The sequence below is a fragment of the Rattus norvegicus genome, chromosome 10 (assembly GCF_036323735.1).
Source record: "Rattus norvegicus strain BN/NHsdMcwi chromosome 10, GRCr8, whole genome shotgun sequence".
In the NCBI taxonomy this organism is placed as follows: Eukaryota; Metazoa; Chordata; class Mammalia; order Rodentia; family Muridae; genus Rattus; species Rattus norvegicus.
In genome coordinates, this window is record NC_086028.1 from 96479946 (window position 1) to 96552034 (window position 72089).

Sequence of the window (72089 nt, forward strand, 5' to 3'; positions counted from 1 at the left end):
CTCATAGAAGCAGGGCGAAGGAGGATGGGAGAGGGGGAAACCAGGAAAGGGGATAACGTATAAAATGTAGATACACAAAATATCTAATAAAAATGCAAAAAAGGAAAAGAAAATGGAGAATAAAAGGAACGCAGGATCAATCACAGAGGGAACAAGAAGCTTCCTCCTACTTAGTTCTCTTATAAGCAAAGAGAAAATTGTGATTTGGGTGCTGTTTTCTTTCCGTAACTTTCCACACAGCCAGCATTATGAAGCTTCCTCTATATTTTCCATCTGCCGCCTAAGGAGAAATAGCAATAGTGATATTTGCATTTGCTTAAGGCTTTGGAAAACGTCAAACTGTGTTTCTAGGAATGCTGCATGCAATACCTCATTCAAGCAAGTTTTGTTGGTCAAGACTGTATTGGGGAACCTAATTTTCACAGATGCCAAAGTAGACAGCAAGGGGACTAGAGAGGTTAGAGTATCACCAATATTTATGCGAGAGATAGGGTTCACGGGGATTAGTGTGTAAGTCGTAAGAAATTACAGAAGTCAGAAGAACTTGAGCTGGTCAGAGTCAGTAAAGGTGACACCACCTTGATGGGAAGAAAATGAGCTTCAAAGAATTGGACTGATGACAATTATTCAGTGCACAGATTTATTAGCAAAAAATCACCCAAACCAACAGCTATCTTAAATTGGAAATGGTAAGATAGATTTTCATAAGCTTTGTGATTGAAATTGTTCAGTTGATAGATTTTTATGAGCCATAAGGTTTTCATGCTATGACCCTCCACAGGTTTTAAAACTTGGGTCTGTTTTACAGAAGTATTCTTGAAAGCAGCTGCAGACCAGACAATTTAATGATGAAATGTGGACATGGGAGAGCTCAAAAGCAGGAGCTACTGACTTTTAAATTTTGCATGGAGGGGTGGTAGGATTTGTCCTCAGCATCCCAAAGTCATGGAGCCTTTTGTTATAACAGATTTCTTAGGATCAGAAGATTAGACTGGAGAGATGGCCCAGTGGATAGAGTTTGCTGTGAAAGAACCACAAACCTTTGGGCAGATTCCTCCCCCCTCCCCTCCCTCACCACGATATAAAGCTTTCCCAAGCCTCCGAATTCATTTGCAACTTTTGCCAAAGAACAATAATACCTGCTTCTTCGGGACAGCAAGCTGGACGTAAATAACCACTGCTCGCCTTGATTTGCACGGTTTTTGTCTATTTTCACAGTCTTTTATGCTTCTTGCACAGCAATATGTAAATGGAAGATTAGCTCTGACCAAGTAAGGAAATAAGTGGGAGTCGACTGGATGTCGGGTGTGGCATTGACGATTTTAAAAGGTTAGATAAATGGTTGGAATTGGGCCACCTTTGGAACAAGATTCCTGTGGACTAGCTGAGATCTGTGAGTATGTGGTGTCTATAGACTCGCTTGACTTTCTAGACATCTCAGCAAAGACTGAACTTCTGTGAGTTTTCTGCATGTGATATTATTTGACAGGCTATTTGTGGAACTACTCAAGAATAATAGGAACCCCCCCCTGCAAATAATAACTTGGCTCCATTTCTAGTTTTAATAATATAATATTTGTACTCTTTGAGAACTTCACCCAACCTATCCGGGTCACATCCACGTTCTACTCCTTACCCCAACCTCTCTCAGGTCCATTTCTTCCCCTCTTAACTTCCATCCTCTACTTTAGATCTTTTTTTAAAAAATTGATCAATAGGAGAGTATCTCAAAGCAGATGGCCTTGCCCTCTGTCTTTTACACTCTTTGGGACCTCTCTCCACCATGCTTCCAGATTCGTAGGGATTGTGTTGTAAATGTAGTTAAGAGAGGAAGGTATTGCATGGTCAGTTCATGACCTGTTGTCATTTTCTATAATGATCTCCATCTGCAGAAAAAGAGAAGAGGACTACATTTATCTGTACACACCGAATAAATAATTTAGCATGCAATTAGAGATTACACTGTTTTGGGACTATGACAGTATTACCTAGGTCTCATGGCCTTGACATTCATGGGTATTTGATGAAGTTTAAAGGACCAGGCATGACTTCCTTCCTACTGGGTGAGTCCTAAGTCTAATTAGACAGCACTCGGCTCCTCCCAGGATATAAATGCTACTGTTATACTTTTTAGAATCTTTCCATATTGGTCACTGTTGTGGCTCATAGGTGGCACAGCTAGGTAGGATTATTGATTTATTTCTCCATTTCTGCATATAAGTTCGTACAGCACTGTGAACTCTAGCCCACAGGGAGGAGGATTCTAGGTCAGATTTAGAAAATTCCTCCAAGTCCTATGTTTGAAGTATGCGGTGTCTAGCAGTAGGGCTTACTTTCTTTTATGGGAAGGCACAAATACAACACCAATAATCTATTTAATTTGGGGGGGGGGTTTCTTATCAAAACTCTAAAGGAGATTGGCTCTATTATTTTTTTAAAGAAGGTCTGTTCTTTCATTATTAACTGAGAATTTTGTGGATGGCACTTATTAGATGACTTTGATTTCAGTCAATAACTCCTCTTTCTTGCAGTGTGCTACCATGCTGAGTCTTGTGCTTCTCATGTTAAAAATCGGATCGTGACCTCAGTGGATGGTATATGAAGTTTCTAAAGAAATAGAACATAATCCATGCAAAACAGTGACCTCTGTTCTGATATGCAACACTTATTCAAATGAATGATAGCTGTTCCTATTCATATCATTATCATCAAATCAGAAGCCGTGTTTACATGTCCAAATGCCATATTTTTGAAATGACTCATCCAGTATTCAGAGTTGAGAACTGCTAAGACCTGAAACTTTCCATTAGCTGGATAATGTGTCAGGTTTTCTAAGGTATCAGACAAGACTGCTACAAGAAAATTTAAGTATTGAATGATCTATGGAGTATAAATTTGCTGTGCACACAATTTAGGCCATGAAGACCCTCAGCTATACTCAGAATTAAGTCTTGGAACCAGCACAGTTTGAGATCATGCTCTTGGGGTTTTGTTTGACTTGTCAGGCTTCTATTATTTGAGAAAATGACAGGTAATATGACAGGTTGGGATATTTAGATATTAGCTTTACATTTGGAATGGAGGCGACACTACTTTTGAAATATACTGTTCTAGGAGAATAGACAAGCACAGGCAATCAGTATCATGCATGTCCTGATGCACAAAACATTATCTATTCTGCAGCAATTTAACAGATCATCATATTCCTCAGAATGCTCATCTTGAAGACATGACTGACGCATGCACGTTTAAGTTCTGAATAAAACAAAGGAAGCATTCTTGAGTATTTCATATGTGTTTTCTTCAACTCCAGACACAAATAGCTATTCGATCTTAAAAGAGACATGACCTCACCTGGGAGGAGGAGGTGGAGTTATTGCCTTTTTACTCAATTACAGTTTCCCCACAAAGGACAGCTTCAACCACAGTGCTTTTCTTTGATTGAACTCATGCCTCTTCTCTAACACCAGAGGCATGCGCTTAGGGGTCTTTAGCAAGCATTTTTGGAACAGATAGTTTGTGGGAGCTTTGTCATTCTTGTCGCAAAGGCTATTTTCCGGCCAATCTGGAAAATGAAAATGGAATGAGTGAGCTATTAAAAGTCTCTAATCTGAAAGTGTTCATTTAGTCTGGGTGGGGTTTCCACAAAGTGGGAGGCACAATGGTGATGGGGAGGGGAACACCCGGAATCTGACTAAATGCAGAGCACCAAAGGAGGATCGTGGACTGGACTTTGCAACTTTCCAAAATTGTCTTCTTCAAGTGCGCTCCCTTCTCTTTAAACCTCTGCCTTTCTTACGTCTATTCGATATCCTTCCTACAATAGCATAATACTGTGTATGAACTTCCTGTTCCTCAGCCTGTGGGTCGGTTGGCCTCCTCTTCCTTTCGGACCACAGACAAACCTATATCTGAAATCTGATATTTCAGAACTACACATAGGTATAGCCAACTGAAGACAGGACAAACCCTAATTTATTCAATGTTGTTTGTTCTGCATTGAACCCGCTACGTTTCAAGACTCTCGTCTTGAAATGGCTCTGTTGTATATATGGTCAACCAGGTTTCATGGAATTATCTAGACTCTCATGACATCCTCTTCTCTCTGCTTGCCCACTGCCTTTCCCTTCTGCCTCCTTTCCCTCTGGATTTCTGATTGCTGTGGAATCCATAGCTGACTTGCAAGCATCTTCAGAATTTACCCCTCTGGAGCTATGTAATATTCTCCTTACTCATATCTCCATCTCTTGTGTAGTCAGCTTAATCACTCCTCTAGACCCACGACTTTCAATGTAACGTTAATCTTTTGTACTTTACCTTTGGGGCCAGAGAGACGCTAGACTCAGTGGACTTCCTGGTGTGAAAGCATGAGAAGGGATCCCTGGGACCCACAGAAAAAGTAAATGATGAGGTCTCTAACACAGTGCTAGTTGGGGAAAATGGAGAGATAGGTGAATTCCTATTGCTCATTGGACAAGCAGCCAGGTTAACTGTCTCAGAAAATAAGGAGGAAAACAATTGAGGACGATCCCTGATGTTGACCTCTGGCGTCAGTGCCCATAAGTTCTCACCACCACAGAAATGTGTACATATATCAACCTCCCTTGCTTCTTGCATATGCACGCATGCACGCGTGTGCGCACACACACACACAGATACACACACACATACACACACAAAGAGAGAGAGAAAGAGAGAGAGAGAGAGAGAGACTTTATCACAATGCTCTTAAGATTGCCCTAGTCTCTTGATCAAAGCCTTTCATTCCTTGTAAGACTAATCTTAGCAGTTCAAGATGATTTACCAGTGACTGCTCACCACCTCAGCTCTCTGTGATATTTCCCCCATGAACTGACCTAGAGATGAAACCAAATAGGCGTGCTTCTTTTGCCCGCTGATTCCTTTTCAGGGCTCACGCCATTTGTCTCTATCATTTCCGTTCAGGATGAAGGGTGTGAATTGCACCCTTGGGAAAGCGTGACTCAACAAGCAGCTACTGGGGAGTGGATACACGGGCAAGCAAAAGCTTCTACATCCACGGCTTTTGAGAATGGAGGAGCCTACTCCAGAGTGGAAAAGACTGGGCATAAAAAAAATAATAATAATAAGGTTAGTCATAAGGAGACATTTAAGTTCAATGTGTATGGATTTTTCATAACTCATGATAAGGGCTTGAGCATTAACTGGATTTTAGGGAGACATTTTAAGACATTACGATCAATCATGAGTCTGTGTTTGTGGTATCACTTTTTGCTAGATGAGCTTTTTGCAAGTATATCCAGTTCTTGTTAAATTTCATTTCTTCTTTTCTCCCCCAACCCTTAGTATAAACAAAACAGCCGTTTAGTTACACCTAGTGCAATAAGCCATTCTGTAGACCTGCAACTTGTCTTTGTCCCTCTTACCTTTCATTAGTATCCCAACAGCTGGGGATTCCAAGAGCGTGCTACTGTGCTCAGATTTCATTCTAGTTTAAGGCGCACCCTCAAGAATTTAAGACAAACTGAGCTCTCAGCTCACCAGACCCAATTCAGATCTCTTACCAGCACTTGCCCTAACCTGAGATCTCACATGTTTACCTTAAAACCAGCCACGATTGCAATATACACAAGACAGATACTGAAAGATTTGTGACTGGCCATGACTCGAATATTCATTCCACAGAAATTGGAAACTTTACCAATCAGCCTAGAGTTGTGTGTGGCTCAGCTGTAGAACCACCCACCATTTGGTTGGGCTGACCAAGACCTTGAGCTCTGTTGTAAATGTGGCCCTAGCCACAGCTCATGAATAAATTGACCATATAACCAACAGTTCTGGGTGGTACCCATTTCCCTAGTGACTTGGGACCATAACATATATCTTATTTAATCTCAGTAACAGATTAAATGATGACTATGGATGTCTGTGTTAGAAGGTAAGCTATGACTATGAAACTCTCGTTTTCATTCAGCCAAGGAGCCAGCTCTTGGAAGTCTCGAGAGACTTGTTTTGCAGGAATTTGGGGACACTGAATACCGGAAAGTCAGTAAAGGCTATAAGAAGTCACACTTTTTATCAGAGTCTGAGGAAGGACGTCCTCTTTAATCATGTAGAGTCATCATAAAGCAAGAATTGAACATACGTGTACCACTGAGATCCTGGTCTATGAAAACTATATAAATCAAACATGCAGAGGAGGCTCAGAGGATAAATTCTTCCATTAACATTCTCATGATTCCTATGATATTTTGAATAATCTCAGGTTACCCCTTGATCTGCCATTCTGTCCGTTCTCAGAATACTTTGCCTAATACTTTGTGTTTGGCAGTGAGGAATACCAGCCAGCTGTTTAGAAAAAAAATTATGTAATTTCTTAAGTAAAAGATCTAACCAGAAGTACGTGGGGGCACTTCTGTATTCTGTTCTAAAATTAAATGTTGTCCTTCATCTGAAAGGAAGTAAACATTTCGCCAATGTCCTATGCATGCTTTCAGAGGCCAAAATCTCTCAGGATAACATAGCACAGCCTGGTCAAAGGAAAGGAAATGTATCAGGAAAGAGAAACAGGCTTGAGGATCTTAAGCAGAGGGAAAGAGGTCTGGGAAGGGCGCACTGTTTACTGATGGGAACTTTAACCACTTCCTCCATATCCTAGGGTAGCCCGGAAGCTAGAATAACAGGAAGTTCTCAGGCAGGCAAAACATGGCACCTGCGCAGTTTGTTTCAGTCAGTCAGGAGGAACCTTTCAGCAAGGACTAAGACTGTGTGAACGTCAAGAACGTAAGCATTTTCGCTGGATGTTGAAATCCGGCTAAAGTTAACATTTCTGTCCATTATCCGCACAAACGTGGCACTGTGCATCAGTAGAGGGATTTTGATCTTACTCAGTTTTCTTCAAGAGGGGAGCCACTGAAAGTTTGATTATGCTCTAGACTCTCTCTTTTTTTAAAAACTTTTTAAAAATTAATTAATTAATTCCAGATTTTATTCCCCAGTCCATCCCCCACCCTCCCGGACAGCTTATACCCCCCACCCCACCTCCGTGTCTCTACAAGGATGTCCCCACCTCGCCCACTCCACTAGACCTCAAAATTTCCGGGGGTCTCCAGTCTCTCGAGGGTTAGGTGCACCTAATCCTCTGTCTCTTTCTTTTCTTCTTTCTTTTTTGAAGGAGCGTTACCAGGGTCGGAGGATGGACAAGGGAGGCCTGGGAAGTGAGTGTGATCAGGTGCATGATGTGAAATTCCCAGAAAATTAATAAGAATATTATGTTGGAGAAAATGTACCAAAATATAGTTTTGGGGTCTAGGTCAATTGGTAGACATCATGCTGGCTTACTATGAATGAAGCCCCGAGTTCTATTGCTAGGTCTACATAAACCCAGAATGGCGATGCACTAGGGCTGTGAAGGCAGGAGGATTAGAAGTGTAAGGCATTTTTTTTTAAAGCAAGTTTAAGATCATCCAAGTCTCCACAGCAAGTTTGAGTCCAGCCTGCTGTGTGAGACCTTATCTCAAAGGAAGCAAAAATTGCTTTGAAAATAGAATTACTTTATACAAATTGTGTAGTTTTTGTAGCATTACCAGAGGCATAATTGGCAGTATTTTCAAGATCGATGTGTTTCATTTGCACAGCTTCAGTTACATATACCTGATACTTGTCTGCCCATTCCTTCTGCCGTGTAGGTTTTTTTGAGTTCATCCCTGTTTCCTGTCAATCTTTGCACTACAGAAAAAAATTAAACCCACTCACCCCACCACCCACACACCCACACCCACACCCACAGACCCTCTTGTAGGAATTTTTCTCCCTAGACTTTCCATTAGAATAATTTCACAATGATTCTGATAGCATTTACTTTGTCTGCTACTATTTTAACTATTTTGCAAATATTACTTCATTTACTTTTACTAAAAGCTGTATGAGATATATATATATATATATATATATATATATATATATATATAAAATTGGTTTGTCATGGTAAGTTAATTAAATGTATATATTTTAATCTCATTTTTAAAAAAGGGACCAGACCACTCTCACAGTAAATAACTGCAGCTATAGATCATTTTAATGCTGTATTTATTCAGATAGTTACTCTGACCTTTGACAAATAGGCATTAAGCACCGACCTTATGTTAATGGATATTTTAAATGAGCATATGGCTTAGAAGATGATGATCAATTTGTACATCAATAATAGAATTATCTTAATGATAGTGAAAATTATGGAATTTATATTTTATCTTATTTTTACATGTATAAAAGAATCATTACTTAAGAAGTAATAATAGTATAGAAAGAATCATTGCTTCGGAAATAAGAACAGTATTTTAAGACGATATAGATCATTAAGAAAACATAGTGTGTGAGATTAATCACTAACTGCACAGTCATTTAAGCAGGTAGCTGAGAACATTAAACTCACTGGGAGATTCTAATGGTGGCTCTAATATCCATGTTGTATTTTTTCTCTAAGAATTTGCAAATGAAACCGTGAGGGTAAAACAATACCTTCTTATTTACCAAAAGATTTTGTTTTAAAACAAATGGTACACAAGAGTCAGGCCATCTACTTAATTAAGAAAGTTAGTCAATTGAAAACCTTTTCAGGCAAATCGTCACTTCTTTCCTAGGGTGGAAGGATCCTCCCCATGCCCCTAAGAAGCCATCAGCAGCGAATGTCTAGCTGGGAGAAATCGTTTTCTTTAGAGACGTCACCACTGAATGCTTATCCCTGCATCAACCCTCAATTCCAGCACATGCTCATGCACAATCCCAGTTAAACCCAGTGGGTCACAAAAACACGAAATAAGGAGGGCAGCTGATGGGAAGAAGAAAGGTTTCAGCAGGTGTGAGAGAGCAAGGCTGGGTATGTGCATTCTAACTGATAGACATGCGTCAAGTTACCAATAAATTAAAGAAAAACAAATCTCTCTTTCTCAGAATAGTGAGTTACTCTCCTTTTTCCTACAGGGCTTTCTATCTTTCCCAGTTATCGACGGCGTCACACCATGTGAACACTTCTTGCCTCTTCTCGCTAATGCCTCCCACTCAGCACCCACTTGCTTGTCATTTAATCAGGGCCCTGCCTTCAGATTTATGACATTTTTCATTAAGGCCACCAATGATAAGCCTTCCTAAGAAATGCACATTGGACAGTAAGTAAGTGACTCATTCCTTCTTTTACCCCCAAAGGAAAGAAAGCAAAGAAAACAACCACAAATGAGAACAGTTTCCAGAGAACATTTAATGTCCTTGGAACTAATACAAAGGTTGTTGATAATTTCTCTAGGGTCACCTACCACCTCGGAACCCATGCGAGATGATGTTGGGCAAGAGGCTGTTTGCCTTTGGTATAGGGTTACATAGTCAGACAGGGTGTGTGTTTTCACAGAAAACTCTACTGTGACAGTGAGAGAGCCCACACATAAAAAGATCAGATTTGGATGAAGTTGTACCAGCCCTCAGATGTCAGCAGGAGAGGATTCAGCCTTCTGGGTCAATGCGATGTTTAGGGGGCAGCATGTGGCCACTTGGTAATTTGAGGGATTCTTGTCATTTAACAGGCTCCTAGAGCTGTGATCAAAGACTGTGTTGTAAATGAGCATAGAGAAAGGGTATTTCTCCTAGTTTCTTGTTTTCTGTCAGCCCCCATTGGCAGGCATCTCTACCATGAGTAGGCATGGGAACCAGTTAAAGAAAGTGTCGATTCAGTCAAGTAACGCTGAGAACTCTGGCTTTTGTCTGTACTGAATGTGGCCGGAAAGGCAAAACAGAAGGAGATTCTGCTGTGGGGTTTCTCATCTCCATGGTGGTAGGTGCTGGCAGCCTCAGAAGGGGAACTGGAAGAGCGCAGAGAAGAGATCATGAGGTGTATCTGCGCAGTCGTGTTGTAGATGAAAAGGCCCCAGGGTTGGGATCTGTAACTAAGGTAAGACCTTGCTGTCATGTACAAACTGATCTAAGCCTGGGCTGTTTGCTCATTTGTCTGTCTGTTCCTTTAAGTTTACTCTTTCAGCATAGAGGCTTTTGTTGGGTGCTTGCATCGTCCATGGCCTATGTAGTCATACTTTATTACTCCACAGTCTAATGGCTGGGATCCGTTGTTCTTTTCATATCATCACTAGGGAGGGCTGAAGCAAACACAACGAGAAAGCAAGTGCCATTTAGAGAATTCTTAAGAGAAGTAACATTCAGAGGAAGACAGAAAGGAGCGGCTTCATCAGTGGACTGCTAGTCTGGCTTATTGACGTGGCTGGTGTGGCAGAAGTGAATCTTTAATTTCCTTTGTCAGCAGGCAGGAGTAAAACAAAGCTGTGCTGTATGTCTTTGTCACCCTTCCACTGCCTCTAAGGGACAACAAAGCAAGAGGAAGGACGTGAAATTGTAAGACGGGTCACGCTTCTGCACTGCTTTGTTGTAACTACATCCCCCACCACTAAAAACGTGGGCACACGTTATTATGAAATGTATGTTAAAATTAACTACTTGTAGGTCTTTAGTGAGGAGCAATGCCCCATTCCCTAAACATTGAAATATGCTTTAGAGATAAAAAAAATCACCAGGCTTTCTACTAATGTTTTTCTTCTATGAATTCTTTTATTTCAATTTTCATATCTGAGAGTTACTATGGAGTAAATGGCACTCAGGCTATCTTATGTCTATAAGTTTTCATTTCACTTGTAGAAAAGACATCCATCAGAAAGGATACAGTTTGACTGGGTGGAAATTCTAAGACCATGTAGGTTCAGGATCATGGATATGGCCATAAGTGTTTATTATTTATAGAGAACATGAGTCTTTGCCTTTCAAAAGTTCCATTTCCTTCTTCAATGCCTATGAGTCTTCAAGTCATGCTGAGAACTCACAAAAGGCTGAGACAGCATCTACAGAGCTTATGAAAGCTTACCATCTTATCATAATTGGCTGCCTATCAGCAGTGACCTTTCCAAGGTTTGCAGTTTCTAACCACCTCCTTCAGAAAAGCCTTTAACAGTATCTGTCCCTAGATAGTATATAACCTCTGTGGTATAGTACCTGGCACCTCAGGACCATAAACTACACAGAGATAACTGTTATTAGCTCCATTTTTTAGAGGAGGGAAATTCTGGTATAAAGAGTCTCTTGATTCAATGGTTAAACTCAGAGTGACATTCCAACAAATCGCTCAGGTCCGAGCAACTCCGTTTGTTATTTGAGAAAAATACCAGCCAATTGCAAATTTGTAATGGGGAAAGTGGGATAAAAGATAAAAAAACAGGAGGTAGTTCCAACAAAATGTCAACTGTGATGTGTTGCTGCCATGGATTTTGCTTTTTGATAGCTGCGTTCCACCCCTGTGCCTTACTCCGCTGATGAGCACAGTCTCTACAGTTAGTGATGCACCTAAGGTCAGAGACGGTATGGCCTGGCATGAGGAAGAAACAGGGTCAGGTGGATTTAGGGCCGGGCAAATTCTCTTCTGTGTATTGATGTAATAAAGATGAACCATTTTATATTCTGATCTCTTAAGTCGGGCCACATTAAGGCATCCATTACTGAATGAATCTAGCCGGGTGTCTTTCTCTATGCCTATCAGGTGGCTGTTTCAAATCAGCCCTTGTTCGACCCAAGTACTTAAGCTTAGTGTCTGATTTATAAACATTAAGAGGATCTCTGTTATTTCACAGATTTCATATTTTACAATTAGTTTTTTAGAGGGGCAAAATAATTAGCCTGGGTTGTAAGAAGTCAATGCTTATGATGAGATTCAGTTGGGAATCGGTCTGTTCCTTGGAACCGACTCTGAGTAAGTGAGGTGAAGACACTGTTTGGTTTGAGAAATGGCGTATTCGCCGTGTCAGATGATAAGAACACTTGGAGTCCCTCCCAGGGTACAGGTAAATAAAACAGGATTTTGCTCATTTACAAAAGGCAGTACTCCCAGCCTTGCAGGGCATCAGGGGCTCCTGGAGTTCACAAGTTACTGACTGACCCAGAGTCATGTGTAGTTCTTGAGCGTTTCATATGCCATTATGTTTGTTTTGTCCTGTTTAAGACAGTCTCCTTATACAACCATAGCTTAACTAGAACACTTGGTGTAGACTATACTGACCTTGAACTGTTAGTGACCTGTCTGCCTCTGTTTCCCAAGTACTGTGATAATTATTAGTATGTGCTACCAAGTATAGCATTCTAAGTTCTCCTTCATGATTGCTCAGAAGACCCCCAGTCACATGCAAACTCTTTCTCATCCTACTGTTGATTTGTTTTTGAGGTTTGAGCTGCAGGCAGATCACAAAATAAAAATGAATACAGCTCATCTAAGCCAAAAATGTCAGCATTGATCAAGCACAAAGATAGCAAGCAGACACGAAAGGGGACAACTTTTCCTGTCCGTATGACAATAAAGCACTTACTTCTCCTTTTAAATCAGAAGGTTCCAGTGCTTGGATCCTAATGAACTCATGGAGTTTTTGTGACACTGTTTCAGTTTTAATCTTCTTAGGCACCCACTCACCATTGTTCATCTCTAATACTGGAGTAAGTACCTCCTGTACTTGTTAACAAAAATGTTTAGCCTCTTACTGTTAAAAGAGAACTCCAGAGTTGTCTAGCCCAGCTCCTCACAAATGCAGGAAATTCCTCCACAAATCCTTTGATTACACAAATCTCAAACAAATAGTCCCAGCATGGTGTCTATTGTTGAAAACATTAGTGGCAAAACATTATTTGTTGATGTGGGTATTAAATCTGTAACCTTGCATACTCGGTAAGCAGTTCTTAGACTAAGCATCACGAAGCTGGGCCACCGTGTCTGTTGCATTAATATGTGGATTTGCCATTTCTATATGCAAGGTGCTGGCTGCTTGGAGCAGAGTCATGTTTTTGGTATCTCTGAAAATCTAGCTCGCCTTATATAGAGCTTAGTTGATATGTGTTAGGTAAAGTTTTCTTAGAAAACATAAGGAAAGGACTAAAGTGTCTCAATATATCATCTACAGATCAAAGAAAGACTTCCCTTCCGGTCTAGAAGGGTGAACCTATGAGGTTTCTGTAGTCACTTATAGGAACATGGGTGACTCAAAAGGCAGTTACACTACTGAGAGGTACCTTGAGCAACGGATGGTCAGCTGCTCTACCAAGAAAGCCCACCTCTTGGGTTGGGGATTTAGCTCAGTGGTAGAGCGCTTGCCTAGCAAGCGCAAGGCCCTGGGTTCGGTCCCCAGCTCCGAAAAAAAGAAAAAAGAAAAAAAAAAAAGAAAGCCCACCTCAGTCAATTGCCACATTGTCAACAGGGATCACTGGGGTCTGAAGGAGAGAGGCTGGTAGATGTCATGACCCTTCCTGCTCCTTCTGTAGGTTATGCCAATAACCTTGATCTTAAGAGGTATTTTGTGGGTGCCGATAGCCGCTCAACTCCAAGACAGCGATGGGCATCTCCAACCTAGAAAAAGCTGTTTTACGATGATGCTTGACAAGGATTTTCAATACGAGAGTGTATATCTTCAGTGGTTTCTCCTTCACTAGTTCTTGTATTACTTCCTACTTTCATCTTTAAAGTCACAGAGGCCTGTCTTCAAAAACACAATACCGCCAGTATACCCTTATGTATAAAATATCTCCACCTAAACAACCTTGTAATTATTTTCACTGGAGATTCTTTGCTGATCAAAATCTATTCTTTTTCTTTCTCTGTTTGTTGAAGAGTTGCCTCGACTCTTCTGGCAAAGATGCTTCTTGTTCTCTCGATTTGCCTTTGTCTGTGTTTCACTGTTTGTTTGTTTGTTCTGTAGCTGGGTTTAATTCAGATGAGCAATTAGGGACTCTCTCCTTTAATTTCCTTGCCTGTGACCTCCAGCCCCTTCATTCGAGGCTGTTAGATCTCATGTAGAGTTCTCTCAGCTCCTAGTTCTGAGCTGAGCTATCCCAAGACTCTTACCAGCAAGGCTCTGTAGCATATCTCGGGATCCAGCCAACATTCCTAGCAGTTAATTCTGTCCTGAACCTAAGCCTATGTTATAGGAATGGGTGTCTAAAGACAACTGAACAATAATTTCACCTCCAACAACTTCTTATCTTATAATAGCTTAAAGCGGTAGTGACATCACAGAAGGATGGATGTGTCTCAGTGGTAAAGTTCTTCATAGCACAAGTCTTAGGCAATGGAATGAGATGAGTTCCTTGTACTCCTTTTCTCTCCATAGTTTCTGTTGATACTGGAAAGATTACCAAGCCAGTTAAGCATCATTTCTGTATTGGAGGAAGAGGATGGTATTGATGCTGGTTCTCAGGATAATTGGGAAAAGTAAGCATATTCCTGGTCTGGTGTGCCTGACACTTAAGGTCTTCTCTGGCTGAGGATTGTGCCATTATTTCTGTATGGTCGTATGTGGAAATCCTAGACTCAACTTCATGCTTAGGACATGCGGTATGTAATGCTTGCTAGTCTTAATCTTCACCCTACGTGTAGTGAGTTCTCTAAATTCCTTAACTATAGGTTCTTCTTTCCTTGTCCATGAAGTTAATGAAAAGACCTGTCAGTTTTTGCTCCATACATTTTCCCCAAGAAGGTGCATGAATTTTCTGTCCTTCAAGATCTAAGTTTTCTGTATGCCCAGTGAATATCCTTCAGTGTACAATGTCAAACTCTAGGGCATTGTCCTTCACTATGCTGGCCATTGTAACATCCATGAATTCAGATGCTTCTGATTTGTAACTCAGAAGATCATTACTCACTTCCCCTAACAAGAGAACTCCTTCCCCACTCCACTCTGCTGAGCTCTCTAGAACCACATGCAAGATTCTGTGAAGACTTTGTACCATAACCTGTGGTTGATCTGCATCAGCAGTGAATTCTTACAGACTCAGGTGGCTGTCTTCTTTCTATTCTCTTGAGAGACATTATCTTTGGAGAAGGTGGAAATGCCTGTCTTTAGGTTATAACCAAACCTCCAGTTTTATTTGTTAATTTTAATTGAGAAATAATGAACACACACACAAACTGTATACTGTAGAAAGGCAAAGTTTCCCATAAATTTTGTGATAAGAGCATTTAAAACCTATTTCTTGGCAAATTGAAACACTAAAACACATTGCTTATCATAGCCCCCACATTGTATGGTAGGTTCATAGACTAAATCCTTCTCTCTTAACTAAACTTTTGCGTGTGTATCATGTGCACATAGAGGTACATGTGTTTCTGATGGTGTTGCATATGTATGTGGAGGTCAACATCTGGTATCTCCCTCTACTGCTTTCCACATTTAACTCAAGGCAGCAGCTCTCAAGAAGCTAAGGCTTACCAAGTTGGCCAGGCTGACCAACCATGAGCTGCAGAAATCCACCTGTCTCTGGCTCCCAGGTCCTAGGGTTAGAGGTGTACACTGTTACTCCTGGCTTTTGTGTGTCAACCTTTTATGTTGGCCCCAAGGAATGTATTGATTGAGACATCCAGCCAACCCCATTAAGTAATCTTTTGTGTCATTTGACCTACATAACCTCAGGAATTCTGTCTAATTTTGCCTGACACTATCTCCTCAGTTATCTGTTGTGGGGTAAATATCTTTTTATTTAAATGATGCTGGGCTGACACTGACAAAGAAGACCCTTTGATTTGGGGTCAGGCCTCAGTAACCCCATCTTTCTTGTATATAATAATTCTAAAACATTATTAAATGCCACTAGAAGGTATGCAATCACAATTTGAGAATGTCCTTGTTACAGAAAGTGGATGATCTTTTTAGTTTAGTGAAAATGGCCTTAGGCTATCCACAGAAAATCTTGAGATTATGTGGAGGAGGATTGAGTTGTTGACTGATGCTGAAACTCACAAGTAGACACCAAGGAACCAAAGGCTTGATAGCCCAGAGACCCTGGATAAAACTAAACATGACCAGCAAAGAAATGGTCAATGAAATTATTTCTAATGATATTCTGCTATGTTGATACACTGGAGCCTACCATAATCTTCATCAGAGAGGCTGAGTATAGCAATTGATCAGAGTAGCTGCAGAGATCCACAGCCATCAAAGATCCAGTGGAGCTCAGGGAACTCCAGGGAAGAAGGGGGTAAAGATTGTACGAGCCAGAGGGGTGGAGGACACACAGGAGCATGTCCCACGGAATCAACTAAGCAGGGCCCACAGAGGCTAACACAAATTGAACCAACCACCAGGGAGCCTATCCGGGTCTGAGCTAAGTACTCTGCGTATATGTTATGGTTGTTTAGCCTAGTGTTCTGGTTGGAATCCTAAGAGTGGGGGAGTGGGGCTGTCTCTGACTCTTATGTCTGCTTTTGGGACCCTTTTCCTCCTACCAGGTTGCCTCATTTAGCCTCAATGTGAGGGTACGTGCCAACTCTTAGTGTAACACGTTATGCAATGTGCCATGTAGGGTTGATTTTCCAGGAGGCCTGCTCTTTTCTGAAGGGAAATGAAGGAGTGGATCTGAAGAGAGGGGGGAAAGGAGAAGGGACTAGGAGGACTGAAGTGAGGGGAAACTGTGATTGGGATAGTGCACTACAGAAAATAAAGTGGCAAGAAAGAACCAGTTTTGCATTCTGCATACCTACACACTCACACACATACACATATCACACATCACACACGCATACACACATCATACACATACAAACACATCACATACTCATCCACATATATACATACATATAACACAAACATGCACATACATACATTCCCCACACATACACGGCTGCCCGCAGAAGGAATCGACACCGAGATAAGGCTGTATACTTGGGATGTGTGCAGGAGGAAGCTTTATCCTTGCCACTTTCCTCAGGTCATTTGATGACATCATCCCCATTGAATTGTATTTCCCATTGTGTTTCAATTGTTTTGCTTAACTCCAAAGGGTATCCAGAGGCAAGGAATCTTGCCTCTCATCTCATCACTGGATGGGTTAATCTCACACGGGAAAACACTGTCCATAACAAGGCATCAGTGGGGTAATTATCAATGATAGTGCTGTCTGGGGTCTGAGCATCCTTTGGCCTCCCCTGCCAATCTTTAGAATCTTAATGATTTGATCCACCCAGGGTTTGTGAGCTGATCGTTACTCAATGCATATGTGTACACTGGTGGTGTAGATGAAGCTTCTCACGTAAGCTGAAATAGCTTGCCACAACCTGGCACCCGGAGACAGAAGAACAGAATCGAATCCGTTTAATTCTAGGAACCAGATTCAGTCCCTATATACAAAAGACTGACAATCCCAGGGTGTCAGCATTGATCTCATTGTATCATGCAGTCTAGTTATAGAGAACTGAATTGCAATCCTAGTTTTCTTGGCATACTCTTTAGTAAACTACCTCATTTGGTTTGTAGATAGTTAATTGCCAACATATAAAAATATAACGGCCCCCATTGAAGGAATCAGAGAAAGGATTGAAAGAGCTTGAAGGGGCTTGAGACCCCATACAAACAACAATGCCAACCAACCAGAGCTTCCAGGACTAAGCCACTACCCAAAGACTATACATGGACTGACCCTGGGCTCAAACCTCATAGGTAGCAATCAATAGCCTAGTAAGAGCACCAGTGGAAGGGGAAGCCCTTGGTCCTGCCAAGACTGAACCCTCAGTGAACGGGATTGTTGGGGGAAGGGTGGTAATGGGGGGAGGATGGGGAGGGGAACACCCATATAGAAGGGGGATGTTGGCCCAGAAACTGGAAACCTTTAATCCCAACACTTGGGAGGCAGAGTCAGAGGCATCTTGCCTGGTCTACATAGTGAGCAGCCAGGGTGACATAGTGAGGTCCCCAAACCCAAACAAGAACAAGAACAAGAACAGAAAATTAAAAGGTGCTAGTGTCATAAGTGAGCCTTATTAGTGCTAGATATATCTGTGTCTTACCACAGAAATGGAATTATAAATTCTGTGCCGATTTCTGAGCAGTCTTTGTAAGGTTAGTGCATGGGCACTGGGACCAGCTTCACATGTGTTCTGTCCAACAACAGAGGAAAGAGAGGAATAAATAAAATGTACTGTAGAATTCTTGTGGCCATAAAAAAAGAAGGAAGTCATATCTTTTTGTAGGAAAATGGATACAATTAGAGATAATCATATTAAGAAAATTAAGCTAGTCTCAGACTGATATGTACTTTTTCATATGTGGTTTTTGAGAATTTATATGGGTACATAAAATCACACACACACACACACAGCACAACAGTCTAGGGGAACAAAGAGGTGATGAAGGAAGAGAGAAGTAGGGAGGAAAGGGAATGATGGACGGTAATTCAGGGGGTTTGCTCAGTCTATGTTGTGTCTGGGTTCGGTCCCCCTTCCCGCCGTGGAACACAGTACAAGTACAGCAAACATAAAATGAAAGCGTTGTAAGTTCAAAACAATGATTTATTGAAACTCGCCTTGTATGATTATCATTAGGAAGCCAGAGTAAGTGGCTAGGCCCTGAAACCACGAGAGAGCAGCTGAAGATGTGCTGGAGGCGAGGGCTGGGGGCAGTGTCCCTAAGAGCAGAAACAGGTAATGAGGAATCTTGATTGATTTCACCAATGGTCTGCAAGGCTGTCCCACACTGCTAGGTCGTACTTTTTGACACCCTGGCCATCGTTGCTTATCCGTTGATATTTGATTAGTGCTATTATATAGAACTGAAAGAAAAAACTGCTCTGGGAAACAGAGAAGCAAGGCCACGGAGAGGCAAGGCCAAAGGTCTCAATGCGTTGCTTTTATGCAAGGGAGTCTTCGGAGAGAAGGGGACCTTCTCAGAGTGGGAGGTGAGACCTGCCTTACTCCATGGAGTCAGCAGACCCATAGTCTTGCCATGTTTTTGCAGCGCTGGGATCCAAGTGGAAATCCCAGAGGCTTAGGGGCGATAGAGTCAGCTTTATAGTTCTTGGCTTGCAAAAGTTTTTAATGCCATTTAACCAAATGTGAATGAATAAAAGCACAAATATTTTCTTACCCTGCTATGTGTCCTTTAAAAAAAATGTTTGTGGATGTGGGAGCTGGCATGGGGACAGTCACAGCCAGCTGGAAATCTGCCGTGGAGGGGCTGGTTTCTAATCGTGTGTGTGCATGCGTGTGAGTGTGAGTGTGTGTGTGTGTGTGTGTGTGTGTGTGTGTGTGTGTGTGTGGTCTCACACATGCTAGGCAAGCACTTTACCCCTGAGCTTTGCCTCAACCCTTCAATTTTTTTTTCCTTTCAATTATGGTCTCCACTTGCTCCTACATGAAACTTACAAGAGATGCAGGAGCCCCAAATGCTAGTCAACTTTTACATCTTAGAAACAGAAACATCAAAACAGTACTTTTCCCTCTGCTTTTAAATTATATGAATGAGAACAACAACAACAAACGAACAAAACAAGACACGAACTTACTGTACTCTTCCATTTTAAGTCTCAAAAGAATTTCTGGACATATTATTAAGTGAATTTCTTGCAAATAATATTCATCCCATGTTGATGTAAAATGGCATTTTGGCTAAGTGATAGCAAAATCAAATTTCATTTCCAAAGAAAATACTTGGTTCATCTCTGCGTCCTTCCCCAGGTAACTTCAAACCAAAAGCAGGCGGCGGTAGTGGGAGGGGAGGCACATGGACTACAGTTGAGATGGTTGTAGCTAATCTTTAATACCATTAGTAGCTAAATGTTTCTGAAGCTTCAAAACACATTAGGATTTGTTCACCAGATTGCTATGTTGTGTAAATTCTTGGCGGGAGAAAAAACCGTTTTGATTGGCACGGAGGGAAACGCATTAATTTGAGCCAAGTATCACACGGATTTTCATAGGCACACTGCCTGCTGAATGAATTAGACTTAGGCATTAAAGTTTGAATTCCTAAACTGCTTTTTTTTTTAACTCAGCAATTTACATTCAAGATCTTTATGTGATCATGGACTTTAGGGAACACAAAGCCAGTGTGAATAGCCTCCCGGGTACACGAATGGGTGTTCTGTACAAACACAATTCGATTTCTTATCATTTTCCTTTTACAGTTTATCTATGCGTGGCCATGCCTAGGGAAGCAGAGTTAGCCACACAGGCATAATGTTAAGATGTGCACCAGAGTCTTAGATGCTGGGAAGGACTCAAGCTTAGCCACCCGCCTTTTTTCTGCATGGAGCCTTACCCGCAGTCACTGTGATCCTATTCTCCCACAAAGGTCTGCCTTTTGAGAGAGCTGTTTGAACAGAACACCTCAGGTAGACTAAGACTGAAACTTCTCAGAAGCAAAAAGAATCGTCCCAATCCTTAGTCTAAAGCATCACAGATACAGTTGAGAACTGATTAAGTTGAATACATAAAACCATTTCTATGCTCTTTAAAACCACTTATAGGCATAGGGACATTGGGCTGTGACACAGACACTCCGGAGAAAATTTTGCCCCTTTACATGCTGATATAATTCAAAAGTGCCTGTCTCAACCCTTACACTGACTCTCTAGTTACCAGGATATTCTAGCCTGAGAAACACTGGGCCCAAGACATATATCACTTGCCTTTCTAAGGAAAACAGCACTGATTTGGGCTGTCACTTTGTGCAGACATTCACGAAGAATGAATTCAGACTTTTGAAATCAGGTCAGGCCGGGTTAGTCTACAGCACCACCATGGGACTAAACCTATGGTGAGAAGCAGCAGCATAGAAAATCAGATTCGTGGAAATTCAAGAGTCGATCGAATGTAGTTTAGTCTAAGCATCTACCTAAATCATCTGTAAGCTATTCAGGGCTCATGCCTCCCACCTAAGGAGGCATGAGAAGGCACACACCGATAGAAAGCTCATCCCAATCGCTAACAGTGTGCACCGCACAGAATCCTTAAGAGACCGTGTATCTGGATCACCCAGGAAAGGTATCTTATCTCGTATTTTAAGGCCTCTCAGTTTTCTGTGTCCATGGGGAAGAGATGGGAGTTGAGCCAACAAACGATAACAGTTGCTTCATTTTCTTCCCCAATAAAGATGTCCTGACTTTTCATTTTGACAACTTAAAACAGAAACTGAATCATTTAAAGGTCAGAGAAGTTGTAGACACTATCCAGGGAGTTCCTAGTCTACAAGCATAACACATCTGTGAGTTCACCGATTCCCGGCAGATACAACAGACTAATAAATACCCTTCTCGTTGCCAAAGAGGACAGTTCGCAGGCCCTCATCACAGATGAGAAAATAGAAACAGAGACCCAGGAGTTCGGTTTCTGTTGGAATACCGTTAATACTGAGCCGGGAAGGTCAAAGGTCGTGGCCACATGTGCTTTCCATAAGGTACGTTTGTTTGGGAATGCACTCGCAGGTCTAATCAAAGCAGCTTTCAAATAAAACGGTCTGGAATCTATTACGGGTCAGTCCTAGGCAACCTGGCGTTGGAGCCACAATGAAGACTGCTTTTTTATCCTTGGGGGCAGGGGGAGTGAATGCTGGGTACCACATGCTTTCTATTCTTAGCAATCCTAGGAGTTTCTTCTGGAGTGTTCTGTCACTTCTTCCTGAAGGAACCTGAAGGCCAAGACGATTAGATGTGAAAGGGAACTTTTAAACAAGTCTTTGAAGTTGCCCGTCTTAGCATTCACTGTGGATATGCTCACCATAATGGCACCTAACGCTCTCCACGTAGAAACATATACTTGAAGAGACTGATGTTCTGCAAAAGACGACCTCGATTCGTGTTGTTGGATTCATCTGAAGTAGTCGTAGCTGTGAGCTCTGCTGTTGAACCTGTAATAAGTTCCGTGTCTGTCAAGAACAGGGTCCATAGCACGATTTAATTTTCTGCCCAGAGTGGCACTTCCCCCAAAGGTGCAGGCGAGCGAGCACCGGCTCGTAAAGGTCAATGCAAAATCCAAAGAAGCGAACAAACAAACAAATTCAATTCTGGACATCCTAACCTCGTCTAAAAATGCCAAGGCTGCCCAGGGAGCCATCAAACATTTGAACTGAAATTCTTATCTTTCCATAGCTAGTCTCAGTAAAAAAAAAAAAAAAAAAAAAAAAGTTAAGAAGTCGAGGAGACCGGAGTCCCTGAGGGTGTGCAGGAATCATTTGGTGCCATCATAGCACAAGGATGAAGCTAAAACAACCCCAGAATTGGCGAGCGCCATGTACTCCTCTGGGAATTTAAAGGCAAGTTGTGAGAGGACCACACATTCAAACACAGCACAATGCCATCCTCTGTGCAGGTTTGTACAGGAACAGAGTGCATCAAGATTCATTCAGTAAGAACTGGCTAATTTCGACTATGTTGACCAATGCACATCTTAACTGAGGGTGGCATTTTTTCCACTTTCTTTGGAGTTTCAAAGTCTGTCCTTATAGACTATACTGCTGTTCAGTTACCTGAAGGTTTCTAATATTATTTATTACATGTATTAAAAATAAGTTTTTAGTATTTTATTTCCTAAGATAAAAGATTCTGAAAACAGGCTTGACTCTATTAAGTCAAGATTCAGAGGTATTAGCACTTTAGTAGGGTCTGGAATGGGGCAAGGCAGGGAAGTTAGTACTAAAAGGGACACGTGTGCTTCCACGACCCTTAGAACCGACGCTGCTCTTATGTAGACCTGATAGGTTACTGACAGCTTGCATGGGTTCCCCAGTTGTTCTCAGTGTCCAGATGAGATCAACTCCCTCTTCCCCAACCTCTGCGTTTCAAAGGAGATCTGGTTTTACTTAGAGGAATTAAATGTCACTATATTTGTTTCTGCGAATTGTTCCAGCAAAAATTACCGCATCGATGTCTGACTTTAGATGTCTGTAAGGCTGTCTGCTTCTCTGGGCTATTTATAGCTTCCTTTTTAAAAAGGTCTAATAAATGCTTGTAGATTGCTCTCGGTTTGTATGTTTTTCTTTACAGGGCTTCAGAATTGGCAGGTTTCAAATTTGAACTGAAAATACCTGGATTTCCTTTTACAAAGGATTTGTTTACAGTAAAAATCTATTCTCTCAATTTCTCCCTCAATCTCTCTCTCTCTCTCTCTCTCTCTCTCTCTCTCTCTCTCTCTCTCTCTCTCTGTGTGTGCACGCATGGTGCAAGTGTGTGGTATACGCACATGTGTGATAGAGCAGAGTGGACGTGTCTTGATGTACCACTCTGCCTTATTCCATTGAGACAGGGACTCTCACTCACTGATTCTGGATCTAGGCTGGTGGCCAGCAAGTCCCAGACATCCTGCAATCTATCGTTCCCCAGTCACAGTGCTGGGGTCAAAGGTGCACTGAAATGTCCCATGTTGTTTCCGTGGGTTCTGGAATCTGAACTCGCCCAGCAAGTAGCCTTACTCCCTCAGGCCTCTCTGTAGTCTCTATTGTAAAAGTTCAGATATATAAACACACAAATCACAAATATAGGTAAAGAAGAAAGGAAATAAGCATAACTAAACTGATAGAGTAACAATTTATATTTTGCTGTATATCACACCTGTGGTATGTGTAAACACATTTAAAATTGCATCGTGCAAACTGTTTCCTAACCGTGTTTCTGTTTGGGAGAATCACGTGTTACATGCTTTCCCGTATCACTTTTAATATTTACAGAGTAAGTGTGATTGTGCCAGCTACCCATGCTTACCAGATGGTCTGGTTAAAAACCCAGAGTCACCACAAACAGCCTTCTGATTTGGTGTGATTTTTTGCGCCCATCCATGATAAACTTTTAGAATGAGATTTGTCAGTAGAACTGCTAGATTAGTCCACATTTCTGTAGTTTAGATTTGTAATTTTTTTTTAATTTTTAAGAATTAAAATGTAATTATATTATTTTCTTCCCTTTCTCCCTCCAATTCCTCCCAGGTGCCCCTTCTTTGCTTCCTCTTAAAGCAAGGCCTGTATTTTTTAACTATGATTGGTGTGTGTGTGTGTGTGTGTGTGTGTGTGTGTGTGTGTGTGTGTGCGCATATATGTGTACTTATATCTGAATATATGCATATTTACCATACACATATATAATATATATCTCACATATAATTGGCTAAATATATACATACAACCTGAAGAACCCTTTTGCTATCACTTGTGTGTATGTCTCCTGGTCTGAACTCTTGTTTCTGGGCATCTAAGTAGGAGGCTCATCCCTGCAGACTTTGTCTACCACTCCAATTGTGTAGATTATTTTTACAAATACCTGTTTTCAAAACTAGTTCCAATAAATGTACATGTGCATATATAAATGTGCACATACGGATCTATCTCTACAAAAATTAATGATTCGCATTGGTACCAGAAGTATCCGATTTCTAAAGATTCAGTGATAGACCAACTTAAAGACCTCTTATTTTCAAGTTTTACTTATTTGCTTATTTAGAGACATACTTGATAGAGCACAGGCTGTCTTCAGACTTCCTATGTAGCCGTATATGGCCTTGAACTTCTGGTTTTGCTGCTGGCCCTGCTCCAGTGGCAGGAAGATTCCAGAAGTGTAGGTGTGTACCACTACACCCATTGTATGTGATGCTGAGGATTGAACGTGAGGTTTCTTGCATGTTGGACAAGAACTCTACCAACTGATCTACACCCCTAGTCCTAGGCAAACACCCTTTACTACCAAGAACATACTTCTGGGGAACTCTGTAACACAGTGGTACTTCACTGCTACGCTAAGACCTAGAGTTGTTCCAAATAAATTTGCGAAGACATTTATTTTTATATCTGTAGAGTGATAATTAAAGAGTGACAAGTAAGGATCATTGGGATTTGGAATTTGGAAAAGTGTAGTATTGACAGGGTGTTGGTTATCTTCTTTGATAGGAAGTAATGTCTTTCCAGTGTTTGCTCACTCTCCCCACTAAGCTACAATTAGTGAGCCCATGAACAACTGCCATGTCTTGTATTAGCTACAAGGAATATAGGCATGAAAAGATGAATGAAGGTCTTTCCTCTGGTAGCTTACAGTCTTTTCCGTGGTGCATTCTGGTCATCACTTCAACCATGTATTAGGTCAACAAAGTAATCATGTATTGGAACAGGTCTGGAGACAACTCTATAACAAGCCAAAAATTGAGACTGTAGACCTCATAGATCGCATGTCCTTTGTTACAACTACCCTTTGTTGCCTGATGTAAGGCAGGGAAACTGACCTTCGTAGAGAAGAATAATGGAGTCTGAAATGCAACAGGCCAAGTTAACACTAGGAAAAGCATTTGCATATGCCCGTCAACCCACAAAGAGTAAATGCTGCCCTTCTACCACTTATAGAAAATGGGAGAATTCTAAAGGTCTATGAATGAAGAACTAAAGTGGGCCAATAGTTGTGTTGCTCTGACATGCCTTTCTTGGGGTTGGTGTGCATATCTAGTGTACTTTCCTGGGATAGGAGTTTCTCTTTCTTAATAGTGAAACTCTTTGGAGAATACTCCATGTCAACTAAGTCTCTTTTGGAAAACCTATCCTTGAACAGATAGGGAGGTTCTATAGAAACCATTGTAGGGGCTTCCTATCCCCCAAACTAGTTAGTAAACTTCAAATTAATCACCACATTCAGGTAGTATATTGGGAGGTAACACCCCTTGAAATATTGCTGAGTACGTGGGCATACACAATATCTACAAAGTTGTCTGCGTTCCAGTCTGAAGGCCACACCCCTGTGTTAATGAAAAATGTGTGGGGCTGAGAAATGGCTCAGGGAGCAAAAGGTTGCTTCAAAAGCATGAAGAACAGAGTTCCAATCCTTAGCACTCAGAAAAGCCAGAAGTAGCAGCAGGAATGTGGAGCTCCAGCACTAGAGAAGGGGTCCTCAGAGTGTTTTCAGAGAGAAGCTCTCCAGCTAGTAGCTTCAAGTCCTAAATTCCATAACAGATCTCATCTCAAAACCGAAGTGGAGAAATGTTTAGGAAAATTTGCCATTGTCAAGGTCCAGACTTCATCCACAGCTGAGCACCCGCGCGCGCACACACACACACACACACACACACACACACACACACACACACACAAATGCACACACATTCAGGCACACACACAATGTCACCTCTGACACTATACCACACACATAGAGAAACAACTAAAGATGCCCAGAAGTACTCTTGCTATTTGAAGACGAGTGAGAGGTAGGTAGAGATAAGACACCAGCAGTCTGTGTATAGTAAGGATTCTACAAAATACTCCACTCTCAGTGGGAAGATTGTTTCTTAAGCCAACACTGACAGGCTTTGACCTTGCCTGTTACAAGAGAATAATGTAGAGAACAAAATGAGGAGACCTATTAGGAGGCTTTCATGAAACGGGGAAGGACGATTCAAATCCAGGAGGTCTTGAATTGCCAAGGTAGTTATGTATCTTTCTTAAGGGATGGATTTCTGTGGGCAAATTTATCTTATTTAGGTTGGTGGTTTATGACCTTATCAATTGGTTGTGAGTTTATTGTGTGGATGTATTGTGGACTGAGAATATAACATATGAATCTGATGGATTACAGTTTGTTGACTCATCATTTCACTGGTTTATTGGGAGTGTGAGCAGGGTCCGTGGCAGGGAACCGTAATAGGCCAGCCCATGCTGGACTTCTAGAGCCCTGATTTTACCAGGTACCTGGAACCAGAGAGTTTGAGGCTAGCAGAGAGCCTCCAGGAGAAATACTAATCTGAGATAAATCATGGTTAGTTCCTTTTGGCCCCGTAGATGCCAGAACTGACACCAGAGACCAGCGGCACCTGGGTCCGAGAGTACTTGGGGGAAGCATGTAGCTGCTGAGGCAAAGATACCCTGCAGTGCCGTGCAGCCCCACGCGTGTTGGTGCTAGCGCAGGATAAAAAGTTTCCGCCAATTTATATTTTTTACCGCAACACCTGCTGATAGTTTAAATGTTGCTAAGAAAACTGATTATAGACTACGTTCTCGCAAATGGAAGATATTGGAAGATATTTTCTGTGTGTGTCAACTTGGTTTTCTAAATGCTTGGTTATTGTTCAAGCAACAAAATTTGTCACTGGTTGGTATGAAGATGAAAAAAATGAACAAAATCAGCTGAGGGAATCAAAGAATGTTTATAAGGAACTCTGTACAGAAGCAGAAGACCAAGAAGCAATGGCTGAGACCGTCTCCTATGAAGTGGTAGCTATGCCCTTCTTGAACACTTCAGTGTGTGCTGCTTCATCACTGGCCCCCTGACCCCATGCCCTGGCCTAAAATAATGGCCTCTAAAACTTTATGTAATTTCTTTAATTCGATCTTGACTGTGGAATTCTGACTGGTCACCGTTATCTCAAATGATTCTGCTCCAGCAACTTTATAGTGAGTGGAGGCTTCTTCTACATCTCTCTAATATCTCCCTCCATGGAGTTGTTCCTTACATCGTTGGGTTGTAGAGCTTTTGATGGTGGGTTTTCCTCCTCCTGGGAAGCAATCATTCTCTTACTTAGTTCACATCCTCTTTTCACATCACAGCTTAATCATCCATCTCTACAGACTAGGTGAATACTCAGTACGATGAGCTATGGGAGTATAGATACTTATTCAGGTTAGGAAATTACAGTAAAAACTAGAGAATACCCACGGTGTTGGTGACTGCCATTTGCTACTCACGGAAACCTTTTGAGAAACATCAAGTTCTATTCTCAAATTTCATATAAATTCAATAAGCTGAAAATATTTGTAATGCGATAGTATTTTGCTAAGGTGGTAAAAACAAAGATAGATACAAGTCTCTGGTTTTCGTGTTCTTGTCCTTCACACACTGTTACGTAGGCTCACATTGCTGTTTCGGTCTGTGCCCACAGCAGCAGGAGATTTTATTTCAGGTTTAAAATGTTCCCTGGGAGAAAAAAAAGCGAGAGATGTGTTAGAAGGCAGGTGTTATACAAGCCAGGTGAAACCAGGTGAAAGATAGCAAAAAGCCTGTGTTCAGATGCAGATGGATTCCTGTAATATTGGGTTCCTGTGAGAACCAGCTCTTCAGATTCATGTAGAATAATCAGGCAAAACCACCCCTATAAATAATGAGAGCCTTAACAACCAGATAGTGACTAGGTCTTTGATAAACAAAATAGTATGGAGAGCCAGGTCTGTTTGGAAGCATTTTACCTGGGGCAAAGAGTACAGAGCACAGAACCAGAATGACAGCTTCTGAGGCAGAACCTTTCTGGTGGCTCATGTCACACATTAATTGCCTCTTTGCTCCTGTTCCCCCTGCACAGTGACATACACTGTTCCTTTTCCCTAGAAGCTATCAGTTACATACGTTGTGTCCTGTATCTCTTTCACAGCTAGTGTCTTGCGAAACTCACAGATGTAAACTCCGTACAAATAGCAGGATGTCCTTCAACGTTCATACGTGATTGTACCTGGTAGATAGTAGAAGGCACCCGAGTAGATTCTCAATGAAAATTTAGAAGTCGGAGAAGAAATGCTTTCATTACACAACAAAGATTGAAATGTATCTTTTAAAGGGACAACTGATCTTATCACAACTGGCTTCTGCACCTCCCTCAATCCAGATCGAACTGAGGTATGAGCAAACTAGGCTAGCATCCAATCAAGGCAGAGGTGGGCTAGCATCCAACTAAGTTGGGGATGGGCTATCACCCAACCAAGACAAAAATGGGATAGCGTCCAACCAAGACATGGATGTGCTAGCATCCAACCGAGACAGGGATGGGCAGCCTGGTTTATAAAGATAAGAAAGATCATGAAGATCTGTTTTACCCAAACAGGTATTCTAGACAAAAAAATAAGGGCAGGATCACCTTGAGAATTTTTTAAATTGTTTTATTTATTTACATTCCAAATGTTACCACCCTTCCTGGGCACCCCTCCAAGAGCTGTTCATCCTATCCCCTCTTCCCTTCACCTCTGAGACAGTGCTCCACCCACCTCTCACTCCCTCTTCTCCAGTGCATGGAATCTCTACAGGGTTAGGCACATCCTCTCCCACTGAAGCCAGACCAGGTAGCCCTCTGCTACATATGTGCCCGGGGCTGCAGGCCAGCCCATGGTTGCTCTTTGGTTAGTGGCTTAATCTCTGGAAGCTCCCAAGGGTCCAGGTAAGTTGATACTGTTGGTCTTCCTCTGAGATTAACATCCCCTTTTAGTTCCTTCTATCTTCCCCCCTAAATTTTCCATATGGGTTCCAAACCACAGTCCAGTGGTTGGCTTGTAAGTATCTGCATCTGTCTCAGTCAGCTGCTGGTAGAGCCTCTTAGAGGGCAGCCATGCTAGACTCCCACCTGCAAGCACAAAATGGCATCAGTAATAGTGTCAGGGTTTGGATGGATCCCATGTTGAACCAGTCACTGGGTGGCCTTACCTTCAGTCTCTTCTCTATTTTTGTCCTTGAATTTCTTTTAGATAGGAACAATTCTGGGCCAAATTTTTGAAGATACTTTGGTGATCCCATCTGGTGAGTTTTCCAACCTTGGGAGCTCTTGCTTCTTTTTGGCTGTTCTCAGAAAAAGTAGCAATACAATTCTCAAATTGAGTTGAATGAGCATGTGTATGTGCATGTGTCCATGTGTGCATGCATGTATATAAGCATGCCTATATATGTATATGCATATACATGTGCATATATACATATATGTATGTATAAAAGGAAAAGAACAATTTCCTATATGAGATATTTGTTATAAAAAAATTCGCCTGCTTTCTGGGCTTTGAGGAGCTAGTCTAGTAAGAGGAAAGAGAAGCAGCTCTGTGATATAGCGCCAGAACAGTGGTGCTACCTTGAATTTACTTAAAATTGTTCTCTGTGAAGCACACACAATTTGCTACTGTCATGCCAGCCGTGGGTTATTTTTGGAAAGAATGAGAAAATAAATGCTCTGACATTTTGCAGTAAGTAAACACCTCTCCCACAATCCCTAGCCAGGCACTGATTACAGAACAGTGACTCCAGACCTGTAGCTGTGGGCTGGAGTACATGTTGACTCCACCTTCATTATTTCATTCAAACCTCACAGTAAGTAACCCAGTGATGTGGGCCATAACCTCCCACATCCTAAGTGAATATGTTACATTTCAGAAGAGTAGCTTAAACAAGATGCTCTTGGAGCTGAGGATAGACCTTGACTTGAAGTCCATCTTAGAACTTAGGGTTTCCCTGTGATAACCCCCTACTCCCTAGTATACACTTAAGCTGTGCAGAAGCATGCAAAGGGTTTTGTAAATGTCAACTATTCTACCCTATCATTCTCTATTCTCTGCTGGAAACAGAATCTCTTCCTCAGCTTGTACCTCCCATGATCCTTCCATCTCTGTCCCATACAGGGATGTGGTTATAGGCCTGTGCGTAGACATGTTCAACTTTTTATGTGAATTCTGGCTCTCGAGCCATCTTTTAAGCTTATATATTCATTTCTCGTACTCATACATGACTTCAGCTTCTAAAATACCTGTTAGACATTTCCAATTTCTGTAACTTGATTTTTATATTAGATTATTTGTAATTATATATCATCTTTACATTCATTTTGATTTTAAAGGCATGTTGCCAGTTTATACACTGAACTGACCTTTCGGCATGTGCAGGGAATCTGTAAAAATCAAATTATCTTTGATGTAATGTTGACAACAAGAAAACCGGAAACATGTCCTGGCCTCAAACTTTGTGCTTGTTTATAAAGCGGCAAGGCAGTTGGGCTGATGGGGCAGCTCAGAGTGTAAGCTCAATCACTGTGCAAGCCTTGTGACCCGAGGCTCATCCCTGGGACCCGTGTAAGAAGCCAGGGGTGGAAGCAGCAACTGTAATTCCAGTGCACTTGTAGCAAAATGAGAAGTGGCGACAAGAGGATCAGATGAAATTCTTGACAAGAGTCACAAGCCAAAGGTCCAAGAGATAGCTCAAAATAAGATGGGTAGAGAGAACCACCGTATTTTGCATGCCATAAAGTTTGTCTTCTGACCTCAACACATCATGGCATGTGTGTCCTCTCATAGTCCGCACACATAGACACAGAGCAAATAGCCAAGTACGTTCTTAAAAAATGTTTAATACCATACAGCAGCATTGGGAGTGAGGAAGGATTTAAATTAGATTAAGCATGTCATAAACTGGGACAGAAGCAGGGCCTCAGTGAATGTCCCCATGAGTTCTGTGATGCAGCATTCTCCCCTGCTCCCCATTCCAGGATGTTTGTGGTGAAATGAGGATACTTTCATGCAATAGAAAGCTATGGGCATACTCCCCACAAAGGCCTAGCCTCCCAGCCTCCCAGCCTCCCAGGCCTCCAGCCCCCCATTCCCACTTGCAGTTCCAGTCCCCTGTGAGTCCTGCAAGCCAGAGATGGAAGTCTTAGATGAGACTCCACTGAGAAGAAAACAGGAATATGAACCAAATACATCCTGAAAGAGAAACTGTTTGAGACCAGAGCTGAGGGGATTAGGGGAGAAATGGACAGTGCGTATTAGGTTTCAGATAAAGCACACATTTAGTTGCTGAATGGGGAGATCAGTCAGAGCAGGTCTGCAGGACACATGCTCTACTATGTTCATAGCAGCCTTATTTATAATAGCCAGAATCTGGAAAGAACCCAGATGCCCTTCAACAGAGGAATGGATACAGAAAATGTGGTACATCTACACAATGGAATATTACTCAGCTGTCAAAAACAATGACTTCATGAAATTCTATGGCAAATGGATAGAACTAGAAAATATCATCCTGAGTGAGGCAACCCAGTCACAAAAGAACACACATGGTATGCACTCATCGATAAGTGGATATTGGCCCCAAACCTCGGAATAACCAAGGTACAATTCACAGACCATATGACACACAAGAAAAGGGAAGACCAAAGTGTGGAGGCTTCAGTCCTTCTTAGAAGTGGGAACAAAATACTCACAGGAGAAAATATGGAGACAAAGTGAGGAGCAAAGAGTGAAGGAAAGGCCATCTAGAGACTGCCCCACCTGGGGATCCATCCCGTATACAGTCACCAAACCCAGAGACTGTTGGGGATGCCAAGAAGTGCAGGCTGATATAGCTGAAATAGCTGTCTCCTGAGAGGCTCTGTCAGAGCATGACAAATACAGAGGCAGATGTTTGCAGCCAACCATTGGACTGAGAGCTAGAGTCCCCAGTGGAGGAGTTAGAGAAAGGACTGGAGGAACTGAAGGGGTTTGCAACACCGTAGGAAGAACAACAATATCAACTAACCAGAAATACCAGAGCTCCCAGGAACTAAACCACACAACCAAAGAGAACACATGGAGTGACCCATGGCTCTAGCTGCATATGTAGCAGAGGACGGCCTTGTCAGGCATTAATGGAAAGAGAGGCCCTTGGTCCCGTGAAGGCTGGATGTCCTAGTGTAGGGGAAAGCCAGGGCAGGAAGGTGGGAGGGAGTGGGTGGGTTGAGCAGGGAGCACCCTCATAGAAGCAGGGTGAGGGAGGATGGGTTAGGGGGTTTCCAGAGGGGAAACCTGGAAAGGGAATAACATGTGAAATGTAAATTTAAAAAATCCACTAAAAGAAAGAGAGAAAGAAAGAAAGAATGAAAGAAAGAAAGAAAGAAAGAAAGAAGGAGAAAGAAAGGAAGAAAGAACGAACTCTAGGGACAAAAAGAGGAGATTGAAGGAAAGGAGATCCAGTGACTGGCACAGCTTGGGATCCATCTCATTATGGGGGTGGGGCAGGACCAAGGACTGACACTACTATGCTATGATGTACTTACAGACAGGAGCCTGGCATGGCTGTGCCCTGAGAGGCCCTGCCAGCAGCTCACTGAGACAGATCCAGATACTTGCAGCCAACCATTGGACTGAGTTTGGGAACCCCCATGGTTGAATTAGGGGAAGGATTAAAGAAGCTGAAAGGGAGAGCAATCCCTTAGGAAGACCAGCTGTCTCAACTAACCCAGACCCCAGGGAACTCCCAGAGACTGAGCCACGAACTCAGAACATGCATGGGCCTATCCAAGGCCCCTGACACAAATATAGCAATGGTCTACATAGTTTGGCCTCAGTGGGAGAAGATGTGCTTATGAGAGCCTTGAAGCCTAAGGGAGGTCTGGTAGGGGGGAGAGCACCCTCTCTAAGGCAAAGGGATGGGATGAGGAACTGTGGCAGGGAGAGGACTGAGGGTTGGGTAATGACTGGGATGTAAATAAATAATATAATTTAAATTAAAAAAAAGAATTCCAAGAAAGATAAAGAATTTGAACAAACTAGCAAAAGCCCTCCTTTATTTTGAGATCAAATTCAATTCCCCTCTCCTTTCTCCAACCAGAGCCCACCCTGTCCTCACTACAGCCTCTCCCACAGAGTGTGTTATTCACAGCCCTGTCTTGCCCACTTTGCTTCACAAAAGCGGCTATTTTCAAGCACTGAGTTTCCAGGGGAATGAAGCCATCCTTTCTCCTCTTTGCCCTACCAACTCTCACATTTCCATCAAAAACTTATCTCATGTAATGGTTGCCAGGAGAGTAATTTGATTACTGATGACTTAAGTGTCAACCGCCTCAGATCCATTATGTGGGGAAAGAAAGTGTTTGTTAACCTCAGAAGCCACTGGCTTCAATAATTGGATCTCACCAAAATATTTTAGGACATTTTTGTGGTGTATGATGAATTATGCAAGACAGATAATGAATGTGTTTATGCAAAGGGGGTGGAAGAGGCAAGATTGCATTTTCGATGTGACACAAGGTGGCAAAGTCTCTTTGTGCTGTACAGTCAACCTGCTGGGGGAAACTTATTTTTGAAGACCTAACTGTGAAAGGCATTCACTTGGTAAGCAGTAAAATATAGGAGGATGTGGCTGAATGGAGGAGAAAATGTTTTAATTTTATGCATTGGGAAGCAAGAACAAATAAGGGGGTGTTTGTGTGTTTTTTCTAAATGCCCCCTACTATGTCTACTGGCCATTCAAAATGCACTAAATTAGTACAAATTGCCCCCTGACTTGAATCCATGCAAAACAGAAGTCTAAAAAGCAGAACCCAGTGTTCAAAGTGGGTTAAACATGTTTTCCAGTGTCTACTCAATATAATTAGCGAGATATCAGAAAAATGCCTATCTGGAAGAGGAATGCTCTCTCCAATTGTCTGTCTTCTCTCCATCCACCCACCCTTAGCTATCTCCACAAAACAAAATACGACTGAGTACCTCTTAGTAGCTTTCTAAATACCTTTGGATGGATTTATTTTATTGCATGTGTATTGGAGTATTTCCTTCATATGTATCTGGGCACCATGTGCCTCTCTGGTACTCATGTCCAGAAGCAGACATAGAACTGGAGTTACAGAAGTTGAGAGTCACTGTATGGTGCTGGGAATTGAAGCAGGGTTGTCTGAAAGAGCAGCGGGTGCTCTTACCCTCTGATTTATCTTGCCACCCATGACTTTTGGATATTTTAATAAAGGCCGACAGTAGTTTAAGGATCCATCATTCAGATGGTGAACGGTCCCCTTTGTATAGATCCCCAGCTATAGAGAGAGTCAAGATAGCCTCTATCTTCGACCTTCATATGCCAGCATTTTATAACTGTCTTCCAGCTAGCTTTGCAGGACAGAAGCTGAAGCTGGGAGATTGCAACTCCTTCCTCTTGATGGGATTCGTGGTGGCAAGGAGATTATAAAAACATCGAAACAATTCAGAATTATTTGTTACACTTACTTGTGTGCCCGTGCCATGTGCTGTGTGCTGGGCGGAGGTTGGAGGACAATTTACAGAAGTCAGCTTTTCACCCCCATTCTGTGTATCTCGGGGATCCAGATATGTAGTCCAGTCTTGGTGGCAAGCACCTTTCCCTTCCTGAGGCACCCTCTCTAGTGAACATCACAGCACTTTTAAAGGCTCTATCGTCATCCTAAGAGACGCACCTCAAACAGAATCCCCATGAACCCACAAGCCCACTCCTCTGATGGTTATTGGTAAGCAGTTGAAAAATTTATCAAGTTAGCACAACACACTTACCAGGCGATGAATACATGTTTGTTTTGTCTAGGCATCTTGACAATGGACCCTCCATCAACCCCTTTATTAATTGTGTAGGCTGAGATGAGAGATGCCCAAGGTTCATGAGGCTGGCCTGTCTTTGCCATAATTTATCACTTTAGATTACAGTGATTTGTTTCAGAGCATGTCTCGCTGACATGTTTAAAGAGTCAGAAACTACATAAAGAAAGAACGGGACCTACACAGGATCTGGATGCCCGTAGCTCTGGATAAGTTGAACTGTATGGCTGCAGTGAGCAACCCTATCAAAGACCCGGAGGACTTGGGGCAGAGATCTCAGCCGTTATTTGAATCTCTGACATTCTTAATAGTAGTCGGCAACAAATTTTCTACATGCTCGAATTTGCTCGCCTAAAACTTGTATTAGTCGCAAATCAATTCACCAATTATCCTGTTTTGGAAGGTGTTTTCAAAGTGGCTTGTTTATAACAGTTCCTAGCACCACTGGAATCCAAATTGGATGCCAGCTGAACCTCATTTCAAGTAAAACTTTTTCCCCTTTTGGCAGCTGCACAGTAGCTCTTGATCTCTAAACTTTTTTTTAATTGTCTGCCTCCCCCGGTGTTGGGGAAGTTCTCCTTAAGGAGCTCTCTTGGTTGAAAACATTTAACGAGAAAATAATTCCATCTCTGCGTGTGTTTTTTGGTTTCAACCCATCTGATTCTTAGTATAATTTATCTCAGACTCTTGACTTCTATAGTCAGAATAGAGCAAAGAATGGGCAATACCATGAGACTACCTTAAATTAAGCAAGCATACCTCTAATAACCAATGAACTGATATTACAAAGAATGTTTGGGGAAAGATTTTATGCCCTGTATTCCTATAAGTGTTTTGGGAGATGTAGATTATATCTTGAAATTACTGAAACAAAGTCAAGAACTGCCCAGAGAGAAGATGAAACCATTTTAAAGAGATCCCGAGGATGAACTAGTAGTGTAGGGAGTGAGGCAGAGAGAGAGAGAGAGAGAGAGAGAGAGAGAGAGAGAGAGAGAGAGAGAGAGGCAGAGAGACAGACAGACAGAGACAGAGAGAGAGACAGAGAGAGAGACAGACAGAGAGAGAGAGAGAGAGAGAGAGAGAGAGAGAGAGAGAGAGAGAAGGGAAGATGCTTTACAGGACTTTTGGGCACAAGCACAGTTCATCCTTGTGAGTGGTCCACTAGACAAAGAGTTCTTTGTAAAGAGACTCTGATCCCTGGAGAGAGGGAAAATGATTCTTTCTGGCTGGAGAGATGTTAACTCTTTCTTCTCTTCTGCAGTTCGGAAGGCAGTTGATCCAAAGTGATTAATTTCCTAATGAGTTTTAGAGAGTCGTACTTTATAATATTCGTTTCCATGTGACTGTGTTTGGAATAGTACAATCACATGGCCCGTTTCTGCCTATACCCCCTTGCTTCAGTCTGGCAAAGGTGCCTCACATCAAAGACCCACTCCAATAACTACTGAACTGTTAAATGCGCTGACTTTATTACCCAGGAAAAAGCTGAGGACAATTTTAACCAATCATATTTTTAAAGTTTACTCTCAGACTTGAGTATCCTTAGACATGGATGCCCTGAAATGAGACGTGCATTCTCTGCTTGTCAACTAGTTTTGTCTGGAGAAGGTTGTACACACATCAGAGAAAACACTCAGAACTGGAGGGGCGAGGGTCTATCGACTGGCAGTATGCTCCCTTTAAGAGGGAAACAAGCGTAGCAACTTTGGTGATATTTCAGTTCCCATTCAGGGGAAAGAGAAGAACTGTTAGTGTCAAAAATAAAAGAAGCTGTTGAGTGGATAGAGACTGAGAGACAAAAGCAGAGGGAACTTTACACCTACAGAGAGCCTACCTGGGAGTGGTTTGAACTCCTCTGGGGTTAAGAAAGCTTTCTTTTCCAATCAGGGTAAAAGGCGGAGCTAGGAGAGAAGGGGTTTAATCTGAAGTTGATGTCAGTATAAGTTCTGCCCTGTTTTGGGTAGTAGATAAGAAGGAAAACCCAAGTGGGACAGAGAAGAAGCCACAGAAAGGGGCTGCCTACTCCCGGAACCAGGGTAACTGTCCCATTATATGTCAAAGGTAGAAACGATTTACTGTTCTGGATTTAGTGATTGGAAAGCTGGTAACTAAATTGTACTTCATCTCTGTATATTATAGATTGTTTTGTTTCCTCATGCAAGAGAAATATGTCAATATAAACTTACTATTCTATCAGGTGAGAAAGGGTGGTAAGGTAACATTTGCAGTAATCATAGTGTTCACTCAAACACTATGAAACATAAAAATCTTATTTTCTCTAATTGGAGATTTCGTTCCTTTAATAACTGAGCTGTTTTCTACATCAAAATGTTGAATCAATACTCGATGTCTCCGTGGTTCAAATGAAGTCTTTGCAACTTTAGATAGCGGAAAATTGCTCCCAATTTGTCAGACTGCGAAGATGGAAATTGGAATCTAAATGTTGTTTAATTGTCCTTTTCTTTTGCTCTATCCTTTTAGGCTTTAACAGAAAATCTTTGAACACGTAAAAGTCAGAATATACCTAGAACTTTTAACTGACTCCTTTGGATGCCCTAAAGACCAAAAAAAAAAAAAGAATGAGCTATTACGGAAGTAGCTACCGGATTGTCAACGTGGACTCCAAATATCCAGGCTATCCTCCAGAGCATGCCATAGCCGAGAAGAGAAGAGCGAGGAGGCGCCTGCTCCACAAAGATGGCAGCTGTAACGTGTACTTTAAACACATTTTTGGAGAATGGGGGAGCTACATGGTTGATATATTCACCACTCTTGTGGATACCAAGTGGCGCCATATGTTTGTAATATTTTCTTTGTCTTACATTCTCTCCTGGTTGATATTCGGCTCCATATTTTGGCTCATAGCCCTTCATCACGGAGACCTATTAAGCGATCCAGACATCACCCCGTGCGTGGACAACGTGCATTCATTTACGGCGGCGTTTTTATTCTCCCTTGAGACCCAAACCACCATCGGGTACGGTTACCGTTGTGTCACGGAAGAATGCTCTGTGGCCGTGCTGACGGTCATCCTTCAGTCCATCCTGAGCTGCATCATAAACACCTTCATCATTGGGGCAGCCTTGGCAAAGATGGCGACCGCCCGGAAGCGAGCCCAGACCATCCGCTTCAGCTATTTCGCACTCATCGGCATGAGAGACGGGAAGCTTTGCCTCATGTGGCGCATAGGTGACTTCCGACCCAACCATGTGGTGGAGGGCACGGTGAGAGCCCAACTTCTGCGCTATTCAGAAGACAGCGAAGGGCGGATGACGATGGCGTTTAAAGACCTCAAACTCGTCAATGACCAGATAATCCTGGTAACGCCAGTGACCATTGTCCATGAAATTGACCACGAGAGTCCTCTGTATGCCCTTGACCGCAAGGCAGTGGCCAAAGATAATTTCGAGATTCTGGTGACATTTATTTATACTGGTGACTCTACTGGGACATCCCACCAGTCCAGAAGTTCCTACGTCCCCAGAGAAATTCTCTGGGGACACAGGTTTCATGATGTATTGGAAGTGAAGAGAAAGTACTACAAGGTAAACTGCTTGCAGTTTGAGGGAAGCGTGGAAGTCTACGCCCCCTTTTGCAGTGCCAAACAACTGGACTGGAAGGACCAACAGCTCAACAACTTGGAGAAAACGTCCCCTGCCCGAGGATCCTGCACCTCGGACACCAACACCAGGAGGAGATCCTTCAGCGCAGTTGCCATGGTGAGCAGCTGTGAGAACCCAGAGGAGACCAGCCTGTCCCCACAAGATGAGTGTAAGGAGGTCCCCTATCAGAAAGCCCTCCTGACTTTAAACAGGATCTCCATGGAATCCCAGATGTAGCCCTCCTCTCTGACCCTTACCTGAAGGCCCTGAGCTGCAAGCACGATTTCTTAACAAAATGTTAGTTCTGTAATTTGCAGCGGGAACAGAAAGCAGAGCCAGTTAAACTTGGCATAGAATCATTTGAAAGTTCCACAGTTTTCTAATATGAAAATTCGGCTTCCGTAGCAGAGTTTGTATTAGGGAAGCGATTAAGAAGCCTAATTGATTACAATTAATCTCATTACTGCGCATGCTTGTGTCTCCTCTTGAAGGTGAGATAATTAGGAGTATGTGTGAGGGGAGGGGAGAAGAGGCTGATAGACTAGATAAAAATAGAGAAACCGGTAAGCTAGATATTTGCATATAAATTAATTAATTATGGAATGAGGACTTATAACAATATCTTATCTCCTAAGCACAACAGATGAGATAAACGCCTCAGCTTAGGAGCGTTGTGATAAGTAAATAAAATCCAGCCTGGTTTGAGTTACTGTATGTGCCTCTCATTGTATCACAGTATCAGGTACACAGAGACGTGGTTCCAAGACAGTGAAAATGCCATCCAGTCACAGATTTCTTTCAGTGCTACTTGCCTAAAGGGTGGTTGGTGAATGCTGGAAGCCAGAACCAACCCTGTGACAGAAGAGAAGGGGTACCATTGTGTGAAGAGGTATTTCTCTCTGAAACACCTAGGTTCCACCAAACCAATGGGGAACAGAAGGGAGGCAGGGGATCCCTTCTCTGTGCTCCCTGGAGACGTCTCCTGGGCTCAGAGGCAGGATTCGGGAGTGGGCAGCACTGTATGGAGAATAGATGCTGTTGGTTTCTGGTCCTGTGAGGCTTCAGTGTGGGTTGAGAAGAATTCAAAGAGAGAGAGAGAGAGAGAGCCTTTTCTGAAGGCAAGGGAGCTGTGTGTATGCTGGCTTGAGTGGCAGGTTGGAATAGTTTCGTCAACAATGCAGTGATGTTGATCTGATGACCTACTAGAGGAGTAAGCTGCATGACAGAGGGCTGCTTCAATCTCAGACCAGGAGATAAATGTGCATTCTCTGTTTTCACGTTAAAGGATGAAGTTAGCTCCTGATTCCTTTGAGCATAGACCCAGCCTCAGACACTGAAAGCTTTATAAACTGAAGAATTACTAGCAATGGCTTGGCATCATTTGTGTAATTTTTTCCCCACTGTTGCTGAGCTAGGAGCGAGTATATTATACAGCTGTTGTCTAATTTAAGCACACACATATTTTGCTTCTTTTAGTGACCCCCCCCACACACATACACACACTTAAACTTAATCCCATAAGCACCTTGAACGGAATCACACAACTCAAGGTTACCAAGCTACGTCAAGTAAATAGGTATTCGAAGGGGTCTCTTTTCCTGTCATATTTTTCTCCCTTTCCCTTTCTTGCTTTGCCTCTCTCTGCTACCCAGGATCAATACAGAATACAGAGTATCTTTTCTAATGCACATGTGTAAATAAATCTCTCATTCCTGCTGTCTTATAAATAAGAGGTCTCTCTGTTCAAGGGGCATGTTAAAAAAAAATAACTGTCCTGAAACTTAATATCTGAAACCTAAATCATGTTTCACCTGCACTGCTTGGGAATGGAGAATCCATTAGTTAAACCATACAGCCATGTATTTATGTACCCACACATCTGGCACGCAGACACACACACACACACACACACACACACACACACACACAGATACTCACACACCCATGGTGGGATGGGACATGGGAGACAGACAAAGACAGGCAGAGATAATTTGGATTTTGTAGCAGGAATTACTTGTCTAAATTAGAATATTACTCTTTCCAAGCCTGGTAAAGCATAACAATGTTTTCTCCACCGACTTGAATTTGTTTACCCAGAAGGCAGGTGCACTTCAACGCACTGTGCTTCCTTTGCTCTGTCCTCCCATGACCAGATCAGAACAGGGGAGTGGGGTTGGGGGAGCACGGGTCGCTGATTTCTGATAAAACAGATTCTCATACACTGTGTGTTCATGCACAGAGTGGAATGTGTGGTTAGCATTCATGTGCCCCATGCATCGCTCATTCTCTGTGCAGATTGATAACATGCTTTGGCACGCCTGATGAATTACTTAATAAAGATCTTAGACTGGTGCAAAGGCTGTGTACATCCCTCTGTTCTCTGTAGTGTCGACCCTGCTTCCCCAAAATGAAAATTGGTGCCTCCTGTAATTCACGGAAAAAAATGGTTATAGGGCTTTTAGCAGCACTCAGAGCAGCTACATCTGAAGAGACAGTCACTTCTACACACAGCACAGACTGCCTTTGTGCAGAATGTATTTCCCGTCTTAAATGCACCGTTGTTGATGTTAAATGAGTCAGGTTGAATATGTCATCTAATGTCATCTAGCTAAACATTAAATTATCCATCAGAGTTAATAGAAAACAAATTGTGGCATCAAGTCTCTGCTCCGTCGGGTACTGTGGTCTGTGTGCAGGAAGAATAAATGGGGAGGGGGGGTGGGGAGAGGAAGAAAGAGAGAGAGGGAGAGGGAAAGGGAAGGAGAGGGAGGGGGAGAGAGGGGGTGAGAGGGAGCAGGGGGGGAGGAAGCAGAAGAAGCATTGGGAGAGGGAGGATAGAGAGCCCCCACTTTACCACTTCACCAAGCTCTGTCAAGAGCAGTCGGTCCATGGTTGTACTCAGTCTCCATGATGAAATGGTGAGCATTTAACAAGTGTCCTCTTCTCTGTTTTTCTCCCTCACAAACAAATTCCTAATTGGGGCAGCAGTGTTCTCAGGTGAGAACATGCAGTAGTGCTCCCCAGTTTCTCTTTCCTCTGGCAGGGGTGGAGTATGGGGTGTGGATGGTATTAAATAGCCCCAGTCTGGGCCACGCGCTATCAGCGCAGGTCTCTCAGTGTGACTTTTATAGAGGCAGACTTAGCAGGCAGGTATCTCTTCTCTCCCTTGTCACCCCCCTCCCCATGTAAACTTCAGACTGGACAGCTTTTGACGCCGCCGCCATGTTGTATGAAGACAAGTGAAGTACATCTTCTGAGGCAGAGTGGAGGGACAGAGGGACCGTGACCTCCAAGCGCACATGTCTATACAGTCTTAAAGGAATTCATATACGCACATGACATGTGTACTTTGGTCATAGTAACTCACCAATTTTCCCCCTCTTTCCAGATCCCTCCAACACACCCCCTCCAAACTTCATGCCCTATTGTCTTTCTTTAACCCACTGAGTCCAGTTATCGATGCCTACATATGGTGGTGTGTGTGTGTGTGTGTGTGTGTGTGTGTGTGTGTGTGTGTGTGTGCGTGTGTGCGGTCATCCACTGGAATCAGCACAACCTACCAGAGCATGAAAACAGGATTCTCCCTACTCCAGTAGCCGTCAGCTATCAGCAGTAGCTACTCAGCTGGATCTAGCTTTCTTCATGCACTCATGCACAAGTAAAAATAAACTCTTCCTAACCGTCACAGGGAGAACCATGTCTCAGGGGGAATGACTTTGAAAACAGGCTAGAAAGGAAAAGAGAAAGATGTAGAGCTTCAGACCAGTTTGTACTTGTACATGACATTTGTTGGATCTGGTCACTGGAAATTACATATTTTCTCGGGACTTGAGGAAATGCCATCATTATTGTAAAACAAACACAAAGGAATTGCCTTTGACCTGGAAATCCCTTTGAGACACTGGTGGCTGAGTGATCTTGATAACAGGATTCACCAGACCTCCTATTGGGAGGTGGGGAGTTTGGGGACATGGAGGAGGGGAAGCTGCCTTTCCCACAACCCGATCACATAAGTTCTATGTCACTGTGGGACTTGTGAAGAGCTAATTACCTGAAAAAAATTTACAGGCCTGGTAAGCTCTATAGTGATAACAAACAAACAAACAAAAATGTCCCCCTCAACCCTGGTTAAATTCTCAGTAGACCTCAGCAAGACCAAATGTCTTTAACTTAGGACATTCAAAGAAACCTCAAAGGTATTCTAAGGAACCTGAATTCTGAACATTTCGACGCCGAGCATGTAGCTCGGCTGACTGAGTACTTGCTTATGTAGCCTGCAGTAAAACATCTCTACCATGTCCAGCAGAGAAACACAACAGGGCACGGGGGTGCACACCTGCAACCCCAGCATTTGGGAGGTAGACTCATGAAGATCAGACATTCAAGATCATACTCAGCTGTTTGTAGCCTGTTCTGTGCCAGTTTGAGCTACATGGAAAACCTTTTGTAGAGAAGGAAAAATAGGGGCAGGAGAGATCTAGAGCAATAGTTGCTCTCCCAGAGGACCTGAGTTTGATTCCATTCTCCAACATAACAGCTCACAACTGCCTGCCATTCAGTTCCAGGGACTCAGTGCATTCTTCTGACCACCATGGACATCGGGTAAGCACGTGGTACACAGACAATACTTTGCAAGCAAACTATGTTAAATGTACTGGAATATACACATAAAGTATGTTTGATATACTGTAAAATTAACTTCTTATATCAGAGTTGGCCACAGGATACAAATACATCAAGTTCTAACATCTACCTGCATTTAAATCATGGGGCAGCAAATCCTCCTCATGTTCTCTGGCCTCTCTCTAACAGGCCTGCCGTAGCTGTTCTAAAGGCTTTGTCAGGCTGTCCTATTGTTCCGTGACCCAAAGACTTCTAGAAGCCATGTCTACACACCCAGAGTACCTGTTACCCCTCTACTCTAAACCCATCTCTGCTCTAAAGCAGTGAAGCTTCCTTTCTCTCACTCCCACTTCTCAAGGAGCTACATAGCTCACATCCAGAGGAAAAGCATCCAGTCACGTGCACAAAGTACAAATGTGGTTCACACAGAGCACTTGGATAGCGCAAGCGGGAGGCATGTACTTCAGCACACCCCCTGCCAAGATTCTCCTGCACAGTGAGAAGTGGAAACTAATGCTCGTGGTTTGGTTTAGAAAGGTGAGTGGTCAGAGAGCAAGCATGGTCCTCAGCAGGGCTTCTTCCTGAAAAGACATAATCCCAGAGGGTTTGTGCGCCTCTCTGCGCTGCTATGAAGACTTTCTTTCCCAGGGTTTCTCCCGTTGTTCTTGTAGCACGGAAATGGTTAACGTGACTCTTCTTTCAGGACTCCGTGGTGCTGAGGTCTCATTGGTGCTGAACTGCTTCCTGGACACCAGTCCTTGGGAAGGTTCAGGACCGTAGTTTAAGGTCCATCACGCAGTGTCCAGAGATTGAGTACCAAACCGCAAACTTATAGTTAGCTATAAGTTTGAAAGTAAAGGGGCACAGGATCAGATATGGGAAGAGACCGGAGAGAAGTACAGAGGGTCAGGAAAAGGAATAGAAATATATAGCAGTGGGGTGGGGTAGCCACTAGAAAGTTCCAGGTGCCAGGGAAGTAAGAGGTTCCCAGGACCCAACTGGACTGACATTAGCTAGATAAGGGGAGTTAGACCCTTTAGAGACCACCTTTAGTAGATAGGCACAGCCCCCCAAGTTGAGGGTTGGGGCCACACACCAGTCTCAAAAATTTTAACCCAGAATTGCTCTTGTCTAAAGGAAACAAACAGACAAAAAAACAGCAGAGTCTGAAGGAAAGGCCATTCAGGGACTGCACCTAGGGATCCATCCTATTTGCAGCCACCAAACCCAGATGCTATTGCTGAGGTCAAGAAGCACTTGCTGAAAGGAGCCTGGTAAAGCTGTTCCCTGAGAGCCTCTGCCCAAGACCTAACCGATACAGATGTGGGTACTCACAGACAAACATCAGATTGAGCGTGGGGACCCCACTGGAAGAGTTAGGGGAAGGACTGAAGGAGCTGAAGGGGATTACAACCCCATAGGAAGAACAAAACTATCAACTAACTGGATGTCCCAGAGCTCCTTGGGACTAAACCACCAAAGAGTATACATATGCCAGTCCATGGCCCCAGCTACATAGATAGCAGAGAATGGCCTTATCTGACATCACAGGGATGGGAGGCCCTTGGTCCTGTGGAGGCTTGATGCCCCAGTGTAGGGGATGCTAGAGCAGTGAGGTGGGAGTGGGTGGGTTGGTGGGTAGAGGTCACCCTCATAGAGGCAAAGGGGGAGGGGGATGGAAAAGCACTCCCTTAGAGGCAAAGGGGAGGGTGGACATGATAGGGGATTTATAGAAATGTAAAATAAATAAATAAATAAATAAATAAATAAATAAATAAATAAAATAATAATTGAACCCAGGTCCCAGCATTCTAAGTTGGCTCCTCTTGCAGAGGACCTGGGTTCAATTCCCATCATCCCCATGGTGATAAATAATAGTCGGTGACTATAGTTCCATGCGTACCAAACACTCTCCTCTGCCATGCACATGGTGCACATACATACATGCAGGTAAAATACATGCGTAGAATAAAAACAAACACCTCTTTAAATAATCCTTTAAAGGAGCGCCATGCCTGGAGAGCGCCTATTGTTTCAAGAGAAGGCGGGTGGCTATGGGGAGACTGCCCAGTGGTGAAATGCTTGCCTTGTGCTGTAGTTAGGGTTTTACTGCTGTGAACAGACACGATGACCAAGGCAACTCTTCTAAGTACAACAGATTGGGGCTGGCTTACAGGTTCAGAAGTTCAGTCCATTATCATCAAGGCAGGAACATGGCAGTGTCTAGGAAGGCATGGTGCAGGAGGAGCTGAGAGTTCTACATCTTCATCTGAAGGCTTCAAAAGAATACTGACTTCCAGGAAGCTAAGATGAGGGTCTTAAAGCCCACACCCACAGTGACACACTATTCCAACAAGGCCATACCTACTCCAACAGGGACACACCTTCTAATAGTACCACTCCTTGGGCCAACCATATAAACCGTCACACTCAACTCCCTGGCCTCCACTCACTTGTTCAAACATGTGAGTCTATGGGAGCCATACCTAAACATAGCATGATTCAAAGCATAATACATGTAGTCCATCTTCAAATGTTCCCATAGTCTATAGCCATCTCAACAATGTTAAAAGTCCAAAGTTCAAAGTCTCTTCTGAGATTCATCCCATCACTTAACTGTGATCTTCAAAGCAAGGCAAGAAACCAGCTGGGCATGCTCCAAACTTTGCATCTCCATGTCTGATTTCTAGGAGGTCTTCAGATCTTAAAGTCCTTTCCCATCCTTGTTGACTGCAACAAACTTCTTTCTCCTGGGCTGGTTCTATACTCCCTGTTAACCGCTTTCCTAAGTAGATATCTCATAGCTCTGGCTTCTTGAACATCTTGGGGCCTCCAAAGCAACTTCAACATTACAGCTTCTTGTTCCAATGTCTGGGATCTGCACATGATCTTCTGGGCTCCTCCAAAGGGCTGGTGTCACTTCTCTAGCTCTGCCTGCTGTAGCACTCTAAGCTCAGGTTGATCCACTCCATTGCTGCTGCTGTTCTTGGTGATCATCCCATGGTCCTGGCATCTCCAATACACTGGCGTTTTCCACTGCAACTAGGCTTCACCAATGGCTTCTCATAGGTTCTCTTCATAGTATCAATTCTCAGCTCCTTTGCTTGATGACTTCAGTCCTGGGTTGTCAACTGCAACTGAGGCTGCACCTTCACCAATGGCCTTTCATAGCCTCTCCCAGTGCCTTTACTCATTTGCTCTTCATGACCCCTTTGTGCCTTCAAAACCAGTACCATCTGGGTGACTCTTACACACTACCAAATACAGCTGCAGCATAAGGTACAACCTTGGCAATCTCTGAAACACAGCGTTTTTTGTGCTCTCAGAAAACACTTCCCAGATTTCACCTCAGTGATGCTGGTCTCTTCTTAATCACCGCTAATTTCTCAGGTCCAGCTAACCAGCACCAATTGTCCCAGTAGTCCCTGTCTATTCCTGACTCTGAAGCCAGAGCCATACGGCAGAAACTGCTGAGTTTGGCTGCTTGCTAGGGCTGGAATATGCCCCCCTCCTCACCTTGTTCAGCTTGATCAATGCTTGGATTAAAGGTGGATTTAAGATATTCTTTACCTAGGACCTGCTCTGTCCCAGGCTGGCCTTGAACTCAGGGACCTGGTTAGCTTTATCTCCATGGATTAAAAGCATGTACCACCATGCCTGGATCTAAACTTAATAGGGTAGGATCTTGCCACAAACCCTACTTTCTTAATCTTTTGTCTCCTAGAACATAGGATTCAGCTCCATTCTACTTCCTGGTGCCCATTTAATAGTTAAACCACATATTTAATATGTCTCCTTTCTAAGCTTGTTCAAAAAGCTCTTCGAGAGACTTAACCAGAGAACAAAGTCTATGCTGAGCATTTCTGAGACTTAGTTTGTCAATGTAATTAATATAAATCTCTTTACCTTAGCTTCAGGTAGACTCAGACAAGGGCAAAAAACAGTCCCATTCTTTACCAAAATATCACAAAACCAGTCTCTTGGCCACATACTAAAATTCTTCTCCTCTGAAACCTCCAGAACCAGGTCTGTACAATTCAAATCACCCTCAGCAACAAAGTCTTCCGTATTCCTACTAGCCCCACGTAAAGAAGAAATCCCCACTGCTTTCCAAACCCAAAGTTCCACAATCCACATTCTGCCAAACAAAATACGGTCAGGCCTATTATAGCAGTATCCCAGTCCCAGTACCAACTTCAGTCTTAAGGTCTTATTGCTGTTAGCAGACACCATGACCAAGGCAACTCTTATAAAGACAACTTTTCATTGGGGTTGGCTTACAGGTTCAGAGGTTCAGTCCACTGTCATCAAGGCAGAAATATGGCAGCATCCAGTCAGGCATGGTGCAGGAGATGAGAATTCTTCATCTTCACCTGAAGGTTGCTAGAAGAATAGTGGCTTCCAGTCAGCTAGGATGAGGGTTTTAAAGCCCATACTCACACTGACAAACCTACTCCAACAAAGCCACATCTTCGAATAGTGCCCCTCCCTGAACTGAACATAGACAAATCATAAAATGATTTGTAAACATGAGGACACAAGTTAGACCCTCAGAACCCAATTAAAAGTAGTAGGCATGATACAGGGCATCCATAATTCTAATGCTCATCATGATGACGTAGGCTGGTCTCTGGAACTCATTGGTCATAAGCCACAAGAGAATATGAGATTCTGTCTCCAGAAACAATGTTGCCAACACCTTTTGAACATTGAGCGCTCAAAACTGTCCTCTGGCCTCCATGTGCGCCCACACACATATGTATACAAAACTATAGGAATATGCCTACATGCTCACGTCAAAAAAGGGAGACGGGTAAAGATAAAACAGGCAAACAGAGGTTCCCAGACTTATTATAAGCCTATCACTCTGAAAACTTCCCAGGCTACAGAGAAAATCGTTACTTTGAGCTTTTCCATAATCCCAATGGGTGCAAACTCAAGCAAATTCTCTTGCTAAATTACATAGTCATGGAATGATTCTGTCTCTACTGCTATGTCGACCCCAGGGGCCTATAAAACATCCTTAAACACCATCTAAGCAACTTGAACTTGATACAGAAAGAACCCCGACTCAAGAAGGATTCACTGTGGAGTTTTCTTGAGATAAAAAAATACTGTAGAAGTCTTCACATTTTCATATAAAAGACTTCATCACACATAAGCCTCCTGGTGAGTAAATGTGCTTCGTGTTAATTAGAAGCACATGTTGGAGATCAATTATTTGCTTTTACTTCTGTTGATTTTTTTTTTCTGACATGAGTTTGTCTGGATAAGAGAAGGCTGCCCTCAGGCTGAGTTTATGGAATACCTCAACCCTTCCTGCTGCTAATTCACATGTAAAGGTGGTTATGCTATCACCCCAGTCTATCAGATGCCTCTCGTATTGCAGATAAGGAACTCTTTTTTTTTTGCAGAGATGAAGTGCAGAAGAGGAGAGATACACAATGATCGATGACCTGAGGTGAATCACACCTGTTGACAAGTGGTTATGACCTGGCCTAAGACTGATAGGCCAATACCTCTCTAGAATAATTAAATGAAAGACAGGACCATACAAACATCCTCTGTGAATCTGAGGACATAATTTTCTTTATTCCTCTGTACATTGATTTCGTGTTGCTGATAATGTCCTACAAGAGCACTATATTTATTTCATTCATAATAGGTTGCAGGGACTTTTTCAGGTCACATTTTGCTTGGCTTTGCTACTAAAGTCTGAACCCAGGGTTTTGAGTAAGAGAGGGAAAAGAGATGGTTTGAATGGCTGAGTGAACCATTTGTCAAAAGATAGCCTACTGAGAAGGAGACGGAGATGCCTAATATCTCTTGGCTTAGTGTTGCCGAAGGGATTTTCAGAGTTGGGAAAATTGCAATGCTAGTGTGGCTATGCCTTATAAAACCTAATCCTCCGCGATGGGGCATCACAGAAGGCATGGCCTGCGCTAATCCTCCAAGATGCAAAAACACTGCGGGGCACCAGCACATTTGACGAGCTTTGCTGTCACACTTGCCCTTGTGCCAGACCTGAGGGTTGAAGAAACTGTTGCTCAGTTAGATGAATGAAATGCCATAGGTTTAAAATTGGGTCTAAAGTGGCAGGGACCAGGTGGCAACACAACACTGAATCGGCAAAGGCAAGGAGATAGGAATTATCATAATGGGTAACACAGACAAATATATATACATATAATATTATTAATGTATTATATATGATAGTATATAATAGGTAATATCATATATAATACTATATACTTAAATATACATTCTATATTATATATTATTATATGTATACAATATATGCTATACATTGTATACATGTATACACAATTGATGAGAACACTTGAGTCATATAGACAATGAGTTGTCACAATTGTATATCTAATTAATTGATACAATCTGGATGAGAATAGCTAATGTTGCTGATCTGTCCTCCATCTTTATCTACTGCTGCCGTATGAAGCTATAACTGAGAGTGTAGAATTAAGCACCAATTACCTAAGTCTGGATAATGTTATTTCTCTATTCTGAAACAAGAGGCTCCGGGAAAACCCTTCTGTATGCAAATTTTCTCAACTGTGAAATAAGGAAAAAAAACCAATCCCAGCCACATCATAATTGCCATAAGACTTATTGAGGGAATATTTCAAAAGGGTTAAAGCGGTGCCTTGGTATGTAATGGGTGCTCATCAAATACAAGCTACTAATGCTATTCAAGTAGAACCAACTCCTTATTTTTTAGCGTTTCGGTAAGTTTTAACTATGATCAGAACCAAAACAAAACAAAAACTAAGGCAAACAGTTTCAAGAATGAACTGAGGTGCAACCATTTGTAGAAAATCCAGTGGCTGTTGCCGTCTGCAGGTAAGTGGTTTAGGAACGGTGCTACCAAAATCATGCTGGGCTTTCTGTATTATGCCTCATGTTTCCTCTCAGCATCGGTGTGCAATAAAAATGGTGACTTGAAATTCTACTCTACACAGATAGCATAAGCTTAGCGAATAGTGCCAAACCGAGGGAGGGCCAAGCCTCATCTCACACAGGACTACATGTCTGCTTGAAATACCATTGGACATTAAATTAGAGCCACTACTAAGTCAACTATTTTTGTATCGTATATAAGTGACTTTCAAACTGTCCAACTCCTTCCAGTACTTTAGAAAGTTCCTGGGAAATGCAAGTTTATGATCCCAAACTGTTCCTCACAGCTCAAGTACAGAGCTCTCATCGAATCAGGAAGCGGTTCACTACCTGTGCCGTCCAGGTGATCTCCAAAGGTCTACGGCTCACCTGGGAGGCTTCCAGACACACTCACGGCAGTGGAAAAGAAAAGAGATGTGGGATTCATAACACATCGAGAAGAACAATTCCGTCCCACTGCCGAGTACTGACCCCTAGGTCACATCCTGTTTTTTGGGTCATAGTCTTTTTGTCCTTATTCTCTCTAAATAAGGTAGGCTGGGTAGTGAAGCTCAAGGATCCACCTGTTTCTACCTCTACAGCACTGGGATTATAAATACAGACCACCGTTTCTTTCATACATTGCTTCTGGAGATCAAACTCAGGTCTTATGCTTGGGTGGCAAGGACTTCATGGACTAAGCCACCTCCCCAGGTTGTGGCTAGTAAATTTGTAATGATTGGTTCTGGAAAGTAGGAAGTCACTACTGAGGATCTGTCAAGGGTCTCCTTACATTGTATCACCTTGTAGCAGAAGAGCGGAAAAAAGGAGAGAGAGAAAAGTGTGCGGAGTTACCCTGCATAGTTAAGAACTACCATAATAACAGTATGCGTGCAGGTCCAGTTCCTGTATATAATTACCTTGTAAAAGTCTACCTGTGGGGGTTGGAGATTTAGCTCAGGGGTAGAGCGCTTGCCTAGCAAGCGCAAGGCCCTGGGTTCGGTCCCCAGCTCCAAAAGAAAAAAAAAAGTCTACCTGTGATAGTGTTATGAAGGCAATTAAATTTCAGTGTGGTTTGGAGGGAATAAGTGTTCAGATTATAACATGGATTGGGAGGAGTATTGTGAGATGCCTACACACACACACACACACACACACACACACACACACACACACACGTGCCCAAGAGAGAGACAGAGACACAGAGCAAAACAGAGAGACAGAGACAATGACAGTGAGACAGAGAGTGACAGAGATATGGACAGAGAGTGACAGAGATATAGACAGATAGAGACAGAGAGTGACAAAGAGATGTGTGTGTGTGTTTGTGTGTGTGTGTGTGTGTGTTCAATATATCAACATTTCCTGTTACTTCAAAATGTATGAGTAGCAATACTATAGTTCATAGACATTTGGAAGCTAAGTTATTAGGTACCGCAGAGTAATATTTGGATGGAGAAAGACCTACAAATTCTCACCCATAGCAAAGATGTCCTTAACAGTTGATTGCTGTGGGGAGGGAAAGAAGCAGTTTTCCTCAAGGATTGAGCCTCTGAGAGGCCATCTGTGCTCCAGTAGGTGGTCCTATGCCTATGTACATACAGGCTGTGCTAAGTGGATTCAGTGGATTACATAGAGAGGAACACATGAAGTTGGGAGGGAAAAGCCATCTCGGGGCAAAGGGGAGGAACAGAAGGCAAAGTGATCAAAACACAAGATATGTGAATGAAATTCTCAAATGATAAAATGATAAAAAGCTAGGTGATGTTTGTCACAATTGTTAAATGTTCATGATTTCCTCTTGATGCAGCCGTTAATGTTTTAAGCCTTGCTTCTAAATGGATGTTGACGGCTCTAGTTCCAACCGAAATAGACTCACATCTCAGTGCTACCAATGATGAATTATGAATCTGAGGGAAACTAGTCCAATTTCCCTGCCTGATGCTTTTGGAATACTTAAAATACAGATACTATTTTAAAAAGATTTCTGGGCTCCTTGCAGTCATTAGTTGTCCTGGTTCCTCCTTATTCTACTTCTAATCTTGCCCCCTTTGTTTCTTGCTTGTCCTTCTTGAATCTTTTTGCATGTTGCTAGCATTCCTCTGGTTTGCGTGTCTGTGTGCCCCTAGAAGTCATGTGTGGGGATCTCAATGCCCAAGTTGATAGCAGTTGAGAGGTGGGACCTTGGACCAATGTTAAGTCAAGAGACTTCACAAGAGATGACAGTGTCCTTGTAGAACAGAACAGAGATTCCTCAACTCTCCCACTATGTGAGGTTCAAAGAGAAGCCTTCTTCACAGATCAGACACACTCTGACTTGATATTGGACTTCTACAACTCTAAAGATAAATTCCTACTTCTGATTGGTCAACTACTTTTAGGACAATGCCAAAAAAGGCAGTATGTAGCTCATGAGTTCTCTTCTCGGGATTCTGGCACAATGGGAATTCACCTGGAAATTTCCAGTGTCCAGTTCCTCTCTGCACCATTGGGAATCTTCCCTTAATGAGTAACTTGCCATGATTTACTCTGTAATTTGTACAGTAAGAATGTGACAGTTTATGTAATAATGCTGACCTTGTTTTTTCCGATCTGCTCTTCTTGTCCTTTTCTAAGGTGGCATGTATTTTCTTAAGTAGTTTAATGCCACAAAGTCTGGAAAAGATGGGCATATTGATTTTCCACTGTGACAAGAGGAGGTTCTAAGAAACAGCGTGAATGCTGTGACAGGACCACTTATACGCCTGACACGAACCAGGAAAGGCGTCCATCACGTATGCTTCTGCTTGTGCTGTTCCCTCAAATTTCATTTTTACTGGTTGAGAATGTCATTCATTCCTGTGGCGATGCTTTGATCAAATCCACCCCTCATCCCTTGCTCACTGATTTCTTCTCCATCACTCTCTATTGTTCCTTGACAAGTTCAGGTGCTCCTTTACAAAACCCACTATGTTCACTTATTACTGACTATTTACATGGATGTAGGATCATGTACAGGAGCCAGGGTAGGCACTCAGGGGCCTCATCTCCCTCTTCTAGTAGCCACCACTTGCCAGTAGCTCCTCAGCTATGGGTTGGGCTTAGTCAGTCATTCTCCTTCCTGCTGGGATAATAACAGTATTAATAATTATTATGAAAATGTCTCGAGTAATCGCTTTTCTATTAGAGGTTGAGCATTCTTGGTCCCTATTGTGCCACCTTGTGGTCACAAGACAACACAAGTTTTCCCGTGAAGTAAATCTGGCATGGTTTTCGGCTTTTCCTCCTCGCCAATGGGACAATATTTGGAGTGTAGCTTAGCAGTAATGGCTATAATCAGAGTGTGACCATTCGACACAGGGAATAGTACTCACTGAAGGCAAGTGGCATCCATCTGAGTATGGATTGCATGTTCTCTGCCCCCCTTGGCTCCCTCAGCCTAGATTGTGTCTTTATTAGAAGAAGAAACTGGAGTTCACACAGGCTGTTTTACTGGATCTACACATATAGTCAAGGACGTCTGGATAGTGTCCATCGAGAATCTAATAAATAATTTATCATTCTATTTAATACAAGGAAAGTAGTGAGAATTTATGCAGCAATCACCAGTAAATTGCAGGATGATTGTGCACACGCAGATCATTACAGAGTAGGATTCGCTCTGGAGGCATGCACATTTATTCCACTCCGGTACGTTCTACGGACCTCACAGATCTGTGATATTTGCTCACAGAATATCTTTGTTCTGTCTTGTCCTCTAAATTTCCACTTTGTCAGCATGCAGATCTGAAGAACAGGGAAAGTCCATTTGCCTACAGAGTGCTGCTTGCTTAGGAAGTAAATATTTGCATTTTCTAATTCAGAAATGAAATAGTTATGGTCTTTTTGCATCAAAGCCTATTTGCTTTGGCAGATACAAACAAGGATCAAAGTATCGGCTAACAGGAAAGTCCAACAATTCTCTCACTTTATGGAGGAGAGGGGAGAGGGGATAAGGGAGAGAGAGAGAGAGAGAGAGAGAGAGAGAGAGAGAGAGAGAGAGAGAGAGAGAGAGAGAGAGGAGAGAGACTATCTCGGGTGTATTATCCTATGAACGTGGGCTTTAAGTATTTATCCATCCTTCTATCTGTCCCTGTCTGTCCATCCATCTATTTCTGCTCTCTACCTCTGTTTCTTTGACATTGTATCTATCCCATTCCCTCTCTGTTGAGACAATGTTAATTATCAGCTTATAGACTCTCAAATTACCTTGGAGGTGGACTTCTCTCTCTCTCTCTCTCTCTCTCTCTCTCTCTCTCTCTCTCTCTCTCTCTCTGTGTGTGTGTGTGTGTGAAAGAGAGAGAGAGAGAGAGAGAGAGAGAGAGAGAGAGTGTATCATCTTTGTTCTGTTAAAGGAGTTGGAGAAGATCCATCCACAGTGGCTGGTGACCACTCCCTGACTAGAATTGTAGAGTGTACAAATGGAGAAAGAGGACTTAGCATTAGAGTGCCTTCCCCTCTCTGTGCTCTCTGTGTTTCCTGACTCTAGATTTCTTGTGACTGGCTAATTGAAGACCTGGACACCTTCAGTCCCTTACTACAGTGAACTGTCCCTTCAGGTTTGAGCTGGACTAACTGCTTTCTCCCATAAATTGCATTTGTTACAGTATTTTTTTTAAATCATGGCTACAGATAGAAGAAACTAAATCATGCGCCCTCTTCATTTGGTTCGTACATGCCTTAGTCTCCCTGTGCAGTTTCATTTCTCGGTTGCCTTCTTTCTTGTTTTTACCATCTAGCTTACACCGAAATCTCTAATTGTCGGTGATCTTGATGTGAATCCAAACTCTTCAGATCCTCCATGTGTGCCCCAGGCAAATGAATGCAAACGTTCAAATCCTTTCCTTACCTATTAAATGGGGATTAAAGTAATTCCACACAAGATTATGACTATTAAAGTGATGCATCAAGTAAAAAAGAATTCGAGCTGGTGTAATTATATTTTACTTAAAACGTAAATAAATTTACCAGAAATACAAATTGTAAAATAAAAATATATCAGAAAACTGAAAAGAAAATAAATTTAAGTTAAAAAAATACTTTTAAAAACTGAGGAAATTGTCTAATTATATAAAGCCTATTTTGGTTTCTTTTTATATGAAAAATGTAAGGCGTTTTAAAATCTCAACCATTCAATATCTTAAGTCATTCTAACAGCCTTGTTTATAGGTCTAACATAACCATAGATGAGAACTGTGTCTGAAGAATTTTGAAACAGAATCTTGCATCAAAACTTTGCTTTTAACCTTTCAACCAGTTGCCTTATGATTACCAGCATATCATGTTGGAGAAGGATGCCCTGTCGATAGTCACAGGTTGTTAAGTGGCAAAACTAATTAAAGAATTCGTGCCTTCTACTTCTGCATTCTTCTTGGAATTCATGGCAATGAATACAAATTGTCTTTTTGAGCCATAATTATTTCTCCCCATCTTTTTCTCCCTCATCACCTCTCCTCTCCTCCTCTTCTGCCCTTTCTTTCTCCCTTCCTCCTATCTTTTGTTCCCTTCCTCATCTCTCCACTTCTGCACTTTCTCTTCTTACCTTTGAGTTCCAAGTTGGACTTAACATAGCTGAAAAAACAAAAAAGAAATCCCCTTAACCGGTATGTGATTTTTAAACGTAATATATTTTTTATATATTCATTATATATTAAGGTTATACAATATGTTGAGTCATTCACGGACATTGTAAAACAATAAAGAACTAAATAGAAACAAATCTTGTGCCTTTGCAACCTAAAGTAAGAAAGACAGAAAACAGGAACCATATACATATTTATGTCAGAGTTATTTGTTTAAAGGAATTTACTCATTCACGGTACAATGGGCTTAGACACCCAGACAAGAGAGAGTTAAGTATACAGAAACATGAAGAGTTCCAAACAAGTCCAAGTGCCTGAAGCGGAATACAAGAGGCTAGAACAGGAGAAGTGTTTTGAATGGGATATATTTCAATATGAAGTTAATACCAAATGAGAACTAAAAGTGCAAAGAATATGCATGAACCAATGTGGCGGGAGACTGTCAGACCTGATGCTGTAAGTTTAAAAGCTATTTGCATAAGCACTTGCCTAACAGTGTAAGTCTGGCTTAGATCTAAGGATCAAATAGCAAAAGGGAATCAGAGAAATCTATAGAGCCAAGACCCTTGAATGCTGTGTGACTCACACATAAGATGATGTACTGAAGAACAGTGAGGAGAGGAAAGAGAAGAGTTGCTTAAAACCCAGATAAAGAATACAATAGGAAACAGAATAATGGGTTGCTGTAATGCAACCACAATGTCTTTGAAATAAAAATGTCTGAAGCAAGTGTCTGACTGAAGGACTGCACTGACAGAGAGGTTGGAATGTAGAGACAAGTTTTGAAAAATCCAGATATCAAAATAGAAGCACCCCCCACCCAGTATCAATGCTTGAGAGATAGATGGACAAGGGACACTTGCAACTTTTTATATGTAAATTCCTCCCTTTGGTTAATTGGAAGGTAGTTTATTGGATTTGTGAAGTGGGAATGGTGGCCAGCTACGGAAAATAGTTCAAGTGGGAGAAAAACGAAACAGAAACAAACGATACCCTTTGAACTCAGGAGGAGAAAGAGTACTAATGACCTCGTCCATAAGTCACAGAGAATGGCGTGTCACCTTAGCTGCAGATACCACAGGGAAACAACATCAAAAAGTGGATGCCTTTATTTTTTTAAAAGTTCACTGAGAAGTAAGATAATCATAGGAAAATGAAGAAGATTATCAGAAATGTAAGGGGCCCCGCAATATTCCCATACTCATACTCATCCTAGAGATCGGGAGCTTGAGTGGATTAAGGGCAAAGCAACAAGACTGGACTGGGGTGAAAGGTCACGCCTGTAATCGCAGGGCTTTGAGCTTGAGATGGGAGAATTGAGAATTGGTCACCAAATGACTGCTGGGATGGAGGCTGATGAAGACAAGTCCTACCCATAAACCACCTTGTTGGCTGACCAACCTGTGGTGCAGAAACGCAAAGAGCTGGGCATGGCCTCTCTGCACATGAGACTCTGGTACAAAGGAGAAACAAAGATCAAGACTGTTGAGTCTGGGACCCGTTAGCCCTCATGTGTGACAGTCACTGTGGGATGAAGAGAGGACAGATTGTGGATGTTACTCCCATGTCCCCTCTAACAGTAGAAAGAAGGCTTGCTATGGCCATTACCCATGAACAATTCTTCTCAAATTCTTTTCTGTTCATGTGTTGCCTTTATGTAATCTAATAGATAAAAAACAAATAAGACTTAATTTCTTAATACTACTGATAATTTCAATAGGGATCATCCCTATCCCTCCCCCACAACCCCCGTTGTTTTTCTCTGTTTCTCTGTCTTTATCTCTCCCTCTTCATTCTCCTTCCCCTCCCCCTCCCCCATCTCTTCTCTCTTGCATTGCTAATGATTGAAACCAGGGCTTTAAACACAATAGAATAAGTGTCCTATCCCTGAAGTACAACCCTGGCATCAGGGATCAGCATTTTTCTCCATTTTTGTTTGTTTTGAAGCTAACTTACTAAGAACTTATCCTATGAATAAAGCATTTAACATTCTATATTGTCATGCTTCATATTGTGTAAGTAGCACAGGTGTTAAAACTTCAATGAACAAGAAATGACTTTATCTGCTATTGAAGCATTAATTGCAAGGATCTAGATATAAGTAGTTAGACTACCATTGGACTAAAGATGTTTTTTCCCCATGACTTTAGTAGCCATGTGAGCAAGAATTTCTACCTCTGCCAGAGATTCTAACTCTTCCTTTATTAGGTCATGTTTTTTTCTTACAGTTGACTGTTGTAGGGGAACTGCAAAATGTATGTGGATTCGATCAAAAGCACTTACCCTAGCCTCATGCTTCTATGCCATTTCATAAGCTTTCTGAGTACATCATTTTGAGGCATAATAAAAGGAGTCTGGGCTGAGAATATGTGGACTTCAAAACAAAGAACCAGTTTAAATCAAACTCAACAACATGAACAGTAGCTAACATGTACCAGATAGAAACAACCCTCAACTCACAAAGGAAACATCCTTCATGATGATTTAACATTTTGCCATTTATGGATGTGAATTTTTTCTTATACATTGCCATATAAGTGTAAAGCTAACCCTTCACTTAAAACCCCATTCCTACTGTAAATCCCATTAAGGATTATATTCTGATCAACTGACCTGTTCCCCTACTGACCCTTAGGAGGCTGGAAAGGGATGAATGGAGCAGACTTTAAAGTACTCTGCATTAGTTTGCTGTGTACTCTTTCATATCCCTTTAGAACGATGCCACTTCAAGGTAAGAGTTTAAATGTATTTTTCATGATTTCAAAAGTCCACTCTTAAAGGGCAAACGATAATTTTAAACCCTATTGGGATTTTCTCAATGCTCCTACCAGAACATGAGACTAATAAACGAGGCTTACTTTTCAATAACAAAGCTATCAAGTCCAAAAAACAAACTCAAAACAAAACCCAAAAAAACAGAAACAAACCAAACCATACCCCAAAACCAAGACAGCAACCAAAACTACAACAACAGCAGCAGCAGCAGCAGCAGCAGCAGCAGCAGCAGCAGCAGCAGCAGCAGCAGCAACAACAACAACAGCAGCAGCAGAAGCAACAACAACAACAACACAACCAAAAAATCCCACTGGACTATTTTCAATATATCTACCAGAATATGAGATTACTACAAAAAGGCTTCCTTTTCATTGGCAAAGCTCAAAAAGGACACTGGTGGATTCCAAGCTTGTACTAGCCTTTTTGTGATACAGGATGTTCGTAAGTGTATATCAGAGTATATACTCTGAGGACGTGTCTGTGCTGGCATCTTGTGACTGATGGTTGACGTGGGAGGGCCTAGTCCACTGTAGGTGGTCCCAACCCTAGACAGGTGAAAAGAAAGGTAATTCAGTAATGCAGAGGAAGTATGACAATAAGCAGTGCTCCTCTGTGGTCTGTGCTTCAGTTGCTGTTCTGAATTCCATTCATACAGGACTGTATTCTGAAAGCCCAGTGAACCCTTTCCTGCCCAGGTTGGTTTTGGCCAGTGTTTATCACAGGAAAAGAAACTAAACTAGGACACTTGTCAACTTGATTAGATCTAGGATCTAATCTAAACCAAGAGACACGTCTCATGGTGGGTTTTCAGGGCATTTATGGATAGCATTAACTGAAGGGGAAAGACCCTACCTCAGAGTAGGCAGCCAACTGTGGCTACAGCTTAGATATTCAGAGGTCTGAGAGAAAAGCAATGTTTCTCTTGAGTGTGACCACTTTATTGCTGTGGCAGCCATCTTTCAGTGATATGACAACCCACTTTCTTGGCTTTCCGATGTGGACTGACGACCAGCAACTCTTCAGCAATCTTCCATGCCTTCAGTACCAGATTTGGATTTCTGAAACATCTAGCCTCCTAGACTGAGGGAAGCTACTTAGTTCTCTGCACTTCTAGTGTGTAGATCCCCATGGTTGGACTACAAACTCTTCATCACTTAAACTAATCAAATATCCATTCCCTGTGTGGTATATATTCATTTCTACATGTTCTTTTTGTCTAGAACCTCTTAATACAAGCCACTATATGTAAATAAGAGAGCCTAACAGACAATTATTCACAGGCTCATTGACAAACATTGACAACAGACCACTCTTGAAAATACCAAATTCCTTGCATTGTTGGCTGTTAACTACTATTGGTCCTATCCAATAGTCAGTATTTCCAAGGTGCATCTGTAGTGAAAAGACAGGACACAAGTGCTTTTTAATTCCTATATAGTTTTGAGTCATGATACATTCAAGTAATAGTCTTTACTATAGCATCATTTGTCCTAAATATTACAGCGTTAATAATGTTGACCACAGTAGCTATGATGAAGGCGTCCTTGGATCCACTGGAAGCAAGAATAGAATGAGGTCAGATAGAATGTTTCTTGTATGGGACTCCCCCACCATGTGACACCCAGAGAATGAAAGTTAACTGCCTCCCTATAATCCCTGCTTATAGGATAGGGTACTCAGAAATCTTACATTTGATTAGAAAACTTTTTGAACAGAGCCTAAAAATCTTTATTTCCAGTACATGAAATTCTTCAGAGGATTGAATCACATCTGGGAAAATTTCTGAACTTTCGGTTGTGCCAAAGACATCATAGAACAAATAACTCTGAAGCAAGCCATGAGGAGGGCCTTGATCCACACCCTCTCCCCTCATCACGGCATGAAAACAGGGTAAGATAAATGAACAAGTTTGCCCATGGGTCTTGGATGAACATTTAACTTAAAACTCACTGTGTTGGGGGCGCTGGAGTGATAATCAAATAAATATTAAGAGCACTTGATACTCTTGCAGAAGATGGGTTCCACCCCCAGCCTCTGCAAAGCAATTTATAATCGCCTCTAACTCTAGGTCCAGAGGGATCCAATACCTTCTTCTGGATTGTATGTGTTCCTGTGCACACATGGTGCACCGGTATTTGTGCAAGCTTGCACTAAAATCTAAAACTTGTTTTTCAAGCAAAAAAGTTTAATCCTAACTGCACAGACTTTAGAGGGATCCTATTTTGTTTTACATAATTAGTGTTTTATTTAAAATTCTCTCTGTGTGTGTGTGCATGCACATGTGTGTGCATGTGATATAGGCATATGTATGGAGGGAGTGAATCTGTCTTTTCACGAGTGTGTGAAGGTCAAATGTCAATGTCAGGGTGTCTTCTTCTATTGTCCTATTGTATTTGTATTTGTCAAGGCACGGTCTCCCACTAAATCTGGTATAAGCCATTATGGCTAGACAGGCTAGCCAGCAATACCCTGGGATTCACCTGTCTCCCGCTCTCAAGAACCGTGGTTACATGTATACTCACATACTGGGCTTTCATATGGGTTCTAGTGATCTGACCATGGTGTCTCAGAGTCACTAAGGACTTTATCCATTGAGCCATCTCCACGGATTTTCTTTTGTTTTTATTAGAGACTTTTTGAAACTCAAGCTTCCACCAACATTATTGGGTAGGTTTTCATTTGTTTTAAATGTGTGATGAATATTTCCTTTAAGTTTTTTCATGGATTTCTATAATTCATTGTTTTTGTAAAATCCCATTCAATAGACTTTAATTCTCTAATTTGTGTTCATCCTAAAAGTAGCTGTGAACCTTTTTGCCTGCACATGCTACATGACTGTGATGGCCAGATATCCTCTGTGGAAACAGACTAAACTGACTATTCTTCACAGCTCTTTTAAAGAAGATCAGATGGGGTAATATATGATCTAGTTGAAAGTCAATATTTTTATGAATATTTTCACATGTCAGTCTCTGTCTGTGATAAGCAAACCTAGTTCAGTTCCCTCACTTTTCAAGTAAAATATTCTAATGAGAACTTAAAATGCTCTATTATTTAATACTGAGCTGTTTTATAATGGTATAGGTTTATTATATATAACATTGACTTTCATAAAAAAGAGTTTAATACATCCATGGAGCATTCTTTGACCATAGTCTCTCCCATACCCCTTGTATTAGTTACTCTTAGTTTGCTGTGATAAAATGCTATTATTGAAAACAACTCATGGAGAGAAAAAGAGAGAGAGGGAGAGGGAGGGGGTGAGGGGGGAGAGAGAGGGAGAGAGAGAAAGAGAGAGAGAGACTGACAGACAGAGACAGAGACTGAGGCAGAAAGACACAGAAACAGGAAGTTGGGTGAAGCTATAAGTCCTTAAAACCTATCCCTAGTGACATAACTTCTTATAACAGAAGTAGAACCCTAAAGGTTTTATACTAGGCACTAAACAGTACCACCATCTGGGCACAGAGTATTTTAATACATGAGTCTATGGAGACTGTTCTTTTTCAAACCACAGCATCCCTGTACTTTCCTCTCCACCTCTCCCTGTTGGTCCTCTTTATGCCCCTTCTCCTTTCATGACATATACATACATGATTTTGCCTATCCATAAATAATGGAAATGTGATATTTGTCTTTCTGGTCTACCCTTACTTGCTTAGTATTATCATCTCCAGTTATAACCATTTTTTTTCTCCAAATGGCAGACTTGCATTCTTTTGTTTGTTTAATAATTTTTTTGAGAACCTCTCATATGAGTATTGAATCTACATCATTCTCACCACTCTGTCTCCCTCAACAACTCTTCACATGTTTCTGCCTCTCAAAAAGAAGCACGATTCTTATTTATCATTGCTATATATATACACAAACACACACACACACACACACACACACACACACACACACACACACGAACCTACTGCGTCTATTTAGTTCTGCTTGTACATACACACGTACAGACAAGAAAGCAATCACCGGAGGCAGAGGGAGGGAGGGATCTGGGTGGGAGACAGAAGAGTGAGGGGAAAAGAGGAAAATGATCAAGCATGTGGGGGATGGAGTGCAGGAGAGAAGCCTTGAGGGCCAGCAGAATGAATGGAAATATACAACCTTGGGGGATGGGAGGTGGGGGACCCTGTGAAAAGTTCCAGAGACCTGGGAGGTAAGACAATCTCAAGACTCAAAAGGAAGAACCTTAGTTGAAATGCCCAACAGTGGGGAAAGGGAACTCCTAGAGTCCACCACCAGGAGAAAGTGGAGGGATGGGGTTTCCATTCCACAGTCAAATATTTTGACCACAATTGTTTCTGTCTAAAAGAACTGAAGAGACAAAAAATGAAGAAGAACCTGAGGGAAAGATATTCCTGTGATCTGCCCAACTGGGGATCCATCTCAAGGGGAGGCTCCAAGGCCTGACACTATTACTAATGCTATGGTGTGCTTGCAGACAGGAGCCTAGCATGGCTGTCCCCTGAGAGCCCAACAAGCAACTGACTGAGACAGAAGCAGATACACCTAACCATTGGACTGAAGTCAGGGACCCCAGTGGTTGAATTAGGGAGAAGCTGTAAGAAGCTGAGGAGGGAGAAGAGACTGCACTCTGTGCACATCCAGACGCCAGAGGAAAACACCAAACGCCATCTGGAACCCTGGTGCACGGAGGCTCCCGGAAAGAGCGGCACCGATCTTCCCGGTTGCTGCCGCCGCGGAGAGGACTTAGGCAGTACCCCACGAGCAAACTTGAGCCTTGGAAACGCAGGTAGGACCAACTTTTCCCCTGCAAGAAACCTGCCTGGTGAACTCAGGACACACAGAGGCAAAATTCCTCTAGGACCGGGCACTTCCTGTGTTTACCGGAAGTCCCACACCCGCGGATCCCGGCCCGCAGCAGCTCTCTGCTCCCAAACCCCGTGGGAGAGAGACCTCACCGCCTGATCAGGTGGGCACTCCTGAGGCTGCAGAGCGGAGGAGACCACCAACACTGCCCACCCCTGCCCACATCCCTGGCCCAAGAGGCAACTGTATAAGGCCTCTGGGTTCCCGTAGGGGAGGGCCCAGGAGCGGCAGGATCCCTGCGCCTGAGACACCGCCAGAACCTGAAGGAAACAGACCGGATAAACAGTTCTCTGCACCCAAATCCCGTGGGAGGGAGAGCTAAACCTTCAGAGAGGCGGACACGCCTGGGAAACCAGAAGAGACTGCACTCTGTGCACATCCAGACGCCAGAGGAAAACACCAAACGCCATCTGGAACCCTGGTGCACGGAGGCTCCCGGAAAGAGCGGCGCAGATCTTCCCGGTTGCTGCCACCGCGGAGAGGACTTAGGCAGTACCCCACGAGCAAACTTGAGCCTTGGAACCACAGGTAGGACCAACTTTTCCCCTGCAAGAAACCTGCCTGGTGAACTCAGGACACAGGCCCACAGGAACAGCTGAAGACCTGTAGAGAGGAAAAACTACACGCCCGAAAGCAGAACACTCTGTCCCCATAACTGGCTGAAAGAAAACAGGAAAACAGGTCTACAGCACTCCTGACACACAGGCTTATAGGACAGTCTAGCCACGGTCAGAAATAGCAGAACAAAGTAACACTAGAGATAATCTGATGGCGAGAGGCAAGCGCAGGAACCCAAGCAACAGAAACCAAGACTACATGGCATCATCGGAGCCCAATTCTCCCACCAAAGCAAACACTGAATATCCAAACACACCAGAAAAGCAAGATCTAGTTTCAAAATCATATTTGATCATGATGCTGGAGGACTTCAAGAAAGACATAAAGAACTCCCTTAGAGAACAAGTAGAAGCCTACAGAGAGGAATCGCAAAAATCCCTGAAAGAATTCCAGGAAAACACAATCAAACAGTTGAAGGAATTAAAAATGGAAATAGAAGCAATCAAGAAAGAACACATGGAAATAACCCTGGACATAGAAAATCAAAAGAAAAGACAAGGAGCTGTAGATACAAGCTTCACCAACAGAATACAAGAGATGGAAGAGAGAATCTCGGGAGCAGAAGATTCCATAGAAATCATTGACTCAACTGTCAAAGATAATGTAAAGCGGAAAAAGCTACTGGTCCAAAACATACAGGAAATCCAGGACTCAATGAGAAGATCAAACCTAAGGATAATAGGTATAGAAGAGAGTGAAGACTCCCAGCTCAAAGGACCAGTAAATATCTTCAACAAAATCATAGAAGAAAACTTCCCTAACCTAAAAAAAGAGATACCCATAGGCATACAAGAAGCCTACAGAACTCCAAATAGATTGGACCAGAAAAGAAACACCTCCCGTCACATAATTGTCAAAACACCAAACACACAAAATAAAGAAAGAATATTAAAAGCAGTAAGGGAAAAAGGTCAAGTAACATATAAAGGCAGACCTATCAGAATCACACCAGACTTCTCGCCAGAAACTATGAAGGCCAGAAGATCCTGGACAGATGTCATACAGACCCTAAGAGAACACAAATGCCAGCCCAGGTTACTGTATCCTGCAAAACTCTCAATTAACATAGATGGAGAAACCAAGATATTCCATGACAAAACCAAATTTACACAATATCTTTCTACAAATCCAGCACTACAAAGGATAATAAAGGGTAAAGCCCAACATAAGGAGGCAAGCTATACCCTAGAAGAAGCAAGAAACTAATCGTCTTGGCAACAAAACAAGGAGAATGAAAGCACACAAACATAACTTCACATCCAAATATGAATATAACAGGAAGCAATAATCACTATTCCTTAATATCTCTCAATATCAATGGCCTCAACTCCCCAATAAAAAGACATAGATTAACAAACTGGATACGCAATGCAGATTCTGCTGCCTACAGGAAACACACCTCAGAGACAAAGACAGACACTACCTCAGAGTGAAAGGCTGGAAAACAACTTTCCAAGCAAATGGTCAGAAGAAGCAAGCTGGAGTAGCCATTCTAATATCAAATAAAATCAATTTTCAATTAAAAGTCATCAAAAAAGATAAGGAAGGACATTTCATATTCATCAAAGGAAAAATCCACCAAGATGAACTCTCAATCCTCATCTTCGGTTGGTTTATATACAAGTGTGCAATTTCTAGGCTTGAAAGTAAAATGATGCTATCTGGTGCTGGATAGAGGAGCCTTATTTTTTATTATGGCAGCTTGCTATTTTTGTAATATGGTGATTTGGTTGAACACATTAAAGTACAGTAGTAACTGATCTCCCCCTCTTCCTGGATGAGTGAGGAGATGATTAAATGTTGATGTCAGCATCCATGAGCATATTCAGATGAGCTTCTGCTTCTGTTGAAAAGGATGCTGTGTTTGATTGTGGTCCGAAGCTTTGAAGCACTACTTGGCATCTCCTTCCTTGGAGGTCTCACTGTTTAAACATAACAGATTTGATAGCTTGTTGGTAAGGTGAGGTCCAGCTTGTCTCCACTAGGTCATCTTCATGTGAATCCGGTGGTTATACGGTTTTGTTCTAGGGATATTTCATTTTTTTTAATAACGGTTTTAGCTGACATTCATGGAGAGAATGAATCCTTAGAAGTGTGCCACTAGTGAAAGGAAATCCTGTCTAGAGTATGTTTCTTTACAAAGCTGTGTCACACCATCCTTTGGGCCCTCTGCTGGAAAAGTAGAATCAAGTCTCAAATAATGCCTTTTAAATTGTATCCTCTAGTATTATAGATGTAGGACAATACTGTATCATACCTCTGTGGATGTAAAATAGCTTGTACCTGCTTTATGATACGTAGTAGTGACCATGCTTTATCAGAGCTGTTTTTAATGATGTTGCTCAGAATGTTTTCTTTCCAGATGATGATTGAGAAGCTAATTTAAAAAAAAAATGGTGCCAGGTACCACAAGAGTAACAGAACTGTGCTGTTTTCTCGGGTTTTGTTTTTTTACTTTTTTTTTTTAAATGGAGTGTGCTGGATGTCTCTACAGTTTTGTTCAGATGACTGCAGAACCTGGAAAAGCTGTTGCTGCTGTTGATGCATAACACACTGCTATTATTGGTCTTTTTATATAAATATAAATATATATATATATATACAGATATATAATTTGAATTTTTTGAAACTTTACCTGTGCTGTCAACTTTCGAAAAAAGTATCCCCGTTTACTGTGTTGAGTTGGCACTGTACAGAAATTAACAGCCATATTGGTCTAGAAATGTTGAACTTAAGTTTTTTCCATTTGTACAGGGGTAACACACTGTATTAAATATGTAAGGTCTTATATACGTGGGTTTGATTACAAAAACTAATAAAGTATTCTCTAAATAAAAAAAAAAAAAAAAAGAAGCTGAGGAGGAAGGCAACCCCATAGGAAGATCATCTTGTATTGTTTGTCATGAACCCTGGAAGTATTCTTGAGTTTGTAAGCAGATGAACAAAGGATGTTAGGAGAGGAACACAGCCACCTCTTTGTGGGATATCGCTGCGGCCCACCTGTAACATCTGCGTTGGCATCTGTTGGCTCCCCACTCAAATTCTTGGCTCCTCAGATACACCTTAGACCAACGACAAAGGGGCAGAGGTAGAGTTCACTCTGATCTGTCAATGGATGAAACATACTAGAGAAAAGATGAAAGCCTTAAGACAGCATTTCCATGTGAAGAAGGGAAGAGTTGCAATCTGCCCGATGCAGGCTTCTGGGAACCTTCTTACCGAGAGCTCGGTTTGCAGTCAGCTCCATCACCTGGAAAAGGTTCTCCTGCATGGTTAGGGTAGCAGACCAGGGTAGCCAGTTTGCGAGCTCATTGGTTCATCTGACAGCCACAACTTCTCTATTTGCCACCCTGCTCCTCCCCCACCCCCCATACGCCAACTACTTATCACTTGCGTAGGCAATACTCAGCCTGTAATCTGTAGAAAGCATACCACGGCATCTGGTTTGATGAAAGATGATAGTGTCAGGGTCATCATCCTGGTTTGTTTTATCAATATGCAAACTCTTCTAGGAATACTCCTAGGGTTCAAATTTCTAGGTATCTGATATGTAGAAAAGTTGTCTTTTGGACTTTTGAAGACTGGTCAATTCTATTAGCTACGCTAATGAAGAATCAAATTAAAATAGAAACGATAGCCAAGACAGAACAAAACATACTGAAAGGGTGAGCAAGAGAAGCACTGGGAGACTCTTTAAAATCCATTAACATATCCCTTTATTTTTGTTCCTCACAATACAAGATGGAGACTTAGAGGGGTGCTTGGAGTATCTTTGTGAAGAGGAACCATAGCAGAGATGTGTGACTTACAACTTGATGGAAGCTAGAGTCATTTGAGAGGAGGGCCTTTCAACTGAGGAAATGCTTCTGTAAGATTTTCCCTTAGGTAAGTCTGCAGTGAAAGTATTTAATTAATGGTCCATGGTGGAGCTTGACCCACTCTGGGTGGTGCCATTCCTGAGTAAGTGGTCCTGGATGTATAAGACAGCAGGCTAAGTAAGCCAGGGTAAGCAAGCCAATAAGCAACAGTGCTCTATGAACCCTGCTTCTGTTCGTATCTCCAGGTTTCTCCTGTTTGTGTTCCTCCTTTGATTTCTCTAAAAGATGCACTATAAGGTCTAAGATTAAATCAACACTTTCTTCCCCATGCTGAATTTGATCATGTTGTTTATCACAGCCATAGAAAAAAGACTAAGTTGGTCACGGTTTTTCTTTGTTCTAACAGTAGCTTTCCTGTAAGACTCCTAATCCAAGCCATCAAGTTGAGATTGAGACAAAGTACTCATAATGCTCCAACTTGTTAGCCAGACTCAAACCACCAGCAAACAAACCACAGAATGCGGCTTCTTGCAGTTCAACCCTGGAGATTATTTTTCCATGATGTAATAGACCTTTTAGATGCCTTTGAACGAGAGCTCACTAGCAGATCTGTCCTAATTGGAGTGTTACTGAGATCATCTGCACAGGCAGAAAACGTGTCCTGCACGGACAAGGGTTTTGATACCAGAAGCATTAGTTGCAAGGGCTGTCCTTGTTGTTGTCCCTTGCAAGGAAGAGAACGAAAGTATATTCACACTAGGTCATGTGTAAATTTATGCTGTTTTTACTGGCTCTTAACCCTTTTCCTTCCAGGAACTGTCAAGTTCCTCTGCAGTCATATGTCAGCTCTTGGGTATGTTCTCACCAAGGGTGACTGTTTGACGGTAAGGCCTCTCAGTAGCTCAACAGAATAGAAGTCAGGTCATGCAACTGGTTCTCTGGAAATTACGTAAGAGAGATAAATACCTTGGTATTTCAGAAAGGAAATTATGAAACTCTCATCAAACATGGATTCATATACTCTCTTAAACTCTCTTGTGAGAAAAAAAATGTCCTTATTGGAGTTATGGATGAAGGTTTTTGCAGAAGAGAGCTTCAAGTCTTAACTGCTAGTAATAGACTGGGTCAAATTGTCTTCAGAGGGAGACCTGGAAGGGTGTCAGAAGAAAGAAAGGGCATCTGGCAATTACTAGTGATCTTTATTCTATCCTGGTCTTCTGTGTTCCCCTTTCCTTCTTGTTTCTGATGCACTCCTCTTCCCCTCTCTTCCACCCCCCCAGCCTCCTCTTTCCCAGTCTCCTCCTTCTCCTATCGTCCTCCTCCTCGCCTCCTTCCCCTCTCTCTTTCTCCACTTCTTACCTACAAGTCAATTCATCAGGAATTGTTTTCCAGGATGACGAAATATTCCCAAACCAATCTATTCCCCACCCCCCCAGGCTGAATTGCTTCATCCCGTGAGTCTGGCTGTGCTTACTGTGTCCGATGCGCCTGGTGCTTTTCTAGCATGTCCCGGTGACATGTGACGATTTTGGATAAAGCTCGCATCGTGCAACTGTTGAGCTTCATCTGCAGAGATGCAAAAGTGTAGTCCTAGTCGTGAGTAGGGAGCCTTACCTGGATCTCTGCTACATTTGAGTTTTAACCTTCTTTGACTGGGTCCTAAAATAATGCAGGGGCGTGGAGAGGGGAAAAAATCAATGGAGGTGAGTGATGGACATATAAGGAAAGAAGGTAGAGTACTGCAAGCGGTAAATGAATTTCCCTTTGTGTATCAGTGAGGGAGGGACAGTGATTCATTCTGAGACCAGGATTAAGGAGACTTTTAGACATCTCCATCATGTTGCCTGGATTTTGCAACTATGGATACAGCAATGCTGACTAAGCTAGAGCCCACAGTGCTAACTGACTGCCGCTGTGGCCAGCCAGATGTTCTGATAGCTCCCTAAAGGAAATCGAAAGAATACTGTGGTTGTGCTCTCCTGTATGGGGGCTGCCTGAGCTGCCTGTCCTTCGCTTGTGTGTTACTGGAAGGTTGAAATCATTTAGCCTCAGAATTTGGTAAGTGATTCAGCCTTCCAAAAGACTTCTGAGGGAGGTGTCAGGATCTATTTAGAGTTCTTCACACTTTCAGGGTAGAAGGAGTGTATGCGCGGTGGTGCACTGGGTCAGTAGGCGACTTTGAAAGTAATGCAGATTGCAAGATGTAACTGGGCTTGAAAGCATCATGAAATCAGATTTCTTGAAGGTCATTTCTCAAATGGAGACCCTTTGAGCTGACCACCACTTTTCTGTCACAATGTAACACTCATTGCAGAGTGAAGTCTGGCTGTTTGCTTTATTTGTATATGTCATTCTCTCTCTCTCTCTCTCTCTCTCTCTCTCTCTCTCTCTCTCTCTCTCTCTCTCTCTTTTCTTCTCTCTCTCTCATGTATTCAGTATATCCCTTCCTTAATGCATATTAAAAAGGCAGCCTGTTTTTATATAAACTTTTGTACAGAAAGAGCAATAGCTTTGGGGTTTGACATTTACTCAAGTGGGAAATCCATCATTTCTCCAGAAGTTATTTGGAAGCACGAAGGCACGTGTTAACACATACACAACGTTTAATTGCAGCCAATGCGAGAGCCAGTTCTCCTAATTGGGTTCTATCGGCCAAGGTGCCTCCACAGCCATCGTGCATCTTCGTGTCTCTCAGACGGTTGGCAGGGAAATGGCCATCAGACTGCAGAAGAGGCATTATTTATAGTGTCAGTCCCCTCTTTGCTAAAACGTGGTGACTCAGTTATGCAAATCACACGAAGGAATAGACTGCTGTACAAATGAACGCTTGCAAAGAGACGGTTGCCGATAAAAACAATCAGAGGCTGGGGTGCTGGCGCTAGAATGTAAGTCTGTTGGGAATTTGGAGTTCACTGCTAACCTCTGAAACACCTTCTGAAATGCTCGCCTCTGGGTGGGACTCACTTAAAGGTTATGAACACTCAGAATGGTGACACTTCAGCTCAAGCCTGAGTACAAGAGAAGAAATTTCTGGATCAGATCTTCCTAAGTCCATTAAAAACAAACCAAAGTGCTTTTAAAATGAGCAATGATGTCGTTTGAATCTTTAAAATCATTATCATGATGTTACAGTTACTCTGCTACCACCAGGTGATAACTGAGTACACCTCTCTTATTTTGTACAGTTGTGATGCCAGTTTTAATGGATGCAGCTTATACAGAAGGGCCTTGGCTCGGGCAGGACGTGTGCTCAGGGTATGGAGACCGGTCAATGCTAGAGAAAACCCGCAGGAACGGAGAAGATTCATTTTTAACATAGGAAGCATGAAATGTGAGCTGTGTACGGTATGAAGACTGTAGTCTGAGTTTGTGTGTTTCAGAGTCATGGAACATGGTTTATGGAGAAGTGGTAAGCGGTTATGTAGAAGTCATCAATGTTTGCAGAGTTGCACTAATAGGGATACCATGAGGCTTATGTACTCCACGGTGCTGTGCAGAGCATGGCTGATGTTAGATTCAGAATCAGCAGATTTAGAATTTGTACCATCAGGATCCATACTTGTGAAGGTGTTGATCGGAGAATATTCTTTATTTCTTTTTTTTTTAACTTAAAATGGGGATTTGGGAAATTATACTTAGCAAAAGAGAGAACAACATAAACAAGACACAAAACAGGAAAATAATATGCCATGGCTCTAGCCAGGGGCCATAGATGAATAAATGCCAGTCAGTTTCATTGCCCCAATTTCCCTGCACCCACCCTTATTCTTGTGATTTGTAGAGTTCATGCTCTGTGGAAAAAGAAACTGTCAGTTGGCTGTCCTGTGTATTTAGAATCTACTCAGTTTGTGTTTCTGTGAGTGCCTCTTTAAGAACACCCCCTGGGTATGTGTTACGTGTGTGTATGTGTGTGTGTGTATGTGTGTCCATGCATGTGTGTGTATAGGTGGGGAGTGTATGTGTGTGTATGTGTGTCCATGCATGTGTGTGTATAGGTGGGGAGTGTATGTGTGTGTATGTGTGTGTGTAAGCACCTGTGTGCACGTGCTGTGTATGTGTGTTTTGTGTGTATGCGTGTGGGGTGTGCATGCTGGTGTGTGTGGTGCTGGTATGTGTATGCATGTGTGGATTTGCATGCATGTGTATATGTATGTCTTTGTGTGTGCCCAGGTGCATAAAAGTGTGTTTGTATGTGTGTGTGCGTGTGTGTGTGTATGTGGGGAGTAACAGTATGTGTATGTGTGCATGTGTGCAAGAGCTTGCCAGTGTGTGCATGTATACATGTGTGTGTGTGCATTTGCATGCAAGTATATGTGTGCATGTGGGTGTTGTGTGTGTGTATGTGTGTTGTGTGTATTGTGTGGTGTGTGTGCATGTGTGTGTGGTGTGTGTGTGTACATGTGTGTGCATGTGTGTGTTGTGTGTGTATGTATGTGCATATTGTGTGTTGTGTGTGCATGTGTGTTGTGTGTTCCT

The 72089-nt window shown here is 42.3% G+C and overlaps 1 protein-coding gene and 1 long non-coding RNA gene across 3 annotated transcripts; one reads left to right on the plus strand and one right to left on the minus strand.

The window, feature by feature from the left end:
• Positions 1-9383: 9383 nt before the first annotated feature.
• Kcnj16 (potassium inwardly-rectifying channel, subfamily J, member 16) lies at positions 9384-40800 on the plus strand. 2 transcript variants are annotated; one of them, XM_006247570.4, is made up of 2 exons: positions 9384-9919; positions 37323-40800. In XM_006247570.4, exon 2 carries the CDS (start codon positions 37421-37423, stop codon positions 38678-38680), a length of 1260 nt encoding a protein of 419 aa, XP_006247632.1. In that variant the 5' UTR covers positions 9384-9919; positions 37323-37420; the 3' UTR covers positions 38681-40800. The 2 variants fall into 2 exon arrangements, with proteins under 2 accessions (XP_006247632.1, NP_445766.2); NM_053314.3 differs by lacking the exon at positions 9384-9919 and having other exon boundaries at positions 37379-39148.
• Positions 26917-37912, minus strand: LOC120095205 (uncharacterized). The gene is made up of 2 exons (XR_010055464.1): positions 37664-37912; positions 26917-27702 (listed from the first exon to the last, which is right to left on the minus strand). It is a non-coding gene; the product is annotated as an uncharacterized LOC120095205 (long non-coding RNA).
• Positions 40801-72089: the final 31289 nt, after the last annotated feature.

Excerpts from the sequence above, each read along its gene's own strand:
- Kcnj16 (XM_006247570.4), top strand. The coding sequence starts at position 37,421 with ATGAGCTATTACGGAAGTAGCTACCGGATTGTCAACGTGGACTCCAAA.